General features: G+C 41.4%; 1 protein-coding gene across 5 annotated transcripts; it reads left to right on the top strand.

The window, feature by feature from the left end:
* Window positions 1–17,680: 17,680 nt before the first annotated feature.
* Window positions 17,681–50,397, top strand: CDC7 (cell division cycle 7). Of its 5 annotated transcripts, none has more exons than XM_059688800.1 (12): window positions 17,681–17,809; window positions 18,527–18,680; window positions 25,297–25,380; window positions 27,458–27,593; window positions 31,756–31,849; window positions 31,934–32,076; window positions 33,535–33,787; window positions 34,411–34,506; window positions 35,246–35,424; window positions 36,118–36,200; window positions 38,806–38,955; window positions 48,040–50,397. In XM_059688800.1, the coding sequence occupies exons 2-12, from the start codon at window positions 18,590–18,592 to the stop codon at window positions 48,432–48,434; spliced, it is 1,704 nt and encodes a 567-aa protein (XP_059544783.1). In that variant the 5' UTR covers window positions 17,681–17,809; window positions 18,527–18,589; the 3' UTR covers window positions 48,435–50,397. The 5 variants fall into 5 exon arrangements, with proteins under 5 accessions (XP_059544783.1, XP_059544782.1, XP_059544785.1 ...); XM_059688799.1 differs by having other exon boundaries at window positions 18,527–18,704; XM_059688802.1 differs by lacking the exon at window positions 34,411–34,506 and having other exon boundaries at window positions 18,527–18,704.
* Window positions 50,398–72,089: the final 21,692 nt, after the last annotated feature.

Below are 72,089 nucleotides of genomic sequence, written 5' to 3'. Positions count from 1 at the left end.
CGGCAGCGCAAATGGGGAATGGCTTTCTAAAGGAGTGTCTCGCCAGCTCCAAAGGCTCCAGCCACCGTAAGTCCAAAGAAAGCCCAGATGACCTCTTTCCTACGTTTCTTGTCTCTCCCAAAATTTATAAGCAGGACAGTTCTAAATGGATAAAAATATAAAACAGCACCCCTCCAAATTTGCCATAAAAATGTAAACATTTGGGAGGTGCCACTGAATGAAAAAGTGATAAGCTGCATTAGGAAATGGGAAAGCAAGTGAGAAAACATAGAGATTTCCTTTCTATTATACACAGAAATTTCTGCCTTTAGTTTCCGAGGTTTGGTAATATTATAAAGTTATGTTTTTGTTTTTTTAATTGGAGAACCAGGGAGCACAGTCTAAGCAGCGGCTCCTTTTGCTGATCAGACTTGTGTGGGTGAGTCTGCAAATCGCTTGGGCCGATCCTATTAAATGAGGGCCCTGGAGGCAGCGTTTCTCAAACCTCGATGTGCACAGGGATCATCTTTTTTAAAATGTGGATTCTGATTCAGTAGGTCAGGGATGGGGCCCGAGAACCCGCCTCTCTAACCAGTTCCCGTGCGATGCTGATGCAGCTGGCTCCCGGAGCACATATTGAACAGCAAGGCTATACGACCAGACTGCAAACTCAGAGTCCAAGCTGGTACCAGATGTGTGACGTAGGAAGTAGGAGGAGGAGGACCAGGAGCACTGGTGTCCACGCGCAGAAGATGGACGTCCCAGCTCAAGCAGAGAATGCAAGTTCACCTTCTTCCACCTTTTCGTTCTACTCATTTCTTGTTCAGTGGATTGCATCGTGCCCACCAAATTCGGTGAGGGTGATCTTTACTCGGTCTACTGATTCAAATGCTAGTCTTTTCTGGAAACACCTTCACAGACATAGCAGAAATAATGTGTTACCAGCTATCTGGCCATCCCTTAGCTCAGTCAAGTTGACACATAAAATTAACCATCACACTATGTTTGAAAAAAGAAAAACCTACATTACTACCTGCCTAGCAGGATTATTGGACAATTACAGTAAAACATTTCTGGGAAAAAGAACACAATGCCTGCCTGGTTCATGCTAGGCATAGTTTTATTTCTTCTTTTTCATACTATTTGCTTCCCTGCTCAATGCCCCGGTTTTTAAAAAAAAAAAAAACCCTCTTTTTATCACTCATAGGAAGTTGTTTTTAATCATTTTCTCTTTTCTTTCCTGCTTTTGTAACTTGTTCCAAGCAGACCTCAACTAATTTTTTTGCCAAAGCAATTTTTTTAATCCTCACCTGAGGATATGTTTATTGATTTTAAAGAGAGAGGGAAACATTGATGTGAGAAACACCAATGGGTTGCTTTCCCCCAACCCCCATGACTCATGTGCCCTGACCAGGAATCAAACCCACAACCCTTTGGTGTACGAGAGGATGCTTCAACCCATTGAGCCACCCAGCCAGAGCATGTGCTGAAGTAATTGGATATTACCTTTGCTTCAACCTATGAAGTGTCACTAAGCATCTGCTCTAGTGACTCTGACACTTACCTGTGGAACACCCATAAGACCGCATCAGCACTGATAGGTGCCACCTGGAATGGTACTGGGAGTTGACCAATGGGGAGCAGTATTTAGCAATGGATAAATACTTGCTGCTGCTTTTAAACCCAGGTGGAAAGTTCTATAACATTTCAAAAGCATCCTCAGAAGATATTTTGAACCAACCACCCATAGCATCACCAAGCACTTAACACATCCTTGTCATGGCTTCTCCTCCTTCCTGCCTTGTATGCCTGCTCCCTGGAGTCACACTATTTAATAAATGTTACTGGCCTAAGGAGAACCCAGACAAAGACACCATTTTATACGTCTTGGCTTTAAGAAATGTTATTTTCCCATAAGTTAATGTACAGTATATTTACTGTACATTAAGAGTTATTACTGCATCAGTGTTGGGACTAAGGTGTATGGCAGAGTCTGGGATCCTGGGTTCCAACAGAAAACCTCTGTTTTTCAGCGGCCTTAAGTAGAAGGGTTAGTCTCTGTTAGTGTGTTTCATCAGACCTCCTAACCTCCTAGTGAAAAAGAGCAAGTGTAAAATGATAACTACAAAATGGCATGGAAGAGGGAAGTGGGCATATCTCATGAACACATTCATTTCTATAACTGCCTACTCAAGATTTACCAAAAATAAATAAATAGGAAAAGAAAATTGGAATGCTGGTTGTTAGACCAATTTTTACAATGAAGTGCTCCCTGTGTTCAAGCAAAATGTAAAGTTTAAGGGAAATTATTCTTCATTTTCAATATTTATGGTGACTATCCATGGGTAAACTGCAGTGGAATATGGTGGAAAGAATGCATGGGCCAGGGGTCTTGCTACAAGGAACTATCTTGTAAAGTTAATTTACTTTGACAAGTTCCAGATGTGCTTCATCTGCCAGAAATATTGAGATAGTGGAGCCTAGCATAGATCACAGAGTATGATTTCTTGCTATATAGAAAAGGAGTGTTTATAGAATCAATTATTTTCTACATATATGATCTAAAAATTAGAATATATTAGTTTTTTATCTTAATTTTTTGTGTAACATTGCTGTTTATTTGGGATGTTATGCTTTATTATAGCACATGTCAGAAGGTGTCAGTCATCCTTATTTCTGGGCCTCTGTTTTCCCTTCTCCTTTGCTTTTGGTTGTCACTTTCTGCCATTTTCTTAGCCATGTAATGGCCAAAAGAGATGTTGGCTCTACATTTTCAAAGCATATAGCTCCCCATCTTCAGGGGTGGCTAGTAGGTAATAGATGCTCTTTAGCTCCCTATAACATATTCTGAAGTCATAGTTACCTCATTTTGAAGGAAGACTGCAGTGGGTATTTTAGACAGTGAGGATATAACCGTGGTATCAGCACACCCAGAGGAGCTTCCAGCTTCCTAAAGAGCTGTCATAAAATTCTCCAAAAAAGTTTATGATGTATCTTTTTAAAATTTGCTCCAATTATAAAATTATTCTATCCATTTCATGTGGTTAGTGAGAAAGTTTTAGAATGTATGAGTAACACATAAGTAGGACTTAAACCATTAAGAAAGATTAGAATCATTGTTATTGAAGAATGTCCAGGTATTTTACTGGCTTTACCACAACCCATTCCCCCTATACAAGCATAGGAAGGAAAGACTCACTGAATCTTTGCTTTCATTTTAAAGAGGCGCTGAGTATTTGCTGACTTCTCCCACCTTATGTCAAAATTAAACACCAAAGGCAGTTCATCTATTGTCACAAAGATGTCGGCATATGATTCCTGCCACAGTTCCTCCATCTCTGCCTTCCGTAGTTTTTCACCTGGAGAGGGCGAAGCTCTCCTGCCAAGGGGAAAAAAAAACCACCATTGCAAAGTACTAGTCAAAATTGTTTACTGTTATAATTAACTAGAGGCCCGGAGCATGAAATTCATGCATGGGTAGGGTCCCTATGCGTGGCCAAATATCAGGGCTGATCAGGTTCCCCCACCTCCTTGCCTCCCTGCCTCCCACCTCCTCCTTCCCTTGCTCCCTCAGTGCCCTGCCACCACCACTGGTTGCCCGCCATGTTCTGTGCCACTCCCTGGTGATCAGTGCATGTCATAGTGAGCGATTGAACTCCTGGTCTCTCAGTAGAGCTCCCGAGGGGACACTTTGCATATTAGCCTTTTATATATATAGATTTTATATCTATAGACTAGAGGCCCGGTGCACAAAAATTTATGCACTCGGGCGGGGGGGTCCTTCAGCCCAGCTTGTGCCCTCTCGCAGTCTGGGACCCCTCGGGAGATAACGACCTGCTGGCTTAGGCCTGCTTCCGGGTGGCAGAGGGCAGGCCCAATCCCTAGGTGCAGCCCCTGGTCGGGCTCAGAGCAGGGCCGATTGGGGAGTTGGGGCGCCGCCCCCTGTCATGCACAGAGCAGGGCGGATTGGGAGGTTGCGATGCCACCCTCAGTCACGCTCAGGGTAGGGCCGATTGGGGGGTTGGGTACCGCCCCCTGTCACACTCAAGGCAGGGTCGATGGGGAGGTTGCGGCACCACCCCCTGTGATGCACAGAGCAGGGCCAATCAGGGGGTTGGGGCGCTGCCCCCTGTCACGCACAGAGCAGGGCCCATCAGGGGAGTTGGGGCTCCTTACCCTGTCACACACAGAGCAGGGTCAATCAGGGGGTTGGGGAGCTCCCCCCTGTAATGCAAAGAGCAGGGCCCATCAGGAGGTTGGGGAGCTCCCCCCTGTCATGCACAGAGCAGGGCCCATCAGGGGGTTGAGGAGCTCCCCCCTGTCACTCACAGAGTAGGGCCGATAGGGGAGTTGGGGCACCGCCCCCTGTCACACACAGAGCAGGGTGGATCAGGGGGTTGGGGCACTGCCCTCTATCACCCACAGAGCAGGGCCGATCAGGGGGTTGGGGCGCCGCCACTCTCACACTCAGGGCAGGGCTGATGGGGAGGTTATGGCTCTACCCTGTCACACACAGAGCAGGGCCCGTGGGGGGGGGGGGGTTGGGGCGCCGCACCCTGTCACACAGAGCCGCAGGGCGACCTGGGGGTTTGGGCGCTGCCCCCTGTCATGCTGATCCCGGTGCTGGGAGTATTACCCTTTTACTATATAGGATAGAGGCCTGGTGCATGGGTGGGGCTGGCTGGTTTGCCCTGAAGGGTGTCCTGGATCAGGGTGGGGGTCCCCACTGGGGTGCCTGGCCAGCCTGGGTGAGGGGATGATGGCTGTTTGCAGCTGGTCACACACCCTTCAGAGTGGGGGTCCCCACTTGGGTGCCTGGCCAGTCTGGGTGAGGGGCTGAGGGCTGAAGCTCCCAACTGCTCCTTTTTTTTCTTTTTATTCTGGACCAGCTTTAGCTCTGGCTCCAGCTCTGAGGCCTCTGCTGCTGAAAGCAGGTATCTGGTTTGTTTGGGTTCTATAATTGAAACAATGTATAACTCCAGCTCTGAGATCCTGGCTTGCTGAAAGCAGGTTTCTGGGGTTTTGTTTAGCTTCTATATTTGTAACTATGTTTCAAACTGCAGGCTCAGAGGCCGGCAAGGCAAGCGGGGAACGTTGGAGTCCTCCGTCACTGGAGCAAGCAAGCCTCATGTTAGTTTCAAGCTGCCTGGCTGCTGGCCGCCATCTTGGCTGGCAGTTAATTTGCATATCGCCCTGATTAGCCAATGGGAAGGGTAGCAGACGTACGCTAATTACCATGTTTCTCTTTTATTAGATAGGATAAAGCTACAGTAAGTATTTGTGTCCTTTCTTTCTCCTCTTAAATAGCTGATTTGTGCATGGTAGAGATTTCTTCTGCACCCCTTAATGACATTTAATTTGTATGGTCATACCACAATGCAAGTTGCTTTGTTGATCCTCCAGAGGTTGGCAAACTTTTTCCATAAAGGGCCCAATAGTAAATATTGTAGACTTTCGGGCTACACATCCCTACGGCAACTACTCAACCCTGTCATTGTACAGCAAAAGCATTCATAGACAATACATAGACAAATGAGCATAGTTGTGTTCCAATAAATCTTTCTTTGTGGACACTGAAATTTGGTTTTCATGTGTCACAAAATATTATTAATTTTTTTTCAATAATTTAAAAATGTAAAATTTATTCTTAGCTTGCCATGTATACAAAAACAGGCAGCAAGGTAGATTTGGCTCACAGACTATTTCACAGTGCCCTGATGCTTCAATATCAAATTTTTGAGAGTTAAGTTTATCATTGTGTTTAAAACTTCAGAATAAATTGTGCCTGTGCCTCCATTTTAAATTCTATTTTAGTATTTGGTGGGTGGAGGGGCAGGGATTTACAACCTAATTGTACAATTCTTCTTTAAGACAAGATTTGGCATTTAAAACATAAAACATAGAAGATAACTGTTCTAAATATGAAAAACCACTAGCACTAAACATAAGTTATATTGCTGTATTAAAATGTATCTTGATAAACTGTCTTTAAAATAACAGGCATTTACATTTTTAAAGTTTTTAAAATAAAGTTTGACTATTTAGCCCTGGCTGGTTTGGCTCAGTGGATAGAGCGTTGGCCTGCAGACTGAAGGGTCCCGGGTTGGATTCCGGTCAAGGGCACATGCCTGGGTTGCAGGCTCGATCTCCAGTAGTGGGCGTGTAGGAGGCAACTGATCAATGATTCTCTCTCATCATTGATGTTTCTATCTCTCTCTCCTTCTCCCTTCCTCTCTGAAATCAATAAAAAATATATTTTAAAATATTTGACTATTTATAATCTTACCTTGTAATTTTAAAACATACAGGAATATTGAAAGTTTCAAACAATATTGATATGTCACTTTAAAAATGCACTCTCCAGCATTTTTCTTTTCCAGAAAAAGGGCACTAACACAAAGGTCCTGAACCTAAAATTTCTAGGGATTTTTCAAAACCTTAAATCATCTTCTTTAACGATAATAAGCAATTGAAAGTCAAATCATTATAACGTCATTGTAATGGATATTTTCCCATTAATGGCTGAACTGGACTTGTCAGCCCATTTCAGAGTGGTACCAGATGCGAGCAAGTTTCAGTTTCTGGAGTTGAAACTTGACGCATCACAGTGCTTGCTCCTTGACCTCCCAGTCTTAACAGTATTTTACTTTATATTGGAGCCCAGTTCATGTAAAGAATGCCTCAGCTTTCATAAGTTTGTTTTTAAATTTTTTAAATATGAATTTGGTTCTATGAGTGACTCTAAATTTTAGTAATAATAACAGGGTTTATTTCAGAGTGCTTGAAATCTGTATGTATTTGTTTGTTGTTATCTAATCCTGTGAGATTTTTATCTCTTTAAACTATGCTACAAAGCAATAACACAAAAATCGGTATCTTCTTTCCAATAAAAGAGTATACAATTACTTATACTTTCAAAACGAATTTTAAATTTAATGTAATCTAAGCCATTTATTTGCTAGTTATGTTGAATAAAACCATATATATATATATATCTTGCTGAGGTCTATTGGAAAAGCTGGATTTCCACATGCAAAAAAGTAAAGTTGGATGCTTACCTAACATCATTTATAAAAATTAACTCAAAATGGATAAAAAACCTAAACATATGAGCTAAAATGATATACATCTCTCTCTCTCTCTCTCTCTCTCTCTCTCTCTCTCTCTCTCTCTCTCTCTCCTTTCAACAAACTACTACACGGCACAGGCTGCTAGATTCCCTTTTGCATAGGAAACATTGCAAATAATACGTATCTCTTAAAGGAAAACAAAGGGCAACGTTTCACGACATTAGATTTGCCAATAATTTCTTGAATTTGACACCAAAGGTACAGACAACAAAAGAAAAAATAGACAAACTGGATTTCATGAAAAGGAAAAACTTTGGGGCATCAAAAGACACTCTCAATAGAGTAAAAAGACAGCTATAGAATAGAAGAAAATATTTGCAAATCATATATCTGATAAGGGATCAATATCCATAATATATGGCAGTGATGGCGAACCTATGACACGCGTGTCAGAGGTGACACGCGAACTCATTTTTTTGGTTGATTTTTCTTTGTTAAATGGCATTTAAATATATAAAATAAATATCAAAAATATAAATCTTTGTTTTACTATGGTTGCAAATATCAAAAAATTTCTATATGTGACACGGCATCAGAGTTAAGCTAGGGTTTTTCAAAATGCTGACCTGCCGAGCTCAAAGGGTTCACCATCACAGACCTAGGCATTCCTTGTTTCACTATCTCAAGCTTTAATAAATGTCCTCTAAAATAAAATTTACAAATGTGGTATATGTATACAATGAAATACAGTAGTACCCCGTTATGTGCAGTTTCAATTCCCCTGCTTTCAGTTACCCTTGGTCAATAGCAGCCTGAAAATATTGAATGGAAATTTTCAGAAATAAACAAGTATATATTTTAAAGTGCATGCCTTTCTAGCCCTGGCCAGGTAGCTCAGCTGGTTAGAGCATCCTCCCCGTTTGCCAAGGTTTCGGGTTCAATCCCCAGTCTGGGCACATACAAGAATCAACCAGTGAGTGCATAAATAAGTGGAACAACAAATCAGTGTTTCTCTCACTTTCTCTCTCCCTTCCTCCCTCTTTCTCTAAAACCAATAAATAAAAAGTAATTAAAAATAAATAAATAAATAAAGTGTGTGCCTTTCTGAGTAGCAGGATGAAGTCTCATACCATCCTGCTCCGTCCCACTCAGGATGTGAATCATGCCTTTGTCCAGCATCTCCACAGTGTACATGCTACCTGACCATTAGTCTCCTAGCAGCCACCTAGGTTATCAGATCAACTGCTGTGGTATCACAGTGCTTGTATTTAAATTACCCTTATTTTACCTAATAATGGCCCCAAAGCACAAGAGTAGTGACACCGGCAATTCAGGTATGCCAGAGAGAAGCCATAAAGTATATATATGTACAAAAACACCACATACTATTAATGTATATAGGGGTTGGTGCTATGCAGTTTTAGGGACCCACTGGGGAACTTGGAACATATCTCCCATGAATAAGGGCGACTACTGTATCATTCAGCCTCAAAAAGGAAGGAAATTCTGACTGTCCGATATGAATGAACCTTGAGGTCATTATGTAAATGAAATAAGCCAAATTCCCTAGAGTCAAATTCATAGAAACAGAAAAAAAATGATGGTTGCACGGAGTAGGGAGAAGCAGGGAAGGGAGTTATTGTTTAGTAAGGGTAGAGTTTCAGTCTTGCAAAATGAAAAGAGTTCTGGAGATGGATGGTGGTGACTGCTACACGACAATATGAATATACTTAATACCACTAAAATGAACACTTAAAAATGATTAAGTTATTTAAGGCTATATGTACTTTACCACAATAAAAAAATTTTTTTTTAATGTAGCTCAGGTCTAATATAAATCTAGACTTTTGCAACCAAAGAGTCCTGGGCTCAAACATTGTCAGCAATTTATCCTTTTCTAAAGCTAATTTTCCTGGCCCATAAACTAGATCCAATAAAGAAAAGAATTAATGAGATAACACATTAAGATTTTACTATGAGCCAATGTCTATGACAGTGCCCATTAAATATATCCCCTTCTCTTCCTCTCATTACACCATTAATTCATATATAGATAAAACGGGATTGAGAGGGAATTCTTGGAGGCTTTCCCTTATAGCTCTGCTATTGAACTTGCCTAATTTCTGTTCAGCATGCTAGGAAGGGAAGGAAGTCCCCTAGTTTAGTTGCTGGAATGTATGCCCCTCAATGCCAGTACTATGCTCTTTTGCCTATAAATGCCCATTTGCCCCACTATTCTAATGCAAGACCAGGCTTAAACATCATCTACCTACTTCACCTGCAGCAGATCCCTGAGGAAAGGGCTGGAAGTTGGAACCCCTTATTCCAATTCTGTCTCAATTGTCTACCACATTCTTAAAAGCAAACAGGCCCATTTTTTCGAGGAGCAAAAGTCCAAAAAGCAAGTAGTGCCACCAGCTGTCAGACTCTAGATGTGAGTCCACGCCTTGTATACAGAGAGTCCCTGTTCTGTTTGTTCGTATTCTCCCCACATTGACCCAGAGCAGCATACTGTCTTGTGTTGGGGTGTGTCTGGAGCAAAGTGCCATGTTTGTGACCCTTCTTGGACCACGACTTTGACTACTACTGATTCTCGTCCTCGGGAGGAAAGCCAAAAAAGACAGAATCAAGTCTCAATCCATCACCCAGACAAGCAAGATACACATAGGAAGTTCCTGTGTCCAAGGTTCAGGCTGCCCTCTCCCGGACCCCCACCCCTCACAGGGACCCCACTGCTCACTAACGCACCTCTCCCCATAGTGGCTACATCAGAAGCAGGGATGCAGTTTCTACATCCACTCTTTAGAATCACTGACCTAGTTATCATTGCTTCAACTGTTTTCTTTTGCAAAGGAGACCACATTTGGCAACACTAGAAACAACATTCTTGTGGTCACATCAGCCATATGAACAGGGTTGCTACTTTTGCTTTCTTGTAAATCTTTTAGTTCATAAACAAACTAGAAGCTTGCTCTCCTTTCAACATCTCTCAAAGAGAAACACAAACAAAGTAGAAATGCCTTGCAGGCAGTGTCAAGCCTCATGTAGGCGTAAACTCAACAATGGAAGCTTTTCCAAAGAGACATTTCAGGTCACCTATTTCAAGTTCTCGCTCTTGCCCTCTTTCTAAACATTTATTGAATAGCTCGCCCAGCTTAGAGCCTCTTCCTCCTACAGTTTATTTTCTACACTCTCCTCAAAGTGATCTTAACAAAACTCAAGTTTATTTCTCTCTCTTCCCCACTTAATGCCCTTTATTAGCTCTCTATCATGCTCATTTTAGAATGGCACACAATAAGATTCATGATGAGGTCCCTGTCTACTCTCTAGCTCAGCGGTTCTCAACCTCTGGGTCGCGACCCTTTTGGGAGTCGAATGACCCTTTCACAGGGGTCGCTTAAGACCATCGGAAAACACCTATATAATTACATATTGTTTTTGTGATTCATCACTATGCTTTAATTATGTTCAATCTGTAACAATGAAAATACATCCTGCATATCAGATATTTACATTATGATTCATAACAGTAGCAAAATTACAGTTATGAAGTAGCAACGAAAATAATTTTATGGTTGGGGGTCACCGCAACATGAGGAACTGTATTAAAGGGTCGCGGCATTAGGAAGGTTGAGAACCACTGCTCTAGCTCAATTCCTACCAAACTTTCTCTCTTTGTGCTGAAATAATACCAAATAACTTACAGCTGCCTGAACACATGTGTCTGTTTCGGTCCTCATTGACTGCCTATGCCTAAGAGGATGCCCCTGCCTTCCCCTCTTCACCTGGTGAAGTCCTACTAATTTTTCAAAACCCTGCTTGGACTTCAATTTCCCCAGAAAATGTGCCCTAACTCAGAGTGAACTCCCTCTTTTGTGCACTTAATTCCCATTTTACTCATTCATGTATTTGACAAATTCAATAACATTCAACAAATATTTACTGACCAACTTAATATATAGCAAGTGCTATGCTAGGGAATCTCATCATCACTGTTGTCATCCTGGCTAGTACTCTTCCTAGGTTCCAGAAACTGTTCTAAATAATATACATTTATTAATTCATTAACATGAGCAACAACTCTATAAAGTCGAAACTCTTACTATCGCCCTTATATAAATGAAGCAATTGAATCCAGAAAGATTAAATTGCCCATGGTCACCCTGGCAGTCCAGCTTTAAAAAGCATGCTCAATACAGACCTCATTCATATCACAGTAGAAATAACAAGTCTAATGAGGAAGATTGACATTAACAAGCAATTATAACAAAACCAGGGGAACTGTGAAAGCACTTGTAGGCCACGTGGCTGCGGTGGGCACAGGGGCGGGTCTCGGCCCATCCTCCGTGCCCCTGCCCAGCACCTCTCGCAGTGGCCCCCAGTCCCTTGTCTGCCAGCAGCCCCACTCCCACTGCCATGCTGACAGCGGGTGCCACCCCGCTCTCACTGGCTGACAGGGTGGAATGATTGGGGCCAGTGCCAGCAGCAGGTGCAAGTGGGGCTGGCACCAGAAGCAGGTGTGAGCGCCAGGTGGGACCGTGGCACATGGGAGCAAAGAATTTTCAGTAACCACCAGAGGCTCGCCCTGTTGACAGTGACCGGTGCCCCGCCTTGGTCTGGTGCCCCCGCTCACTTGCTCCGCCATCCCACCGTGGCCAACGCCCACCATGTTCCACACTCTGCCACCAGCTGCTGATGCCTGCCATGTTCCACGCATGCCCCCTGGTGGTCAGCACATGTCATAGCGACCAGTTTTTAGGTTGTTCCCCTGTTCGGTCTATTTGTATGTTAGGGTTTTATATGTGTAGATGTGATAAAAGAAGGAATAAAGGATGCTATGAAAGCATGCACCTGGAGACCTAACCTATTCAACTGGTGAGGCTTCCCTGAGAAAGATGCACTTAAACCTGGGTTGTGAAGGATGAGCATAGAAACTGTCCATTTCAACACTTAAACTTCCAAGCTACTTGAGAGAGGAGTCTTTTTCTTAGTTATGTCCATAGACAGAACCTATCCTATTGCTAGGCACGCCAAGTGTGAGAAGGTATTTATTGCATAAATACATTAATTAAAATGTTAGGAGTCTTCTCTGAGCTCTACCCAACTCAAATTTCCACAGCACCAAGGTCTCCATTTGCTAGACACCTGGTTTTCCCCAAATGAGTTGTCTATAATCACTTGGCATCTAAATGCCCCAGAGTAGTCTGGAGCCCACTCATAAGATTATTCCCTATAAGAAAGGAGAACAATGGGAGGGCAGGAAAACCTTGGCTACAGCACAGACCCACAATCTCACTGGCAACAACAGGTCTGTGGCTTCTCTTGCTAACCCTTAGTTAATAACTTTCCCCAGTGAAGTTTATTCTTTTACCCAGACTATGTGACTCTACCACTATAGAATTCACTCGTGGCCACCTTGGAGGACTGCACTAAATAATTCTTGGTTGAATGAAAATTTCTGCTTTACTGAGCAATCGGGTGTAGAAAGTTTTTTGAGGATGCTGTGTTAACGGGTAGAGGGGGTGAAAAGTACTGCTGATAATTGCTTCAGGACAAGTTAGGGATTTTTAACACAACTGGATACACACAGACCCCAGCACAGGTAGAGAATGGCTAATTGTCCCTCTCACTCACTACCTCCTTCATTGGAAAATATGCAAGCATTGGGACCTAAAGACTAGAATTGCTAGTCCTGACTCATATACTGTTGTGTGAATCTTTCAAGAAATTTCAACTTCCAATTCAGCTGTTCAAAAAAAAATTGCTGCCATTTATTTATCTGTATCAATTTAATTTGCCTCTGAGCCATCATTTTTCTGTGCACTTGATATAAAAGATACAGCCCAGCCAGTGTGGCTCAGTGGCTGAACATTGACCCATGAACCAGGAGGTCACGGTTCAATTCCCAGTCAGGGCACATACTTGGGTTGTAAGCTCGATCCCCAGTTAGGGGGCATGCAGGAGGCAGCTGATCAATGATTCTCTCTCATCATTGATGTTTCTATGTCTCTCCCTCTCCCTTCCTCTCTGAAATCAATAAAAATATATTTTAAAAAAAGATACAAAGAAGTTAAAAAATCTACAAGTAAATATATGATTAAATGAGGGAAATAACTTTGGCAAAGATAATAGGCTTTATAAATTAACTACAGGCCCCGGTGCACGAATTCGTGCACAGGTAGGGTCCCTTGGCCTGGTGGATGATCAGGGAGATCTGGGCCTGCTGGCCAGGGGGAGGGACCAAAGGAGGTTGGCCAGCTGAGGGAGGTTGGTTGTGGGAGTACACTCACCACCAGGGGGCAGCTCCTGTGTTGAGTGTCTGCCCCTGGTGGTCAGTGCATGTCATAGCAACTGATCGACTAGTTCAGTTGACCGGTCATAATGGTCGCTTAGGCTTTTATATATATAGATGTGACCAATTTCTGTTTTTTGCCCTTGTTTCACATTAGAGTTAAATGGGGGCACTTTAAATGGATCTGATGATTGGATCCCATCCCCAGAAATGTAATTGTTTCAGATTTTTAACAGCTTGTCAGATGATTCTAATATTCAGGCGAAGTTGGGAACCAAGGTTTTAGGATAGTGCTCCTGAGGCTTTAAAGTTCATACAGATCATCCGGGGACCCTATTGTACTGTAGATTCTGATTCAGTAGAACTGGGGTGGGGTCAAGATTCTGCATGTCTTCCCTATGCCTGTGTGCTGAAATGGAGGCATGCATACTAACAGAGGCCAAAGGAGGGGTACTATTTACTGCTTAGGGAGAAGTTGATGAAGCAAATTTTTTTTCCCTGGCCTGGGAATAGGTTTTAGAGTCAAAATAATCTCTTTTCACACTAAAATAGATATTTCCCTCCAGCAAATTTAAGTACCCTCTGGAATGTTCTTCTCTCTGAAATCCCAATTTTTACTACTCTATGTACCAGCTACTATCGCTATCCTTCCAAATCAAAATACCTCCACCATTCCAATTCTTGGATTACAGAAAGAATTCCAATCCATTGTTCCCAGCATTCTTTAATCTATCGATTGATCTATCTATATAAATATTTATCATCTTCCTAAAGCCTTTCCTTCTTGCCTCCCAAAGATTCCATTGTGCATCATTACAATCACTTCCTTGTAAACAGCCTCATTTGCCCCTCTCTCTGTGTGATATTCATCTTTCCAACTATTGTATCCAACTACTTTTTTTCCATGTGTGCATTCTCTTGATTGAAGTTTACTTGAGAAAAATCATACTACTATGCCATTTGGACACACTTAATTTATTATTATTATTATTATTATTATTATTATTATTATTTTGTTAATCCTCACCTGAGGACATTTTCCCATTGATTTTTAGAGAGAGTGGAAGGGAGGGGAAGAGACAAAGAGAAAGAAACATCAATGTGAGAGAGACACATCAATTGGTTGCATTCCACACAAGCCCAGACCAGGACTGAGGATTGGATCAAGCTTGCAACTGAGGTACACACTCTTGGCTGGAATCAAACCCAGGACCTTTTGGTCTGCAGGCCGACACTCTACCCACTGAGCAAACCTGGCTAGAGCTCATTTGGACACACTTTAAATTCATGACACAAATTGGAAATGAACACTTAATCCTGTTGGCAATACCACAGTCTTTCCTCAGTTCACTTTCTCATTCTCAGAAGATATCTCTGAACTTCTTCCCATTTCTTTGTCCACTAATACCCACTTTTTGCCTCTCTCTCAGCTAAAGAACTCATCTCACATTTTATTAAGAAAATTGATGTGATCATGTAGGAACTACCTTATCCTGTCACCCACACACAAACCATCTGCATCTGAATTAACCTTTTGTCTTTCCCTCCTGTTAAAAGAATGGGAAGCCGGGGTCTTTTCAAAGGCCCATTCCCCTCCCCATGCTTTGGATCCATTCCTTCATCCTCCTCTATAATTTTATTCTTATAGATATTCCCTTTTTCTTCAACATCAACAATTTCTCTTTCTGTACTAGATCATTCCATTTTTTTATCTACCAACACAACAATGTCAACAAGAAAAACTTCCCTTCTTTACTTGACCCACTCTAGCCATCTTCCCTACCCTCTACTCCAACCCTTCCCCCCAAGAAATTAACAAAAAGAAGAAACAAAACCTCAAGACTTGTCCCTACATATACATACATCTTTTTGCTCTTCAATACACTTGGTCTTTCTGCCATACTACACTGCTGAAACTACACTTGCCAGAGGCTTTAATAATTGCAGTGCTGCCAAATCCATTGGCCATTTCTGTGTCTCACTACTTGACTTCCATGCAGCATTTGCCATTGTTTTGACCACTTCCTTTCCATTGTAAAACTTTCTTCTCTTGACTTCTATGACATCACTGTCTTGTAAAATAACAGCCAGTCTCTTGCTGGCTCTTCCTCCTCTGCCCAACTTTGAAATGTTGGAAATTCTCATAGCCAAGTTCTCTCTATATATCTTTGCTTAGATAATCTCTTCTAGTCCCAAGGTTTTAAGTTTCATGTATAAATTCATAACTTCTAAATTTATGTCTTCAGCCTAAACTCCATTTCAGACCAATATATCCATCTGTTTACTTGACATTAGCACTTGGGTATGTAATAAGCATCTCAGACTTAATTATTGTCAATGCTCTCCAGCTAGAGACCACTAGGAAAACAACTATAGTTGAACAAGTTGTGTTTATGACTTGTTTCAGTAAGAATGCACACTATGGAGAACCGTGGGGCACCTCAGTAAGAGGTGTTAAAAGTTTGGGGTTGTGTTAGATGATTTAGGGGAAGGTTCAAGGAAGAGGGATTTTTCTCTGGGTTGGAAGCTGTAAGGAGGCAGGGGTAATCCTATAATATTTTTAAAATATTTTTTATTCATTTTTTTGAGAGATAGATGAAGAAAGAGGAAAAGGGAGTGAGAAAGACAGAGAAACATCAATCAATTACCTCTCCTATGCACCCCTATGGTGGGGATGGAACCTCAACCTGGGCATGTGCTCTAACCAGTAATTGAACCCAAGACCTTTTGGTGCATGGGATGATGCTCAACCAACTGAGCCACTCAGGCCAGGGCTATAATTTGGTATTTTAATACGTATTATCTAGAAGGACTGAGGCTAAAACTGTAATTGATGAAGACACAGCCGTCACTCATATTAGCCAGGATAGGGAAATGTATGCTCATTTTGGGGAGGCTTGGACAATGTTTGTCTATCTATGTTCATACATGATTACAGAGTGATTTTATTTCTGTCTTGATCCATCATGGTCACAGAGTGGCCTTGTCTGATGTTGATGTTCTATGAAAATTTGCCCCCCTCAAACATACTAGGATCATTCCTCACTCTGCACTTTCTCATTCTTTACCTGGTAATCTCTTTACCTGGCTTTGATCATGATGCCTCCTTCCTACTTGCTATCACAACCTTTCTTTGGAGCACTAATCAATATCTGCTGTCCATTCACTCATTTGTTTATTGTCACCGACTCACTGGGATTTAGTTTCATAAAGTATTTTTTCTGTCATGGTCATTGCTGTAACCTCAGCCTCTAGAAACTCACCTCATAGTCAAGTGCTTGTCAACGTAAGAAACATTCAAACCTGTGACAAATTGTTGTGAGTTTATTTGAGCCAAAACTGTTGACAATTGCCGGGAGGCAAAACCTCAACGGATTGAGACAATGCTCTGGAGAATGGCGGTTTTGCACCTTATTTTATACATTACAATCAATAGAGATAACGCAAGTGGGTTATGTGAAATCCACCGGCGATAAATTAGGGAGGTGGGAGAAAGCAAAGCCGGAAGCCTCTTGAGACTGGATAAAAAGTAAAATGATTGACAGATACTTCTTTTACTTAGATGGGTGCAGGATAGTTAACAGTCAACAATTAACTCAGTGACAATGAGGGGATTTGTGGTATCTGCAGAGCAATGCCTGTGCTTTAAGGGGTCTGGAAAAAGAAAATTTACTTTGACATTCCGTATGTTGTCACTGATGCAAAAAAGATGACAGACAGGCTCAGTTAAGGTAAAAATTGACCTTTGCCAGGGAAGATCCTGGCCTAAGACATGACTACCTGCCATAAACTGATTTTAATTTTAAAAGTTTTCATTTCAGACCATCTTTTGTGGTTACTTTAGGTCTCTGAGTCTGCAAGGCTGCTACGAAGGCCTCCTATGGGCTGGTATGTGGCCCTTATTCGTCCACAGGCTCAATAAAAGCACTGTCCTGAACGCCACTGGGCTGTTTTCTGCGAATACAGCCATAACCAACCAGCAGTTGCACTTTTTGTGTTTTTTTACGGAGTAGTAGGGCAGTCGCAAAAAGAAGTAAATTCAGAGAGTCAAAATGAGTTTTGTCTATAGTGACCGATGTCTTGTGTGACCACAATAAATTGGGATATACTCCAGAACTTGAGACCTTTCTTCCCCTGAATTATCTTCTTTCCTGAAAATTGTGTAGGATACTTATCTTTATGGTTCACTCTATTTTTTTATGAAAGGATTATTCTCGGGTTTTATTTCTGTAACCGCCTTGGGCCAGCCGCCGCCTGGGGCAGTAACCCAACCCCTTCGCGCAAGCGCCCAGGAGCCGAAGCCGCGGCGCCCAGGGCTTTGCATTGCGCATGCGCGACTAGGAGCGCCTGGAAGCGCCGAGGCGGGAAGTGTTGCGCAGGCGCGTTTGGCAGAGTCGCTAGGACGTGAGCTCTCGGAGACGGCGACCCAGGCAGCTGGGGAGCCACAGAAGTCGTATTCCCTTAAACTGTGAGTTTCGAACGGTTTGTTCCACGGCGCGGGGTTGTGAAGGATTAGAAACGAATTTCGGGTCGTGACTTCGGTCCGGCCGCAGCAGCAGCACCCCCGACCCGCCCTGGGGTCCTGCGGGCCCGCGGCGGGAAGTCGTGCGCCTGCGCACCAAGCGTCCCGTGCGGTCTCGGGGCCGAGGGAGGAAAGTCCTTCCCCGCTGAGCTCGGGGTCCGCGCCCCCAGGGGGATCCATTCATTCCCTTTCCCCTGCTCCTGCCGGCGCTCGTGCCCGGGGTGGTATCAGTTCTCCGCCAACTTGCTTGGGACCGTGGCCGAGCTTCCTGGCGCTCCCTTTCAGTAGTGGAGCGACTTCCTCTGTCCTCCTCCTCCTCCTCCTGTGCTCTTGGGTCAAACCGCTGCCCCCGCTGATGCCTCCCCCACCCCTATGCGCCGGGGTCCTGGAGCCGAGCCGAGCCGGGGCGGTCCTGGCCAGCACCCTCAGGGTGCTCCCGCCCCCCCCCCCCCCCCGCCCCAAGGCTCTCCCGACTGGAAACTTCCCTCGGGCCCCCTGCCGGTATTTCGGGAAAGGGAAGCAAACGGGATCCTTAGAAATGGCCCACGGTTTTCTTCCTTCGGGGATGTTAACACATGATTCGTTTTTTGCACGTTTGTCCCGTTGCCAGTTTTTAGTGCGTAATTTAAACTTGTGTCTTCTCCGGGATTCTAATTTTCACAGCTGCCGGGCTCCCCCTGTGGACATGACCCCTTAGCTGGCGTTTTGCACCCCAGTTGTTTTGTGATGGAGGCGTCTTTGGGGATTCAGGTGGACGAGCCTATGGCTTTCTCTCCCCTGCGGGGCCGGTTACAGGTGGACGGCTCTTTAAAAAAATGTGAGCAGAATTTTAAACTACCAGGTATGTGTGTAATTTTAAAGATGTACAGGCAACCGTTCTGTAATTTCAGTTATTTATAAACACACACACACAACCTCTTGAATCTTAAAGTGAGTTATATGTATAAATGAAAACATTTTTATCAGTGAAGTTTCCCAAGATCTAGATTTAGGACTGAATTGCATTTTAGAAGGAGGACTGTAGTCCAACAGTGTCATTTTACAAATGAAGTTGCTTCTAAGTATTAGTGATTGTCTACGAACATGAAGTTTGTTGATACCCAAACTAGAAGTTCTGTTCTCCTAGGCCTGTGTTCTTATGTCTACTCACCATTGTACATTAAACTTGGATTTCAAAATTGACAGGGGAGGGATTTTCAGTTAAGTATTAAAAGTTAGTATTCAGTGATGAAAATCAGTGAAATGTTTGTAGCAGAAATAAAGCACTATATCTCAGTGTACATCATGAAACGTTATTTGATCCTAAGCCAGACCTTGAAGTGAGGAGAGGGGTCTAACGATTCCTGATCTTGTACAAATGCACACCTTCATTCCTGCTCTAGCACAGTGCTTGGGTCATAGTAGACATTTAGTAAATATTTGCTAAATAGAGGAGTACCAGTGGACTGTATTTTTTTCCCCTAAAAGGTAACTAAATCTTCTTTTCCTTCTTTGTCTTAAGCAATTTAGTATTTGTCCAAAAGATATTAGTTTTGACTATTCATCCATGATATATACTTATATACCACAAAGTAGACTTTAACCCCATCCTAGAAAAATGTCATCACATGCTTTTTAAAAATATATATATTTTTATTGATTTCAGAGAGGAAAGGAGAGGGAGTGAGAAATAGAAACATCAATGAGAGGAAAAAAGAAATATTAAAAAAGAGAAACATCAGTGGTGAGAGAGAATCATTGATCGGCTGCCACCTGCACACCCCCTACTAAGGATTGAGCCTGAAACCCGGGCATGTGCCCTTGACTGGAATTGAACCTGGTACCCTTCAGTTCACAGGCCAACACTCTATCCACTGACCCAAACCAGATAGGGCCATCACATGCTTTAAAAAACAAAACAAAATAAAAAATTTGAAATAGGGCAATTAAAAATATTTTATTTATTTATTAATTTTGAGAGAGAAACATCGATTTGTTCTTTCACTTATGCATTCATTGGTTGCTTCTTTCATGTGCCCTGACTGGAGATAGAACCTGCAACCTTGGCATATTGGGAGGACACTCTAATCAACTGAGCCACCTGCCAGGGCTAACATCACATGCTGTTAATTTCTGACCCAAACTAAACTTCCCTGTCAAAATGAGTACCCTTCCTGATGTCCCTATTTTGGTGATAAAAGCCACTATTATCTCATATATTTATGCTTAAAACTTTAGAGTTGTCTTCAAATTAGGCTTTATATTTGCTTCCCATATTCAGTCACCCAACTTCATTTTACTTTTTTTGTTGTTAATCCTCACCCAAGGATATTTTTCCATTGATTTTTAGGGAGAGTGGAAGAGAGAGGGAAAGACAGAGAGAAACATCTATGTGAGAGAGACACATCGATGGGTTGCCTCCTGCATGTGCCCCGACCAGGGCCTGGCCAGGGAGGAGCCTGCAACCGAGGTATGTGCCCTTGACCGGAATCGAACCTGGGACCCTTCAGTCTGCAGTCCAAAGCTCTAGCTGCTGAGCCAAACTGGCTAGGGCATATTTTACTTTTTTTTTAAAGATTTTTTTATTTTATTTATTTCAGAGAGGAAGGGAGAGGGATAGAGAGATAGAAACATCAATGATGAAGGAGAATCATTGATCAGCTGCCTCCTGCATGCCCCACACTGGGGATTGAGCCCATAGTCTGGGCATGTGCCCTGACCAGGAATTGAACTGTGACCACTTGGTTCATAGGTTGATGCTCAACCACCGAGCCACGCTGGCTGGGCTTATCTTTTTTAAGAATGTGTGACATAATATATGGTATACATAAGGCAGAATGGATGTAAAAAATGTGAGCAGAATTTTAAACTACCAGGTTCTAGCATTATGTTCAGGTGAAAGCTAATCTTTTAATCTTCTGGAAATCTGGGAAATAAAGAGTAGGGCGAATTTTATTCTAAATATTTAAAGTTTTGTGGCTTTTATGTAACAGAACATTGAACATTATAAACAGTGCCTTTGGTAATTTATAGGGCATGTTGAAATGTTTTTCATGTGGTTCTTTTTTTATGACCCTGAATAAAAGCTAAGGTTATATCAAAAATATAACTTCAGTAAGGAAAGGAAAGCTGATGGGTTCCACACATATAACTGTCTCATGACTCAATGTACACCCTATATTCGGAGCTATACGAGGTACTGCCTTTGAGGAGCTCATAGTATAATTGAAGAGGCAAAATACAGAGTGCTAAACTACAAGAAAAATAATACAGTAATTGCATTACTGTATTATGTGTCCAATGACACAAGGGAAAGCTGGACCATGAAAAACAGGTAATTGCAACAGAATGAAAAAGACGAGGGACAGCATCCATGAAACTGGATGAAAGTGGCATTGTTAGACTATTTTAGTAGCAGTGTATTAGATGCAGTGGAGGATAGAAAAAAAGTAAAAGGCAATTTAGGTAAGAAACTTTGTCATCATCCAAGAGCATTCCTGGCAGAGGAAACAGCAAACTGGAAGACTCTCTGATGGGAGTGTGCCTAGCTTTTAGGAATAGCAAGGAGGTTATTTTGACGAAGTGGGTGGGTGATGCAAGTGAAGTATGAGAGGAGGTAGTTCTCTGGGTTTTATGTAGAGCAAGTATAGGCCAACAAGGGTGAAAGCAGGGAGCACAGTTAAGGAGGCTGTTGTATTAAAACCAACTTGGATATATTATGAGGCAGAAAAAACAAGCTGAGATCTTCATTATAAAATATGGACATTTAAATAACTTAGCTTGTGGACTTTTCAGGGTCTTCCTCCAATCCTCAAAGTAAATATGTAATTATATATAACAAGGTCTCTGCCTTTACTAGTATTTTCTTGCATGAGATGAATGTTCTCTTCTGCTGCCTGCTCTCATCCCCTTCAGAATTTGAGGATTATGCATTCACTGTGGTTGTCAGGAAGTTTTACTATTGTTTGAAAACGTCAAATTTGTTCTGTTGTGACAGGAAACCTTAATATAAACATATTTAGAGTTTTGTAATGGTAGGTAAGTCCATAGTGAGTAGTGGTGCGGAAGTACATTAAGCTTACATAGTTATTCACATGGCTTGTGCATTATAGTGTTTTCTTATTACATCTGTTTTCTTCCTGGTGATTTCTATCAGTTGACCAGCATCTCTACTACTTATTGCCAGCTCATGCTTATGCAAAGGGAAATTCCAAAATGTGGAACTAATGGGAAGCCATGAGTTGCATACTAATTTCAAAGTTGTTAAAGTATGTCTTAGAATCAAAGAAATGTACTATCAAATTGAAAGGCACCCATATGGTGCCGTTCCTGTGACACGAATTTGAAGCTGGTTGGAATTGATACTCATCAGGAAAGATTCTAATGGACTGTGGCAAACAAGACTTACAAAGCCTGTTCTTCCCACCTGGGCCTTAGTTTTGGTTTCTAGAGTGAATTGGCAGCTGATGGTGAGGTAGCTGCTTCTGTCTTTGGTTTCATTCTTTTATAACTTCTAAACCGTTTTGTTTTGTTTTGTTTTGTTTTGTTTTGTTTTGTTTTGTTTACAGCTACCTCTGAATGGCCCTAATGATGGTAATAATTCATTCATTGAACAACCATGCCAGGAACTGTACTAAGAGCTGAGTGTGCTGTGGTGAATTGTACAGACAGGGAACTTGTATTGGTGGAACTCATATTCTAGTGGGAGGAGGCAGACAGCAAGCAAATAATAAACAGGATAATTTTACAGTAGACAGTAAACAGGATAGTGTGAATAATGGAGGGGTGCTAATTTAAATAGATATCTGAGGAGACTGACAATTGAGCCAGCCAGATGAAGTTATAAGGGAAGAGGATTTCAAGCAGAAGGAATAAAATATGAACAAAAGCCCTAAAGCAGTAATGTTAATAACAACTAAACGTAAGAATTACCACTATCATTTATTTACTATGTGCCAGGCATTGTGTTAAAAGCTTCTCTTACATTATGTATACTATTTTATTTAACCCTCACAGTATCCCAATGGCATGGGTACTGTTATTCTCCCCTTTTTTATAGATGGGGAAACTAAGGCTCAGAGATAAGCTGTGTGCTCAAGGAAGGTCATACTAGCTGGTAAATAGTGGGGCCAGGATTTTAACTTAGACCTCCCATCTCCAAAACTGGTACTCTTTTTTTTTTTTTTTAAATATATTTTATTGATTTTTTACAGAGAGGAAGGGAGAGAGATAGTCAGAAACATCGATGAGAGAGAAACATCGATCAGCTGCCTCCTGCACATCTCCTACTGGGGATGTGCCCGCAACCCAGGTACATGCCCTTGACCGGAATCGAACCTGGGACCTTGCAGTCCACAGGCCGATGCTCTATCCACTGAGCCAAACCGGTTTTGGCCAAAACTGGTACTCTTAACTACTGCTTCTTGTATTGAACTATGAAGCTTCTCCATTGCACCTATGAAGTAGATGGGAAGGTGAGGGTAATTTAAGTAAGTTTCCTATTTCCTTAAATGGGCTGATATAGTGGAAAGAATACTGAACTAACCCTCTTATTTATTCTCCAGCTCTTATTGTTCTTCCTCCCCTTCAAATTACCCACTTGTCAGCTTCCTCCTTAAAAACTGTATGTCTTTCATTTGCACTCTCTGCCTTCCCCTCCCTGGGCCACATTTAGTTTAATTCTCTCCCCACCCTACTCCTCCGCCTTTAATAATTTATGTCTTTTTCCTTTTCCACATCTTTGCATACGTAGTTCCTTCTTCCTAAACACCTTCTTCCACTTTTGCTACTTGGTAAGTAATTCAAAATACAGCTTAAGCTTCCTGAAGTATTTATTCCCCCCCGTTTCTACTTAGTAATATATGCATTCCTCTGTTATTACAGTTATCATCTTGTATTGAGACTGAGTTTTTAACATCTGTCTCTTACACTAGATTAAGCTCTTAGAGAACGGACTGCACCAAATTTGTTCATTTTTAGAAATATAGCCATTGCTGAGCATTTGTTAAAACACAGTGTTTGTTAAATGAATGAGTCTAGTCTAGAGACTTATTAGCAATACCTCTGTGAAATTGGGCATATGATTTAACTTCCCTGAATAGGATTTCTTTATCTGAAAAGTCAGGGTTATAAATAATTCCTGTTCTGCCAATATCACAAGGCTATTGTGAAAATCTGAAAAGATAATACATGTGAAAGTGCTTTGGAATGTCTTAAACTGTTAGACTTTGTGGATTAATATGATAACTTAAAAGTAGCTGATGGTTAGCCTAGAATTCAGTGATGGCGAACCTATGACACGTGTGTCAGGTGACACGCGAACTCATTTTTTTGGTTGATTTTTCTTTGTTAAATGGCATTTAAATATATAAATATCAAAAATATAAGTCTTTGTTTTACTATGGTTGCAAATACCAAAAAATTTCTATATGTGACACGGCACCAGAGTTAAGTTAGGGTTTTTCAAAATGCTGACACGCCGAGCTCAAAAGGTTCGCCATCACTGGTAGATACTGGAATAAAATCTGATGACTCAAGTACGTAGTTCTCTTTTGTATCCAGTAGTTTATCTCATTTTGTATTATAGCTTCTCTTATTTTAATCATGTATATTTTTGTAAAGAACTTGTATTTATTTAAAAGTAACAATTTATCTGCTGTTAAGGATAGAGGATACCGTTGTTAATGGGATAATTTTTAAAAAATATTTTTTAACATTCCCCAGAGCCTTAGTAGACTTTCTCTCTAAGGCAATACTGTGAATATACAATACACAAAACTTTACCAAGTCTGTAAGATTTTATATCTTTGGGGGAAGGAAGTAGTTTCCAAGGAGATTGCATTATATCCTTGTCATGCCATCTAGTGATCGTAGAAAAAATTGTTATTTTTTAAATTTAGCTTCTTCATTGTATTGTACTGTAGGCAGAGACAATGTATCTGTTAGTATGTAGTAATTCCAGAATAGTGGAAATTCTGTGTGTGTGATTTTGGGGCTTATCAATTTTGTCTGTTAGTTCAAGAGATGTATGTGAGCTACCATAGCTTGATGGAATTGTATGTGATTTACAACAACTGGATGGGATTATAATTATTCTTATGATTTTTAAGGCTTATTATACCTATATACTTGTAACTTAATTCATGTTTTAGAATTTTGAGTTTTTTAACTTAAGAAAGTGTATGCCCAGTTGGTGTGACTCAGTGATAGTGTTGACCCGTGAACTAGGAGGTCACAGCTCGATTCCTGGTCAGGGCACATGCCCAGTTTGTGGGCTCAATCCCCAGTAGGGGATGTGCAGGAGGCAGCTGATGGATGATTCTCATCATTGATGTTTCTCTCTCTCTCTCCCTCTCCCGTCCTTTCTCTGAATATAATAAAGACATTTTAAAAAACAAAAAAGTGTAAAATATACTCTCATTAATCTTAACTATAAATTGTTTTTTTCTTGATAGGTGTTAAAAAAGATATTGAGAAGCTTTATGAAGCTGTACCACAGCTCCGTAATGTGTTTAAGATAAAGGACAAAATTGGAGAAGGTAATTTGGGGTTATACTTATTTTTTTAAGTTTTTTAACCTCTTCTGTTTTCCTTGTTTAATCTTGATGTTCATTATTATTTCTTATTGGAAAACACTCCTTTAAAAAATATTAAAACCATGTTTATATTACTATGTTATTAGTAGTAATATAAAGGTAACAGCTTTTTTTTCCCTTGAAAGAATGACAGAATAAATATTTACAGTAAAATGAACAGCCCTATTTTAATCTTTATAAAACTTTTATGCTATTAAAAATATTGCTATATTAGTAATATATTATTAGTGATAATTACTAAAAATGAAAAATTTAATATTCAAATGGAGATATTTGATACAAAAAGCCAAATCTTTATCCTCTTTCTCAATTGCAGTTAGGTAGAATTGTACATTGAAACATACATGAAACATAAGATGGCAAATAAGATGAAAATAATAAGATGAAAATAATGTGATACAATATTTATAGGATGGCCAGTATTAACATAAATATTGAAAGACTGACAGTTGCCCTGCCAATGTGGCTCAGTTGGTTGGAGCATCATCCCATGCACTGAAGGGTTCAGTTTCTGGTCAGGGCATATACCCAGGTTGCGGGTTTGATCCCTATTCGGGACATGTACAGGAGGCAACGGATCGATGTTTCTCTTGCTCTCTCCCTCTCCCTTCCTCTCTCTAGAATCAATGAAAACCATATCCTCAGGTGAGGATTAAATAAAAAATTTAAAAAAAGGAAAAACTGACAATCATTTTGATTTAATGAAGGGTGAATTTGGCAGACAGATTGAGGAATGAGAGGATAAAAAGATAATGGAGTTTTTTGGTGATTATGTAGAGAAATCCCTAAACATTAAAAATCTTCCATGTATTTATTTTCTTGCTTGCTTTTCACAAGGGAAAATGTCAGAAGAGAAAAGTCTGGGTCATTGGGGCAGAGGAATTAGAAGATGAGATGAGATTATTTGGGATGTAAGATCTTTACATGTTTTTCCTTGTCTTTTTTGAAAACTGGCTTAGTGTGCAAAAACTTTGTTCTGGAAAACAACAGTGTCCTCACAGATTGATAGCTGTTTCTACTAAATAAGTTTGAGAGATATAGTGTCTATAGTTCCCTTTTGATTGTTCATGATGAATACATTAACAGCTCTGGAAAACATTTTAGTAAAAAAATCTATCAATTTGTTTTAACTCAGTATTTCTCAAGATTAATTGGCCACCAGTTTTTTTTCTCTCTTTAGTTTAATGCTAAATTTAAAAGCCCGGGTGTGTTTTTTTCCCTAAGATGATTATAATTTCTACTTCTAACAGACCAGTATCCAAGTCTTAAGAAAGTAGTTTAAAATGACAGTATTACAGAAAAATACTTATTAGAATGGATTATGGCATTATGCTAACCCAGTCAAACAGATTTACTATAGCAGGGGTCCTCAAACTTTTTAAACGGGGGGCCAGTTCACTGTCCCTCAGACCGTTGGAGGGCCGGACTATAGTTTAAAAAAAAAACTATGAACAAATTCCTATGCACACTGCACATACCTTATTTTGAAGTAAAAAAACAAAACGGGAACAAATACAATATTTGTATTTGCATGTGGCCCGTGGGCCGTAGTTTGAGGACCCCTGACTATAGTGTCCCCTAAAAGTTAATATAGTATTCCCTAAAAAACTGAGGACCGTTAAGAATTTATTAAAAATTGAAAATAAGTTGTGTTCACAGATGTGTCTGGTCTTTGTGTTCATTGTTATTAAAATATTAATGGGCCCTAACCGGTTTGGCTCAGCAGATAGAGCGTTGGCCTGCGGACTCAAGGGTCTCAGGTTCGATTCCAGTCAAGGGCATGTACCTTGGTTGCAGGCACATACCCAGTAGGGAGTGTGCAGGAGGCAGCTGATCGATGGTTCTCTTTCATCGATGTTTCTAACTCTCTATCCCTCTCCCTTCCTCTCTGTAAAAAATCAATAAAATATAAAAAAATATTAATGAGTATGATAATTCTAAGTTTTATGATGTATTTTAGCATTGCTTTATTAACATTTTTAAAAACCAAAATTGAAAAACCTAATAAATTGTTTTACAGGCACTTTCAGCACTGTTTATTTGGCCACAGCACAGTTACAAGTAGGACCTGAAGAGAAAATTGCTCTAAAACACCTAATTCCAACAAGTCATCCTATAAGAATTGCAGCTGAACTTCAGTGCCTAACGGTGGCTGGGTAGGCAGTTTAAAGACATTTTAATTGAACTGGCTGTATAAATTTTTAAGATTTCTAAGTAGCTGTGTAATGGGGATAGTGAGATTGTCCATTAATTACTAGTAAACATACTCTTCAGTCAGGTGTTTGCAATTTGCTAGTACCTTTCCTCTAACCTTGGAATGGTTAGTTACATTTATACTCATTTTTGCAGTGGATTTCCCTGAGGTAAGCTTCACTTCCAGTTCTTTTACCACATTTTTCCTCACCTTCTTGCCAAATCATAAAGCTTGGCATCCAGGATCTAGTTATTTTTTGAAATGTGGGGAACTTATATTTCACATCTCCCCTGCTATAGACAGCCTCATCTCATATTTTATTTTGAGCAACAGAATCACCTGGCATGTCTCTCTCATTGATCTCTCTCTCTATGCTAGGTTATTCATACCAACATATGGACATGATATAGTATCACTTATCCCCCTTGTACTGCCATTTCACTTCTAGCTGCTCCATTATTTCTTTGCTCCCCTTCATAGTCAGACTTCCCCCAAATTAATCTGCATGTGCTATTTTCACTTCCAACCTCCGTTCACTACACATAAAGTGTGGCTGCTCTTTTCTATGCTAAACTGAAACTCCTTTAGATGAGTTACCCATGACTTTATTTTGCCAATTCCTGTTTCTGTTCACATGAATTCTAGGCAGTGTTTAACATAATTGATTTGAACCTATATTCTGACTTCTATACTGCTACATATTTCTTTTTTTCTTCCTGCTTTATTTGGCCTTTCGGTTTCAATGTCCATTGCCAGCTCTTCCTCTTCTACCTGACCCCTATGTGGTGGAGTTCCTCAGTGCTTGATCCTGGGCTTTCTCTAGAATCTGCCTCCTCTCTAGGATCGTGTTATTTCCACATGACTTTAAATACATTGTAATGATTCCCTTAAGTATATATCTAGCCTCAGACCTCTTAACTGCAGGTTGGTATATATCCACCTGCCTGTTTGTAATTTTCTTTTCTTTTTTTATTACATTTTATTGGGGTGACATTGGTCAACATGAACATAGAGGTTTCATGTGTGGATTTCTAAGTTACAACCTCTGTATATAGCACCATGTGCCCACCACCCAAAGTCACATCTTCTCTTGTCACCTCATATAAGGACTCCCTTCTATTCCCCTCTTCCCTTTGGCAACCGCCACACTGCTGTTTGTGTTCTTAAGTTTCAGTTTTATACCCCACATATGAGTGAAATATGGTTCTTAGCTTTTTTCTGTCTGATTTATTTCACTTAGCATAGTGTTCTCAAGGTCCATCTGTGTTGCAAATGACGCTATTTCATCCTTCCTTATGGCTGAGTAGTATTCCATTGTGTATATGTACCACACCTTTTTTATCCGGTCCTCTATAGCAGGACACTTTGGTTGCAATGAACATAGGGGTGCATATATCTTTGTGAATAAATGATTTCGAGTTTTTTGGGTATATCCTCAGGAGTAGGGTTGCTGGGTCATATGGTAGCTCTATTCTTAACTTTTTGAGGAATCGTCAGACTCCTTTCCATAGTGGTTGTACCTGTCTACATTCCCACCAGCAGTGAATGAGGGTTCCCTTTTTTCCACAACCTCTCCAACACTTGTTATTGCTTGTCTTGTTGACAATGGCCACTCTAATAGGTGTAAGGTAGTGTCTCATTATAGTTTTAATTCTCATTTCCTTAATTGCTAGTGAGGTTGAACATCTTTTCATATATCTATTGGCTATTTGTATGTCTTCTTGGGAGAGGTGTATTTTCAGGTCCTTTGCCCACTAATTGATTGGATTATTTGTTTGTTTGGTGTTGAGTTTTATGAGTTCTTTACATAGTTTGGAAGTTAAATCTTTGTCGGAGCTACTGTTTGCAAATATCATCTCCCATCTGGTTGGCTGTCTGTTTTGTTGTCCGTTTCTTTTGCTGTACAGAAGCTCTTCAGTTTTATATAGTCCCGTTCATTTATTTTCCACTTGGGTACCTAATAAACATCTCAAACGTAATGTGCCAAAAACTAAATTTTAATCCATCTTTGCCTACCAAAAAACAAAAATCATATTGCAACAACTGGTTTTCCTCTACCAATCGCAGTGAATGGTACCACCATCTCTATCCAGTTGCTTAAGCCAGAAACTTAGTACTCATCCGCAGTTTCTCCATTTTTCTTCTGAACCACAGTCATCACCAAGTCTTGGCTATTTTGCCTCCAAAATATATCTAAAAACTCATCCAACATCTTTCTGTTTTTTCAACCACTACTTGGGTCCTCCTTCCCTTTTAATCCCATGGTTACAAAACAGCCAGAGTAATCTTTAAAATATAAAAATATGTATGTATGTGTTATAAATTGGGTACTGTTACTTTACCACTTAAAATCCTTCAGTGGTTTCCCAGGGTACTTTGAAAAAAAACCTAGCGTTGTTTCATGCCAATCTTCCCACCTCCCTCACTGTGCTCCGGTTTTTTTAGTTCCTCAAATTTGTCTCAAGAGCTTTCTTACCTCACCAGGGCCACTACCCATACTGTTTGCTCCTTCAGTAAGACTCCTCACAGTGCTGACTCCTCATCTCAGCAAGAGGGGCACCACTTCAAATTCTTCCCTGAATTAAATTAGATTCTCCTATTTCTTATTGTCACAGTTCCTTTAATCTCTTTAAAAACTCATAATCTGTCACTATTTGTTACCTTGTTTATTATCTGATAATAAACTCCATGAGGGCAGAAGTAGTGTTAACTTTAATTCACCATTGCATCCCTAACGTCTAACATAGTGTCTAGCAAATAACAGTGCCTACTAAATATTTATAGAATGAATGAACAAGCTTATTTCATTGTTTCATCCTTCTGTTTATTATAGAAGACAAGAGGATGAAATGGCCTCTCGAAGGCATGATGATATACATTCTTTTTGTTTTTTTGGTTTTTTTTATTGTATGCATTCTTATTCCTTGAATAAGATAATTTCTTTTCTTTCCCTGTACTTCAAAAGTGCATGCTAAAAAAGTACCTGATCTTGGTTCCCTTCTAGCTTCCCACACTGGTTTTTCTTTTCTTTGCCAGATATTTCAGGCAAATTGTCTTTGTGTTCTAATTCCATCTATTTTCCTTCCCTAAAACCTGTTTTACCTCTTCCTCTCCATTTAAATTGCTCTCTGAAAAATTACCAGTTAATTCCTCTTTGCCAAACTAAAAGCCTTCCCTCTGTTCTTATTCTCTTTGACCTCCATGCTGACCACCCCTTCTTTCAAAGCTCCTCCCTTGGGTGATATTTCTGTCTGGGCTTTCTGCCCCTTCCTCCTTATTTTGACCTCCAACTTGAGAATTTTCCAAAGTTTACTTTTCTCTCTAATAATTTTCACTGCTGCCTGTATCACTTCTCTGCAAGAACTCTTACTGACCTTTCACTTAAGATTTAGTCCTATATCTCAATATCTTTATCAACATAATGAGGTCTTGGTTTTGAAGCTTCTTTTCCTGATTTCGGTTTGTATTTTATTGGCATCTATGCTGTTTTACTCACTTAGATTCAAAGCCATGGAAATCATCTTTACCCTTTTATGAGATGCAGGGTAGCATAGTGGTTAAGAGCATAGATCAGGACAGACTGCCTGGAATCAAATCCTGGCCCCATGACATCCTAGTTTAATGGGGAAGTTCCTTAACCTCTCTGTGCCTCAGTTTCCTTACCTGTAGAAAGGGGGAGGAAATAAAATCACCGTCCTCATAGGGTTGTGGACATTAAGTGAATTTGTTAATAGTTGTGAAGTGCTTAGATCAGAGCTTGGCATATAGTGAATAAATGTTAGCTATTTTGAATTTATTTATTTTTAATTTATTTATTACCATTATCTGCTACTATTCTTGTTAATTCATTCTTATTCATCTTTTTCTTTTCATTCTGCCATCCAATTAAAACTATAATTATCATGTTTGAATTATAGTAATTTTATAACTGGTGCTATTTTTGTTTTTTAAAAAAACTATCTTGTACAAGTAAGTTAAATGTGTATATTATCCTATATGATGATAGTTTTAAGTTAGTTTTCTAGCATTATTTATGCATTGCTAAAATTGCATTAAAAAAATAGGCATAAAGTTTCAGTTTATTTGACCTTTCCTCTAAAGTTCAATGTGCATTTTTCCACTAGGGGGCAAGACAATGTCATGGGAGTTAAATGCTGCTTTAGGAAAAATGATCATGTGGTTATTGCTATGCCATATCTGGAGCATGAATCCTTTTTGGTAGGTTTTAATATTTCTTGAATTTTTATTAACTAAATGTTTAATTTAAAAAATGTTATGACCTTATTTATAACTTTATTTTAGGATATCTTGAATTCCCTTTCCTTTCAAGAAGTACGGGAATATATGTTCAATCTGTTCAAAGCTTTGAAACGCATTCATCAGTTTGGTATTGTTCACCGTGATGTTAAGCCCAGCAATTTTTTATATAATAGGCGCCTGAAAAAGTAAGTATGGAAAGTTACCAGAAAAGATTTACACTTGAATGAATTTGTGCTATGGGATCTATCTCCTAGAACTTAGAACATACTACAACAGCCATGCACAGATTTTGCCTGTTTCAGATTTTCATTATGATCAGAGAAGGGAAATATAGTGAAGAAGGTAAATTTGTATTAGTAAAGCAATGTGCATCATTAGCTGTTCCATTGCTCAGTGGAAATGGCACTCAGCTAAAAAACTTAGAAAGGGTCTCGTCCTTTTTGACCTTACACATTTCTTTTTATCTCTGAGCTTCATTTTTCTTTTCTAGTAAATGAGGGGATTGGACCACATGATAGCCATTTCCTGTTCCAACACTAATTATTGTGTTTATAATTTTATGCTCATTATACGTATACATAGAGGCATTGAAACTTAAATATTACTCTTCATTCAATGGATCATATTAAGTGTGGCAAGGAGAATAGAACTGTAACTTTTATCTTTTAAATTTGTTCAATTAACACATTTCGTACCGCTCAGGAGTTTTCTCGTGTTTCGCCCGCCATCTGTTAAGGACCGCTCACGAGTGTTCTCGTTTTTCACGCCCATGGAAAAAGGAGCGAATCTAGATACTTATGTAAATTTTGTTTGGTCCCTCTTCATAGAAAATGTTTTACGCAGTACCATATGTTAAAAAAGTACTAGGAACTTTGTTTAATTGTTTTTGTAAATAAAAATTATAATTATTGAAAAACAACACCTAAAGTGCATTATGATGATTTAAATAACGTGCAGTTTGCCCAAAAACGTGCGGTCCCTGGCGTATGTCTTAGAGATTTCTATGCGGTACGCAGTGTGTTAAAAATTATTTGCTGCCCTGGCCAGGGTTTCCCAGTGGTTAGAGTGTCAGCCCAAGCACAGAAGGGTCGTGGGTTCAATTCCTAATCAAGGGCATGTAGCTGGGTTGTAGGTTAGATCCCCGGCCCTGGTCGGGGCACATGCAGGAGGCAACCAATTGATGTCTCTCTCACATGAGTATTTCTCTCTCTCCTCCTCTCTCCTCTTTCTTCTTCTTTTCCTCCCTCCCTCCCTCTCTTCCACTCTCTCAAAGAATCAATGGAAAAAATATCCTTGGGTGAGGATTAACAGCAGCAACAAAATTATTTGCTATGATGACATTTCTGGTACAATTAGAGAAGAAAGAATTGTTTTTATACACTTTATTCCTAGTCTTTCTTGCCAGTATAAGCCATTGGAAAAAGAGGATAAAAGATTTGTGTGTGATACATCTTTCCTTAGTTTTCAATCCTAGTTAGCTATTAAATCCTTACCTTGTCTGTAAAACTTGTGTTTCTTTTTTCAAGAATGTTATAAATTCTTAATTTGTCACCAAAAGAATTGCAGTTTCTGTATGACTATAGTTATGATGTTAATAAGCTTTAATTGTTACAGGGAACTAAAAACCTGCTTTTGTTTCTTAGGTATGCCTTGGTAGACTTTGGTTTGGCCCAAGGAACCCATGATACGAAAATAGAACTTCTCAAATTTGTCCAGTCTGAAGCTCAGCAGGAAAGTCGTTCAGAAAATAAAGTCCATGTAATCACCGGAAACAAGATTCCATTAGGTGGCTCCGCAGCACCTAGGGAGCTGGATCAGCAGCCCACCACAAGAACTTCTGTTAAAAGGCCCTACACACACGCGCAGGTTCAGCTTAAACAAGGAAAAGATGGAAAGGTTCTACCTCTTTTATTTCTTAAGTACTAACACAGTTTTAGAAATGTATTTCTTCATCCAACAGAGGGAGATATAGTACTAGAATAATAACTTGTAATTTAAAATAATTTTTACGGTTGTTACATATCCAGTTGATTAGATTTTTACTAAGATTTGTAATGACTTGTTTTCCCATTTTGAAACTGAAGTTTATGTGGTAGATTTATGGTGTCTGTCATTACAATTACGTTACATAACAAAAATGGAAAATAATAAATTTTTCCTGCATGTTTTAAAGTTCAGATTAATTAGCCTTTTTACAAGAAAGCATTAGTTACAGGAGGAAAATTCTGAAGTGTCTATCTCCATTTTAGCTGCAATGCCAAATGTAACAACCATGCAGGTGGTTTTTGAATTTTTTTAGTTACGTATATTTGTGAACTATGATAACATTGTATGGGTGTTAAGAGTTCTGTCTAGACTATTTTCTCCTTTCACAGAAGTGTTTTGGTGCCTGAGAATGACTTGGATGCAGCTGGTTTTGTTTCATGTCACTTAACTCTTTCAAAACTATGGCAGAGTACAGCTGGCAGAAAGTGTTACAGATATAATCCTTATTTTCCTTGTTTTTGTTGGTATTGTAGGATGGCTCTGTAGGCCTTTCTGTCCAGCGCTCTGTTTTTGGAGAAAGAAATTTCAATATACACAGCTCCATTTCACATGAGAGCCCTACAGTGAAAGTAAGTAATGTAGCTTATTAGTGTAATCAGTCGTACATTGAAGAGAATTTAGGGAATGGTTAGATTACCATTTATTGTCAGGAACTTTTTAAAAGCAGAATTTTGCTTTGGCAGAAGGTATTACTTGCTTTGAGTATTTAGTCAGCACTTTTATTTTTTCCATTTTTTTCTGAACTTTTCTGGTGGAATTTTTCATTAGCTGACTGTTCTTTCTCTAAAGGAACATTTGGATCGTTAAGACCTTTTCTCTCACTGGCTAGAATGTGAGCTTGCAGCAGCTAACACATTTCTGACACAGTTGATAACGTAAAGATGTTTGTAAAGTTTATAAACTGTCACCAATGTTAAAAGGTTTTAAAGTGACTTAAGCTATCCTGCCACAGCTAGCTAGAGTGAGCAACAAATTAAAACTTTGATTTTAGCCAGTGTAATGGTGCAGTTTACAGTTCTGAAATGGAGTTAGACACTAGAACATACCTTTTATATTTTTGTAACATATCAGAAAACGTTCAAATAAAGTAGAAGTTAACTATTTACCAAACTAGGACTAATTAGTAAATTTTAATAAGTTTATTCAACAGAAAAATCTAAAAGACCTTACATGTCTTAATAGACAACTATTTGCTTGTAATCCAATAGTACATTCAGCAGTTTTAAAAGTTATGCATTTTGCCATACTAGCATTTGAAGCATCATGTTAAATGTCATGAAAATAGAAAATTTGATTTTTCTTTTACAGCCTGTGAAGCAGTCAAAGGCTGTGGATGTATTCTACAGAAAGTTAGCAACAAAAAAGAAGGCTGTTTCTGCCAAAGTTATGAATAGTGGTGTGATGAAGAAAACTACCAGTTCTTGCCCAATTAGCCTGACCTGTGACTGTTATGCAACAGATAAAGTTTGCAGTATTTGCCTTTCAAGGTAATGTGTTTTGACAGTGTTATAAAATCACCAGCATGCTGCTAGGCAAGATTAGAAATTGCATCGATTCTGTGAGTCAATTGATTTAGTGAGCGAAAGAGAGCAACACAGTTCTGTGAACTATATCGGCACTGATGCAGAGTGACACCTTGAAGAGCAAATGATAACTATTGTCATATATTATTCATTTGACATCATGTGCACTTTGGAAAACACACTTGCTCTTATTTGCAAATAATTTTGGTGGGGGAATAGTCTTTCCAGAATCTTAGAATTGCACCTTTTGCTGGCTGATGTAATCTTTTGTGTTCTTTCTTTATTCCTGCCAATGTAGAATAACCAGAATCAAATAATTAATAAATATATTAGTGAATAAGGAAATTTGGAATAAGGAATTCATATTGAATTCTATTTTTCTGTTATGTGTCTTATCATCTACTACCTCTTTTTATATCTGAAAGTTACCCTAAAACCTTTCTGGAATAAGGCCTGGGAACTAGTAGAGATGGTGGAGAAGGATCCATTGAAGTAAATTTAGAATTTTCATCACATTGGATTATCATTTGCTTTATAATGACTTTTATTTATATAGATATCAAGGTGGAATTTATTGTGAACTAAATTGATAAGTGTTATTTTTTGGTCTTCAATAATTAAACTCTAACTAGAAAAATCTTATTTTGTCATCATAAGGCGGCAACAGGTTGCCCCTAGGGCAGGTACACCAGGATTCAGAGCGCCAGAGGTCTTGACAAAGTGCCCCAATCAAACTACAGGTATGTTGCACTAGAAATATAGAACCCAATTAAAAATTTCATCCCGGGTATCTTTTATTTTGTGATCTTATCTATTTCTGACTTTTTTTGAGCTCTTGCTTTTAATTAAATTATGTAAATAGTTCTAGCAGTGTGGTATTCCCATTTTTTAAAAAAAATGATTTGAGAGAGGGGGAGAGAGAGAGAAACATTAATGATGAGAATCATTGATCGGCTACCTCCCGCACTGGGGATTGAGCCCACAACCTGGGCATGTGCCCTGACTGGGAATCAAACTATGACCTCCTGGTTCATAGGTTGATGCTCAACGCTCAACCACTGAGCCACACCAGCTGATACACTATTTTTTTAATAGATCACATTTTGCTTATTTTTTCACCTATGATTGTAGGTGGTCTGCCAGGAATTTTGTTAACATCATCTTTGTGGGGAATAAATTGTGCTTAGTAGTCTTTGATAACTTAAGACTTGCAGAATTTTATCTGTTTGCCGAATACCTCAAAAGTTTTCTGTGATGCACATGTGATTGTGTTTCATTAAAATTATATTTTGTTATTGCAAGAACAATGTAATAGCATTAAAAAGATGTTTTGAGAAATAAGAAACTTGTTATGGACAATAATAGATACAGAGGCAGAGCTGCCTCAAACAGATTGTCAAACTGCAGCGGGAAGGCCGGGGAGGGTTGGGGGGCAGGAGGTGGGGGGGTAAGAGATCAACTAAAGGACTTGTATGCATGCATATAAGCATAACCAATGGACATAAGACACTGGGTGATAGGGGAGGCTAGGGGACTGTCTAGGGCGGGGGGATAAAATGGATACATATGTAATACCCTTTGTAATACTTTAAGCAATTAAAAAAAAAAAAGAAAAAAAAGAAACTTGTTATGGAGCTGGAACCTGGAAACATCTTTTTGAATAGATGAATCCTGCCATACACTTTGATTATGCATGTTAAATGCATTCATTTATTGTGTGTATACTAATGCTTACTAATGATACAGAAAAAAAACAAAACTATTTGCTTATACTCCAGTTAGGACACACTCTCAAATAATTACAAAATAACCCAGTAAGTATGGTTATAAAACTTTATACAAGGTATTTTAGGGATACCAAACTATCCTACATGAAGGGATTTTGGAAGAAATTTTATGAAGAGAAAACCTCTAAGAGGGTTTATCGTAAATTGGAGTGAGGGTTGACATTGAGGCATGAGCAAAGGTACTCATCAAACAGCATCATCTTGTCATACAGGAAACAAAAATTTAGTGTAGCTAGAATATAAGATGGAAGTTGAGGAGTGATGAGAAATCAACATGTGAAGGAGGGACAAGGTCAGATCACACTTGTTAAATGACTTGGACTGTATCCTTCAGGTGTTAGAAAGTTATGAAGAGAGAGATGGTATTAATTTTTTTCTAGATAAATTTTCTGACATGTGTGCAGAAAAGATAGATTTTGGAGAGTGGTGGCCTACAAGTGAGAGAGGATGAAAACCTGAATGAGAGCATTAGTAATAGGCATGAAAGGAAAAGTGAAGGATTGGAAAGGCAAAGCTTGGTGGATAAGTGGGGAAGGCCTCTGAGATGTTTATCAGATTCCTAGCTTGGGGGATTGGGATGGGCACCAGTAACCAAGGTGGAGAATGAAGAAGCTGATTTACAGGGAAGGATAAGGTTAGGGGCGTTAATTGGTTTGAGATATTTTTAGGACATTCAGGTAGAAATGGCTAACAGAATAAAAGTACATCCTTAAGCTCGGGGAAGTCTGGTTTGGAAATTCAGTTGAGTGTCATTGTTATATAAATGGTAGTTGAAATCATGAAATGGATGGGCCAATAAGGGAAAGTGTAACGGGGAAGTGGTTGGAGCTCTGGGGAACCTCAGCACTTAGTGCTTGGAGAAAACTGACGGAGTAGGCAGAGGTACAAAAGGAACCAAGAAAGGCAGATGATCCAGTGGCCAAGGGAATAGAGAACTAATTTGGTGATACTAAGAGGTCCACAATTCGGAGATGTCCCTAAAAGAAAAAAAAGTTTCTGGACATGAGGCTGAGCTTGTTTTAATTTTAACTGCCAGAATTCTGGAGAATAAAGTTTCTATAATGAAAGTTAGGGTTAGCACCTGGCTGAACAAGAGCTACTACTGTTCGATACTTTTCACTAAAGTGGACCACTTTTACTACTGTGGTATAATTTTTGAGGAACATCTAGATTTTTCCCCCACACAGCTATTTTTGGATTTATTTTGACCTTCTAAAATGTGCATTTACTTAGTATTTTCTAATGGTGAAATTCCTTTTAAATTTACCAAGAATGCTGCTAAAGAAAAAAATAACATTGCATTGTGTATTAAAGATATTAGACAAAAGATTCTCAATCTGAAATTACATTAAAAGCATCTGGGGAACATTTAAAAACATTGATGCGTGAGCCCTACTCCAGAACAATTAAATCAGGATATCTGAGGGATTGGGCCTGGGCAGCAGAATGTTTAAAGCTCTCAAGATGATTTAAATGTAAGTAAAGGTTGAGAATTACTGGTGTAGATGATAAAATTATTGATTTGGGAATTTTTTTTAAAGTTTGTTTTCTGTTACAGCTATTGACATGTGGTCTGCAGGTGTCATATTTATTTCTTTGCTCAGTGGACGATATCCATTTTATAAAGCAAGTGATGATTTAACTGCTTTGGCTCAAATTATGACAATTCGTGGATCCAGAGAAACTATCCAGGCTGCTAAAACTTTTGGTAAGCAATTTTATATTATAGAACAAAACAAATGCCTTTGATTTTCTTCCACAAATTATTTTATAAATTATTATGAAATTCTCTTTGCATATAAACATTCTGTATTCATAAAGTTCTCTCATGTTAGAAATATTCTCAGATGCTTAAAAATTAATTGCATTGTATAAGAAAAAGTTTCATCACTTCTATACATATTATTTAATCTTGTCAAGCACAAAATGCTACACTTCTCCAATATTTAAAGTTTAACTCTATAATGTTAAACAAAAGAATAAGGAACAAAATTGAATTCCCTATAGTTGTGGTTTGACTTTATTTCATAAATATTTTTAATAATATTTAAAAATTTTGTTTATTGTGCATTTGGGTCTTCTTTAAATGATTTTAGTCTATACTAACAGGTAATCATTTAATTATAATACGGGATAATGAGGACAACAGAAGGGACGAGAATAGAATGTGTATTAGTTGTCAAGTTTCTTAGGGTTGTTGTAGCAGAGAAGAAAATGAACAGAACACCTTTACTGATGTAGTATTATTGTAAGCATATATTGGACATGGGAAATCATCTCTTTAGCTACACAAAGTTCTTAGTTCTTGTAGTTCTAGACTAGGAGATACACTGTACATCATAGGCCACCTGAGAATTATCTCAGCTTTGCTCTGGCCAAACACAAACTCAATGCCGACCTTGTGTTTGCTCTTCATGCACAAATCACTTAGCTGCTCTAGCTGGTTTGGCTCCGTGGATAGAGGGTCAGCCTGTGGACTGAAGGGTCCCGGGTTTGATTCTAGTCAAGGGCACATGCCCAGGTTGTGGGCTCGATCCCCAGTAGGGGGCATGCAGGAGGCAGCCTATCAATGATTCTCTCTCATCATTGATGTTTCTATCTCTCATTCTCCCTTCCTCTCTGAAATCAATAAAAATATATTTAAAAAAAAAAAAGAATCACTTAGCTGCCTTGTGCCCAGCCCAAGGATCAATGGGCCTTTTGTTTTTTGGGGGTTTTTGTTTTGTTTTGGACATTCAAATTCATTCAGCTTTATTAATGAAAATAATAAGTTCAAACATAGCCTAAATAAAGCATGACAAGCCCACTGTGTGACCGTTTGGCAAAATACACATGACAGACATTCAAGAAGTATTCCTGTTCTTCTGATATAATTATCTGAGAGTGCACTGTTTTGGTTTTCAGAATGGAAGCTAATTATTTAGTAAACATGGATGTACAATAATTTTATTCAATCAGTGATGAGTTGTCTATACTATCTCAGCTATGTCTCTGAAGACTTATTTCAACCACATCTACTAATATTCGTCACATCTATCAATGGCTACTATGAAAATACACCAGAATTTTAATAAACTGCCATTTTATTTTCATTAAAGAGAAATTTATAAATTGGGTCTTAATCAGGGGTGCAATCAGAATTATCTGAGGAACTTCAAAAAATACATATGCTTGTCTCACCCCATCCCTTCCTGGAAAGTATGATTCAGATAAATATTCATAGGAAGGGTCCAGGCTTGTTAGTTAAAAACAACAAGTGGTTTGGACCAAGACCTACTTCTGTTTAAGAAAATAATTGTCCCTTGCTTAGGCACTAGTGCCATGGTCTGATTCACCAGAAAAACTTAGTGGTGGTTATAAAGAAAGCCTCATGATAGAGGCTTATCAACATTGTTTTTGTAGCAAAGTCCATCCAATCCACAATGTGTACCTTTCTTGCATCTATCAAAATAAAAAAATATTTTCCTCTTTCCTCTTCTATCTTCCCCTACCCCCTTTTCCCTCTAGTATCACCATACTGTTGTCTGTGAGTTTTGTTTTGTTTTTAGCCCCTTCACCTTTTTTACCCAGCCCCTCAACTCCCTCCCCTCTGACAGTTGTCAGTCTCTTCTCTGTATCTATAAGTTGGTTTCTATTTTGCTTTTTAGTTTATTTTGGTCATTACATTCCACATATGAGTGAAATCGTATGGTACTTGTCTTTCTCTGACTGGCTTATTTCACTTAGCATACTACTATCCAGGTTCATCCATGCTGTTGCAAAGGATAGATTTCCTTTATTTATTTATTTATTTATTTATTTATTTATTTATTTATTTATTTATTTATTTATTAAATCTTTATTGTTCAGATTATTACATTTGTTCCTCTTCCCCCCCCCCCATAACTCCCCTCCTCCCAGCTCCCGCCCCACCCTCCGCCCTCACTCCCCACCCACTGTCCTCATCCATAGGTGCACGATTTTTGTCCAGTCTCTTCCCGCATCTCCCACACCCCTTTCCCCCTCCCAAGAATAGTCAGTCCATTCCCTTTCTATGTCCCTGATTCTATTATGATCACCAGATTATTTATTCACTTGATTCTTAGATTCACTTGTTGATAGATGCATATTTGTTGTTCATAATTTGTATCTTTACCTTTTTCTTCTTCTTCCTCTTCTTAAAGGATACCTTTCAGCATTTCATATAATACTGGTTTGGTGGTGATGAACTCCTTTAGCTTTTCCTTATCTGTGAAGCTCTTTATCTGACCTTCAATTCTGAATGATAGCTTTGCTGGATAAAGTAATCTTGGTTGTAGGTTCTTGGCATTCATCACTTTGAATATTTCTTGCCATTTCCTTCTGGCCTGCAAAGTTTCTGTTGAGAAATCAGCTGACAGTCGTATGGGTATTCCCTTGTAGGTAACTGGGTTTCTTTCTCTTGCTGCTTTTAAGATTCTCTCTTTGTCTTTTGCTCTTGGCATTTTAATTATGATGTGTCTTGGTGTGGTCCTCTTTGGATTCCTTTTGTTTGGGGTTCTCTGCGCTTCCTGGACCTGTAGGTCTATTTCTTTCACCAGGTGGGGGAAGTTTTCTGTCATTATTTCTTCAAATAGGTTTTCAATATCTTGCTCTCTCTCATCTTCTGGAACCCCTATAATTCTGATGTTGGTGCGCTTGAAGCTGTCCCAGAGGCTCCTTACGCTATCTTCGTATTTTCGGATTCTTTTTTCATTTTGCTTTTCCAGTTGGGTGTTTTTTGCTTCTTCGCATTTCGAATCTTTGACTTGATTCTTGCACTCCTCTGGTCTGCTGTTGGGTGTCTGTATAATATTCTTTATTTCAGTCAGTGTATGCTTAATTTCTAGTTGGTTCTTTATCACAACATCGAGAGTCTCATTAGTTTTCTTGAGGATCTCACTACATTTATCGGTGGTCTCACCAGTCTTTTCGAGGGCCTTACTAAGTTTATCGGCAGCTTCTAGACAGTTCTTAAGAGACCTTAAAAGTGTGCTTCTGAACTCAATATCCTCCATTGACAGTTTTGTCCTGTTTCTTTGTCTCCGCATTTTTTATGCTTTCTTGGTGCACCCCCTAGTGGTCTTTGTGCGCAGTCTTGTTGTAGTTAAGACTTGATTGTTGTCGGCAATACCGGGGGTGATTTGACCTCCAGGCTAACTGGCTATGAGAGTCTGCTGTGTCTTCAGTGGGAGGGCTTCTGTGCTGGATCTCTAGGGCGGTGCTAATCTAGCCTTTGCCTGAGGCTAACCGGCAAATGGTTCTGTGCAGGGCTTGGGCAGGGCGGGTCCCCGGGGATCTACAGGGCAGGCGGAGCAAGCAGTTATGGCTGCTCTCAGTTCCTTCCCCAGGGGCTCTGCCTCTCAGAGTCCCAGCAATGGCTGCAAACCTCGGAGAGAAAGCTGCCTTCGAGTTCCGACCGAAGCCAGACAGTCCCGCTTCTCCCGTTTGAGTCTTGGTCCCCAGAGACTCACCGGGATCTGGAGCTCAGAGTCTGAAACTCCCTCCCGATTGAAAACAACAACCACGCCCTCCGCCGCCAGCCAGCTCCGCGGCGCGCACTCCGCACCTATTTCACTTAAGCACTGCGCCGCCTCTGAGTCTGGGTATGATATTCTCTTTCCTCCTAGTTGTAGAATTTCCACTCAGCCAGCCTTCCTGTGGTTCTGGATGATGTCCGTTCTGTCCTTTAGTTATATCTCTGAAGTGGTTGTTCGAGGGCAGCAATCTCCGGCGTTAACCTATGCCGCCATCTTGGTTTTTCTCAGATTTCCTTTTTTAATAGTATTCCATTGTGTGAATGTACCACAGCTTTTTTATGTACTCATCTACTGATGGACGCTTGGGCTGCTTCCAAATCTTGGCTCTTGTGTAAATAATGCTGCAGTGAAATAGAAATGCGTATATTCTTTTGGATTACATTTCAGTTTTCTTTGGATATATACCAGAAGTAGAATTGCTGTTCGATTTTTACTTTTTGAGGTGACTCCATACTGCTTTTCACAGTGGTTGCACCAATATACAGCCACCAACAGTGCATGAGGGTTTCCTTTTCTCCATGTTCTCACCAACACTTATTGTATGGCTATTGATGATAGCCATTCTGACAAGTGTGAGGTGATATCTCATTGTATCTTTAATTTACATTTCTCTGATGATTGTGATGTTGAGCATCTTTTCATATGTCTGTTGGCCTTCTGTATATCTTATTTTTGCTGGTTAATCCTCACTCAAAGATATTTTTTCTCATTGATTTTTAGAGTAGGAGGGAAGGAGAGAGAAGAGAAACATCGATGTGTGAGAGAAACATCGATTGGTTGCCTCCCGCACGTGCCCCCACTGAAGATGGAAACTGTAACCAAGGTATATGCCCTTGACCAGGAATTAAACCCAAGAACCTTTGGTGTTTGGGCTGATCCTCCAACCACTTAGCCACACCAGCCAGGGTTCTCTGTATATCCTCTTTGGAGAAGTGTCTGTTCAGATCCTTTGTCCATTTTTTAATTGGATTGTAAAAGAAAATTTTATCTAAGGAAAATAGGATGACGTAATACATACGAGGGAAGAGTGACCATGAATGGAAAGCAAGGTTGATATCTTGAAAATTGTATTCTTACATAAGTATGTTTATTCTCAACTGATTAATAAAACTTTCATCTACTATTGAACAACTTCATGAGAAGTTTTTGAACATGGTGTTTATTAGAGAAAACCAAAACATTTTGTTGAAGAGTTAAATCTCCCCCATCTGTAATCGCAGTTATAATGAGGCCCAACAATGGAAATACATCTGACACAAAAACATTCCAGGGCAAGTGTCATATAGCAGGCAAGAGCTTTTAGAGATTTATTATTGTAATGCTTATTTTACTACTAAAATAGTGTTACATAGATAGTCTCAGTTTGGTTAATATGAGTTCTATAGATATGTCAGTCAAATCTTACTGTAACTTGAATGCAGTACTCAAAACTTAAGCAACCATGGCTGTGTTATTCTTTATGATTTGAAGAAATGACTTTCCTAAGATTATCAGTGAGAATACTTCTAATTCTCTTGCCTTGTGTGTAACCTGCCCCACTGTCCTCAACCATTAGATCAGGCCCCATGATAAGTTTTCATTTAAGTACCTGTTGAGTTGTGTCAAATAAATTCAAAAGACAAAAAAAAAAATTCTGTTGTTGTTAATCTTCACCCGAGGATACTTTTCCATTGATTTTTTAGAAAGAGTGGGAGGGAGGGGGAGACACAGAGAGAGAAACATCTATGTGAAAGAGTTGGTTGCCTCTTGCACACGCCCGACCATGGCCAGGGATTGAGCTTACAATTTAGGTACATGCCCTTGACTGGAATCGAACCTGGGACACTTAAGTCCGTGGGCCAATGCTCTATCCACTGAGACAAAACAGCTAGAGCAACAAAGTATTTTCTTACTGAATGTATCAGTTTAAATTATTTTATCTGAATAATGAGTCCTCTCTTTGGATATGTATCCTATACTAATAAAAGAGAAAAATGGTAATTGGTGTACAACTGATACCTTTTTCATTGGCTAATCAGCGAGATATGCAAATTAACTGTCAGCCAAGATGGCGGCTGGCAGCCAGGCAGCTGAGAATAGGAGGCTTGGTTGCCCCAGCGATGGAGAAAGTCAAGGATCCCCGCAGCTGCAGGGCTCTGAGCTCCTGAAGCAACAACTCCAAAAGATACAATGTTTCAATTATAGAAGCTAAAAGATGGCGGTTAATTTGCATACTCAGGCTCCAAGCAGAGCGAAGCCAAACAGCCCTGAAGCAGCAGGGCAGAGAGGCCTCAGGGCCTGGGATCAGCGGAGCCGAGAGGCCCCCCGGCCCCAGTGATCAGCGGAGCCGAGAGGCCTCCCAGCCCCGGTGATCAGCGGAGTTGAGAGGCCTCCCAGCCCCGGTGATCAGTGGAGTCGAGAGGCCTCCCGGCCCCGGTGATCAGCGGATCCGAGAGGCCTCCCGGCCCCGGTGATCAACGGATCCGAGAGGCCTCCCAGCCCCGGTGATCAGCGGATCCGAGAGGACTCCCGGCCCCAGTGATCAGCGGATCCGAGAGGCCTCCCAGCCCAGGTGATCAGCGGAGCCGAGTGATCAGCGGAGTCGAGAGGCCTCCCGGCCCCGGTGATCAGCGGATCCGAGAGGCCTCCCAGCCCCGGTGATCAGCGGAGTCGGAGGCCCCGCGATCAGCGGAGCCGAGAGGCCTCCCGGCCCCTGTGATCAGCGGAGTCCAGAGGCCTCCCGGCCCGGTGATCATCCGAGAGGCCTCCCAGCCCCGGTGATCAGCGGAGTCCAGAGGCCTCCCGGCCCGGTGATCAGCGGAGTCCAGAGGCCTCCCAGCCCCGGTGATCAGCGGAGTCCAGAGGCCTCCCGGCCCGGTGATCAGCGGAGTCCATAGGCCTCCCAGCCCCGGTGATCAGTGGAGTCCAGAGGCCTCCCGACCCGGTGATCAGCGGAGTCCAGAGGCCTCCCGGCCCCGTGATCAGCGGATCCGAGAGGCCTCCCAGCCCCGGTGATCAGCGGAGTCGGAGGCCCCGCGATCAGCGGAGCCGAGAGGCCTCCCGGCCCCTGTGATCAGCGGAGTCCAGAGGCCTCCCGGCCCGGTGATCATCCGAGAGGCCTCCCAGCCCCGGTGATCAGCGGAGTCCAGAGGCCTCCCGGCCCGGTGATCAGCGGAGTCCAGAGGCCTCCCAGCCCCGGTGATCAGCGGAGTCCAGAGGCCTCCCGGCCCGGTGATCAGCGGAGTCCATAGGCCTCCCAGCCCCGGTGATCAGTGGAGTCCAGAGGCCTCCCGACCCGGTGATCAGCGGAGTCCAGAGGCCTCCCGGCCCCGTGATCAGCGGAGTCGGAGGCCCCGCGATCAGCGGAGCAGAGAGGCCTCCGGGCCAGGGATCAGGGGAGCCGAGAGGCGTCCTGGCCCTGGGATCAGCGGAGCAGCGAGGCTTCCCAGCACCGGGATCAGTGTGACAGGGTGCAGAGCCCCAATCCTCTGATCGGCCCTGCTCTGTGCATGACAGGAGTGGCGCTGCAACCTCCCTATGGACCCTGCCTTGAGTGTGACAGGGGGTGGTGCCCCAACCCCCCAATCGGCCCTACCCTGAGCATGACTGAGGGTGGCATGGCAACCTCCCAATCCGCCCTGCTCTGTGCATGACAGGAGGCGGGGCCCCAATTCCCCAATGGGCCCTGCTCTGAGCCCGACCAGAGGTTACACCTAGGATTAGGCCTGCCCTCTGCCACCCGGGAGCCGGCCTAAACCAGCAGGTCCTTATCTCCTGATGGGTCCCAGACTGTGAGAAGGCACAGGCCAGGCTGAGGGACCTCCTCTCCCAACCCCGAGTGCACAAATTTTTGTGCACCGGGCCTCTAGTATATAAATAATTTAGGCTTTAATAATCCACATTGTTAACAAATACCCCAGAAAGCAATCTATATACTGTGCTACTCATTGTTTAATCACATTTCTATCTAATAAGGAACTAGAAAGCAAAAAGAATAAATTATTGCCCATTTGTATGCTTAATTTATTTTTGCCTATTCTATATAATAAAAGCATAATATGCAAATCGACTGAACAGCAGAATGACTGGTCACTCTGATGCACACTGACCACCAGGGGGCAGACGCTCAATGCAGGAGCTGCCCCCTCATGGTCAATGTGCTCCTAGAAGCTGGGCTCATGGCTGGCAAATGCTGCAGCAGTGGCAGGAACCTCTCCCGCCTCCACTGTAGGCAGCAAGGAGCAAGGGGTCCCGGAGTGCGAGAGCCCTGGATTGCAAGAGGGATGTCTGACTGCCGGATTGGGCCTAAGTTGGCAGGCGGACATCCCCCAAGGGGTCCCAGACTGCGAGAGGGTGCAGGCCTCACTGATAATAATCCTGTTGGGAATTTGTTTTAAAGACATTTATATTTTTAAAAACTGAGATCACCAAGAAGATCATTCGTTCATTCAGAAACATTTATTGGTACTTTATGTGTGCCAGCTAACTATTGTTGAGTCTCTGTTCTCATAGAGTTTAAATTCTAGAGGGGAAGACAAAATAAATATATTCTGCCATACAGGTCAGTAGTACTGAAAAAGGTAAAAGGGGAAGGCGAGTAAAGAGGGCTCTGCTGTTTTAGATAGGTTGGTCAAGGACAGCCTCTGTAAGGAACAGTGACATGAGAGGCTGAATAATGCCTTTTGTCCAGTCCAGCAGGTATTAATTGAGAATCTGGTATGTACCAAACATTGTCTAGAATTTGGGGAATTCAGATAAATAAGGTGAGACAGACATATTTTATCAGTTACAGCACAAGATAGCAAAGTAATAGTAGAAATCTTCACAGGATTCTGTAAGAGTTTAGAATGATCAGCTCTCTGAGAGTGTCAGGCTTCGCAGAGGTAATTCTTGAGCTGAATGGACTATCTGGGCATGTGGGGGAGTGCAGGGCATCCTGGCCAAGACAGGACCACGTAGTCAAGTTCATATAGATGCTGCAGCTGATTAACGATTACAGAAGGATACGATGAAGCTGGAGATGTTGGCAGAGTCAAGTGAGTCCTTAGCCTACCTAGTAAGTCACTGCTTTCTACTTACGATCCCCACTTTATGATTTGACCTTCAGCTCTGTAGTGCAAAACACAACTTAAAATATGCCAATGACAAGTAATTACACTCTTTGTCATGCTCAGTGTAAATATATCCACGTAGCAATCGTTGGACCCGCATGTTCCTTGTAGGAGGCTTCTGGTTTACTCAGATAATATAAAATATGTGTCATTTTTCTCTTCCAGGCAAATCAATATTGTGTAGCAAAGAAGTCCCAGCACAAGACTTGAGAAAACTCTGTGAGAAGCTCAGAGGCTCAGAGGCTAACATTCCCAAATTAACCAGTGATATACAAGGGCCTGCTTCTCATGACCCAGCTTTTTCAGAGAAGACTGACCAGAAAGCTGCTCGCCTCATACAAACACCTCAAGCACAGCACTCGGGGAACTTGTTGTGTAAAGGGAACAGGAGTGGCTGTTGGGGGTGTTTGGATGCGCACACTGCCGATCTAGAAGGCTGGGACGCGGTACCTGATGAAGCTTATGACCTGCTTGATAGACTTCTGGATCTAAACCCAGCTTCAAGGATAACAGCAGAAGAAGCTTTGTTGCATCCTTTTTTTAAAGATCTGAGTTTATGATTACTTAGTTCTTCACTTACTGTTTGCTGTTGTGGATTGTGAGGGCAGGGTGGGGCGGGGGGCGGGGTAAAGAGGTCTTTGTAGAGCCGTAAGTTCTTGATTAGAGACCAGGGCAGGATGAATAATTTATTTAAAAATTTTAGTATTTCCTCTATTGGAAGATTCTAAAATAAGGATTAAGATTCTTTAAGGTGCCTGGGGTACTTTTTTGGACAAACAGCATGATCTTTGAGTTGGATCTACCCCCAGGAGAATCAGTTTTTTAATTTCTGTAATTGTCATTGACTTATGCTGAAGGAGCATAGTACTTGGCAGTTCAAGGTGCAAGTCTGAAAATGGGTGGGTGTGATAGGGATTAAATGGGCTTCTTCATACTATGAGCTATGTGTCCTTTTGGAAAACTCAACCTGGTACTGGTGCTCTCTCCATTCTGTAGATTAAGACAATTTCCTCCTCGAGGCATATATTATGCCTTTTATGAACACTAAAAGAAATAATGAGAAAATGTTTAAGGGAGATATCACTTAAAATTGAATTTATCTGTTAAAAAAGTATTCTGTGGAAGCATTTATTGTATGAATTGCCTTTTAAAAAAAAAAGTTTTCTCCCTTGATTTTTATGCCTTTTCTATGCCCACCTTACACATTCTTCTTGAAAATTATATGGTGATTTCCACAAAGTTTCTGGGTGCATTGTTAAATATTGTATATGTTTACAGTTAGAAACTTAAAATAATGCATATACTGGTTGATAAATGGAAGCTACAGGTCCAAGCTACAGGACCAAGATAATCCAACATGCTTTTCTTTTTTTAAAAATTAAATACTGTAGAAAATATTAGATATGTCCTCCTTTTTTTCCCAACTACCCCTTCTAGCCCGCACCCACCACCCGCCTCAGGCAAAAGTATTTCTCTCAATGTGTATGCCCTTTTTTACCATCTTAGGCAGGGGTCCTCAAACTACGGCCCGAGGGCCACATTCAGCCCGCCGAAAGGCCTGCTGGGTGTTTTTGCCACCGCTGCCTGTTGCTTAGCAGCCGACTCATCCAGGGCCCGCAGTGCGCATGTGTGGAATGTGTGCCGCACTCTCCCAATCCCCTCCTTCTCTCTGTCTCTGGACTCCTCTCAGTCTCGGGTGTGATCGGAGGAGTCATGAGCTTACCTGTGCAGAGCCTGCTGCTGCCTGAGGACCGAGTTAAGAACAAGTTAGGATTTTTTTTTTTTTTGAAGTTAGGAGGGCTATTTTTTTTTTTATTTTGCAGTTAGTAGGGCCTTTTTTTTTTGAAGTTAGGAGAGCCTTTAAGTTTTGTTTTTTTACTTCAAAATAAGATGTGCAGTGTGCATAGGAATTTGTTCATAGTTTTTTTTTAAACTATAGTCCGGCCCTCCAACGGTCTGAGGGACAGTGAACTGGCCCCCTGTTTAAAAAATTTGAGGACCCCTGATCTTAGGTATAATTAGATAGGTGCTAAAAGGAAGAGTGAACACAGAGACTATTATGGAGATTTTTTATCTGCCTAGATCCGTCCCAATCTCTATATCCTGTTTTAACTAAATTGGTCCTGCTCAGAGAAGGTTGATTACTGATTCTTGACGGATGGGAAGAGAGATAATGAAGTAGGCAAAGCAAAAAAGGACCAAAGAGAGGTTTATGTATTACTACATTCTAAACTGATATCTATCAATGACAGTATATCAAACTTTCTATGGGAAATAAGTCAGGATGCAGATGTGTTAAGAAGTTTCCCATCATTAGAAGTCATAGAGTATAGAACCAGCTTAGGGACATACGACATTCATTTTATTTTGAACATTGAAGTTAGTAGTACATCTACCTACTCTATTTGGCAAGTATAGTGTGTATATAAACCATTATCATTGATCCGCTCTGTCTTATGCTGTAATCTTTAAAAAAAAACTTGGTTTTTTTTGGTATGTTTAATAAAGTTATCCTTTCATAAATCGTATGTCAATCTTCTCATTTGAAAAATGCCTAAAAAAAACCAGTATTGACCACTGAGTATTTTCTGTCTGAGATCTATGAATGCTCTCCAGCCAATAGTAGATAGTAGATTTTAAAAAAAAGTCCCTGGCTCAAGTAATACTATATGAAAGATAGAAGGAGGGTTTATTTCTTTAATAGAAAAGTGCTCATTGACTTCATTTTTAGGATACTAGAGGCCCAGTGCATGAATTCGTGAACGGGTGGGCCTCTAAGCCTAGCTGTCGATTAGGGCCAATTGGGGCCGGGCCAATCAGGCCTGCCAGCGGAGGGGAGGGATGGGGCATGGGAGATTGGCTGCCAGCTCCAAGGAGGGAGCGGGTCCTTGGCCCCCCTGGGAAAGGGGCTGCATCCATCACCTACCCCCGGTTCCCCATCCCAGCCCGGGGCCCCAAAGGCCCCAGGGAGTTGGAAGAGGAGGCAATGGTTGCTGGGCCGGGAGCAGAAGGAACATGCCAACGCCAGCGCCCCGCCACTGCACAGTTTCCCGCCTCCCCCTCTCCTTTCCTTGCTGCCACTGTGGCAGGTGGGTGGCAGGCCGATCATCAGGGCCTGCCAGCTATGGGGAGAGATAGGGTGCAGGAGGTTGGCTGCCAACCCCAAGGAGGAAGCCAGCCCTCAGGCCCTCTGGGAAAGGGGCAACGTTTGCCATCACCCACCCCCGGTTCCCCATCCCAGCCCGGAGCCTGAAAGCCCCAGGCTGATTGGGAGAGGAGGCAATGGTCGCCAGGCCAGGCGTGGAAGGAATAGCCCCTGGCCGCCGCCGCTGGCCAGCCACGGGAGGTTGGCTGTGGGAGCTCACTGACCTGACCACCAGGGGGAAGCTCCTGCATTGAGCGTCTGCCCCCTGGTGTCAGTGCGCATCATAGCGTCTGGTTGACCGGTTGTTCCAGTCGTTTGGTCATAATGGTTGCTTAGGCTTTTATATATAGAGATTTGTCACAAGTTGTAAAGCATCTCAATAACTAAAATGAAGTCTTAGCTAAAAAAGTTTCTTAACGTGATTAAAGTTAACATGTCCTCAGAAAATTAACAAGAAGAAAAATTTAACTACCAGAAGGACAGGGATGGAGACATTCTTTAAGAAAGTTTAATATTCAGGGTTGTTTCAACTTTTTTTAATTTCACTTTTAGAATAGAACTTGGTTCATGTGCAAGGGGAGGTAAAGGGATCTAGTGCTTTAAAAGATATCCAGTGTTGTAAATTGGTTCTTGAGGAATTTCAGTCTCACTAGAGAATGTTGCTTCAATTTGAGGCGCTATATAGATAAAAATGAGGAGCTTCCATATGCATATTATTCAGGTTTTTTCAGCCTCTTGAACACCATTTTATAATAATGACAGAGATTGCTCTAAAATATTTTGATTAGGTAAAATAGCCATTTTTAGGGAAAGATTGAGAATGTAAGTAGTTAATGCCATTACCTACTAATATGGAAGTTACCAGAATATCCAGCTATTTTTCATTTTCAGCTTTTTAAAATTCTTATTGCTCAAACTTAAGATAAAACCATTAAGGGTGTTTTCATTTAAAAAACCTTAGACATTTAGCCTGGCTGCTGTGGCTCAATGATTGAGCTTTGACCCATGAACTAGGAGGTCATGGTTCAATTCAAGGCACATACCCAAGGTTGCGGGCTCGATCCTCAGTGTGAGGCGTGCAGAAGGCTGCCGATCAATGATCCTCATCACTGATATTTCCATATCTCCCTCCTCCCTCTGAAATCAATAAAAATATATTTAAAAAATAAAAAACAGGTATTGGTTTTCAAAATGGGCTGCAGCTCTAGCTTCCCCCCCCCCACTTATTTATTAACTATTATTATTATTAATTGGTTTCGAGGGTACAGCTTAGTGGTTAGACAATCATATACTTTTTATAGTGTTCCCCTCGATATTTCCAGTTCCCCACTTTGCATTCTTAATGAAACCTTTCCTTTTAAGGAGATGATTATAGTTGTCTTAATGACCTGAATAAAAATGTGGCTCACGAATGGTTATTCCAAAGAAGTAAACTTAGTTTATTTCAAAATCAGAACAAAAGTCATCAAGTGACGTTAATCTTTTATGTTTCTGGCATCTTCATTTTGGTAATAAAATGGTGTTACAGATGTCAGCATACCGATTGCATAAAATCTTGAAACCCACAAAACTCATAGGCTCATATCTTCGTAATTTCTGCTGTTTATGTAATTTCAGCTCTACTTGTCACTGAAAAGTTATGTATTTTAAACTGTGGCCAAATTTGGCGGGTAATGCTGTCTGCAGTGTCTGCAGATATATTGTTTCCGCCTACATTTGTGTGTGCTGTCTGTGGTCTAAAGAACACCAATCCTAGGCAGAAACATCAACTCTGTTCACATTGTTTCCTATGTTTTTAGAACTGATGTAGCTGCATCGTAATTTTGTCAAATTGTGTTTGAACTGTCTGCCTTTCTTGAAAGGTGGTTATTATCACCCACGTACCAGATAAGTAATCGGAAGTAGTTAATGCTGTGTCAAATTACAACCAGATTTTCAACAGAGTAACCACAGAGGTCAATGCTAAGGCAAGTATTTAGTAAATAATTACATTTTAGATATCTAAAGTGAAAAGGCAAGATCTTAGGAAAGCAATTGGGTGAGAAAATTATAAAGATGAAGTTCAGAAAAGCGATTGCAAAATAGTTTGAACTCAGTTTGAAATGCTCATTTTTTTTCTTCAATAGAAGAAAGTGAACTAAAATAATATGCTGTCTTTGATGTCTAATTTGAATGCTTTGAAATTTTAACAAATAATATATGGAAAAGAATTCAAGAGGATAAGCAAAAACTTATTTGGCAAATGTGTACATAGCTTTTATAAGGCAAGAAAGATGACTAGAAAACATGTCAGTGGTTTAGAATTGTAATTTAAGCATGCACCATGGGTAAAATGTCCTTTTAAATTAACACATTATTACGTCCAGGCCAGTGTGTCTCAGTGGTTGAGTGTCGATCCATGAACCAGGAGGTCACGGTTTAATTCCCAGTCAGGGCACATGCCTGGATTGCAGGCTTCATCCCCAGTAGGGGGCATGCAGGAGGCAGCTGAACAATGATTCTCATCATTGGTGTTCCTATCTCTCTCCCTCTCCCTCACCCTCTCCCTCTCTAAAATCAATAAAAACTTTTTTTAAAAGCGTTTAAAACAATAAATTTAACCAATTATGCTGTCCGAGCCCTTAAGCAGATTCCATCTTGGACCCTACTGAAGCAGTTCTTTGAGGAGAATAACAGGTTTATAGCACAAGAAAATTTAATGCTATCTTATGAAGGCAAATTGAGAATAAATAGCTTCTAGATCAGTGGTTCTCAACCTTGGCTGCACATTAGAATCACCTGGGAATCTTTTTAAAATCCTGATTTCTGGGCCCCGTCCTCCGGAAATTCTGTTTGTTATGGGGTGGGGCCACAACAGTAGTAACAAAGAAACAGAATTTCCGAAGGGTGAGGCCCAGAAATCAGGATTTTAAAAAGATTCCCAGGTGATTCTAATGTGCAGCCAAGGTTGAGAGCCACTGTTTTAGATTTACCTCTAGATGCAAATTTAGAGGAGGCCAATATCATTCACCCTATTTGGGAACCAGCGATGATAGGCTTTGTCAGCTGGGGAGAGAGGGTAAGTAGTACAAATCAGAAAATAAAAGAGCCATTTAGTAATTTCTTGGTAATCAGAATTTTTGCATATGTTTCTTATCTACATTCGATGGGTTTTTATGCGTGTTTATTTAATTATGTATTTGCCTGTTGTGTAAATTCCCTCTGTAACTTCTCTGAAGGATGTAGCATATGATCTAGAAATTACTCCAACTAGGACAAGACCAAGACAGTAATTAGAAACAGATATAGGGCTCTGTAGCCTCACATTGTTATTTTAACTCTATCCATAAGCAAAGAGAGCAGGAGGCTGGGAAATCCAGCCACCTCTGAATTTTTCTAGACACTCATCTTAATGTTTTTACCCAGTAGAAGTTTATTTCTCCTGGCATGTTGCTGGTCTTCCTACACGCAGATGTTCTGATTGAAAACAAAACCAGTCCCTCCATATTTGTGTGTATGTGAGTAAATCGTTAGACCAGTATTAGAATGCTCCTTCACACTTTTCCCCAAGGTTTGTGATATGAATGCCTAGTATTCTGAGTGTCCTTGTAATTTCTTATTTTAAAACTCCATATATAAATGATGTCCATAAAAATGTATACTCCTCATGAAAAAGAAAACTCATCATTTTTTAAAAAAAGAATAGTTTATTGATTTTTAGAAATAGAGGAAGGGAGAGGGAGAGAGTGAAACATGAATCTGCTGCCTCCTGCATGCCCCCTACCAGGGATCATGTCCAAAACCTTATATAATCTCTTTCCAGTAGACCATCTCCTTCTTACCCCTCCTCCCAATAAATATGTAACTTAAATGAAGGGAAAATTTTAATGCCAAGCTTTAGATTCAGAATAGCCCCAATGGGGTCTTTCTATGGACTTTTAGTTTGGACTTTAGCCATTGCCTACAATGCCTTTCCCTCCAATCTGTGTGTCCCTGATCATTCCAACCAAAGTGATTATGTCCTTGATTTTCTATACCCAGATTATAAACTTCTGAAAGGTAGACACTTTCATGCCCACCCCCAACACACACACACACACACACACACACACACACACACTTCTTATCACGACATTAGAGACTCAAGTATTTGGTCAAAACTTTAGTTTGACCAGGAACCTGAAGCCAGGGGGAGTTTCCAAACCTCACCAGAATAATCCTTGCCCAAGGACAGCCCCTTTTACTCTTAAACATCTACAGGATTATACTCTTTCCCCTTGGTAGTCTGTTTTAAGATTTCCCAGCTCCCCACCCCCATCCCAGCCATATCAGTTCTAATTTCCCTCTGCTTCAATTTGCTCATACTCTTTTTCCAATGCTTTGCCTCAGGAGACGGAACAGCTGGTGAAAATTTTGTCTGTAATAACCCTTCACATCCTTGCATAAGAGGCAAGTGAGCAAAAATTTCATAATTATTATAATCACGTTTGTAGTTCCTACTGTGTGCTAAGCACCGTAAAAATCAAATCAACTTGTTTTAAGGATTTATAAGTGTTTATGAATTACTATGGGAAAGCATTTCATACACACTTGATTATGCTTTGCTACTGGGATTCAGTTTTAGACATGCAGGACCCAATTCATCTTGACTTTTTCTGAGACAGTTTTAATTCCCAAAATGTCAGTCCTCATTGATGTGATCTGAGAATTTCAACATTTCTGCACCCAAGTTGCATGTCTAAGCATGTCTCTCTCAGCCAGAAGCCGTGTGAAATTGTTAGGAATCGGTTCCAGTTTTTCAGCTTTGAGAATGTGTCCATTGTAATGTGGCACTGGAGGCTGTCTCTGCTTGGGAACCAGCTAATGTGTATATTACTGAGTAAAGTGGAGACTCTTCCAATGTCTTTTGAGCTGCATGGGGCCATGGGCTTTTCGTTGAGGTTCTCACACTTAAAAGTATAGATGTAACAACAGGAGAACTAATGCCCCTTACTTGCCCTTTGTTGATTAAAAATGAACCCCGACTACAGGCAGCCCCGATAACATAAACCCCTTAAGTCGGGCTCTTCCCTGTACTGTGAGCCTTGTAAGGCTCAGCTGTATGATGGGGTTTGTATGCCTGCCTCATAGTCTGGAGAAATAAGTGAGAACATGCTCCCTAAGTATAACGTTGACGCGTTTTTCTTCTTTCTTCTCCTACTTTCCCTTCATTTACCCCCTACAAGGAAGTATTGCCTGAGAATGTTCTTATTCTTTAACCTCTTTCTTTTCCTTTTTTTTTTTTTTAAAGCACATTAGGGCTTTTAAACTACTGAATGGAAAATTGCCATAATCTGGGATGCTGTGGTCCTGATACTAGTAATGCTAATTTTCTATGCATTGTGAAGCTCTGTCTGTCCACCAGATGGCAGGAGTTCCTTTGGCATGTCCTGTCAGCTGTCTACATGTTTCGACCGGTGCATTGGAAAGAAGGCTACTAACACAGAAAAGAAGGCACACAAAAATCCTGGCCCTGACACAATTAAAACAATTTTACCAGGCAAAGGGGAAGCTAGTGCTCATCTACCACACCCTCATCTTTTCCAGCCACAAACGTATACGTCCTATTCCTTCTCCCCTGAGATTTTGCGTATCCTGCTTCCATTGCCTAGGACACTTCTTCATCAGGCCCAGCCTCTGTCACCTGGATGACTCCTGTCCATCCTTCAGGGCTCAGTTCAGACATCACTGCTTTTAGGAAGACGTCTTTGACTGCTCATTTTGAGTTCAGTGCACCACACCCTTCCTCCCAGATCCCCCAATCCTGCTTATCATTCGGTACCTTGCTCACATGTTGCTTCCTCAAACAGGCCTCCCGGTTTATTTGTAATCCATCATCTCTTCCTCTGGAACAGCGGTTCTCAACCTGTGGGTGAAGACCCCTTTGGGGGTCGAAGGACCCTTTCACAGGGGTCGCCTAAGACCATCGGAAAACACATATATAATTACATATTGTTCTTGTGATTAATCACAATGCTTTAATTATGTTCAATTTGTAACAATGAAAATACATCCTGCATTATCAGATATTTACATTATGATTCATAACAGTAACAAAATTACAGTTATGAAGTAGCAACAAAAATAATTTTATGGTTGGGGGTCACCACAACATGAGGAACTGTATTAAAGGGTTGCGGCATTAGGAAGGTTGAGAACCATTGGACTAGAATCTAGAGCAGTGCTAGACACTCAAACCCCTACGGTAAGGAATGACTACTCTCAAAGCACTCTGCAGTCTCCTATGCATATACCTCATCTGTGTCACCTACTAGATTGTAAACTTAGTGATAAGAAGAATCATGTCTACTTTACCCACCATTGTATCTTCAGGGTCTGACACATAATCAGGCCTCAAATATTGGTTAAAAATGAGCACACATAGTGATATACAACAAGACTACAGTGAAGCAAATAATCTTGTTTCCTTTGTTGTTTTTGAGGAGCTCAGTGAAGCCAAGGAGAAATGGTAGCAGGGACTTACACTCGACTTTTTTGTTGTTGTTGTTGTTGCTATAATATCATCTAGACCAGTGATGGCGAACCTATGACACGCGTGTCAGAGGAGACACGCGAACTCATTTTTTTTGGCTGATTCTTCTTTGTTAAATGGCATTTAAATATATAAAATAAATATCAAAAATATGTCTTTGTTTTACTATGGTTGCAAATATCAAAAAATTTCTATATGTGACACAGCACCAGAGTTAAGTTAGGGTTTTTCAAAATGCTGACACGGCCCTAACCGGTTTGGCTCAATGGATAGAGCATCGGCCTGCGGACTGAAGGGTCCCAGGTTCGACTCCGGTCAAGGGCATGTACCTTGGTTGCGGGCACATCCCCAGTTAGGGAGTGTGCAGGAGGCAGCTGATCGATGTTTCTCTCTCATCTATGTTTCTAACTCTCTATCCCTCTCCCTTCCTCTCTGAAAAAAATAAATAAAATATATTAAAAAAAAATGCTGACACGTTGAGCTCAAAAAGTTCTCCATCACTGATCTATACATTCAGAGTTAGCCAGGTGGACTTTTAATAGCAGCTGCACTAAATAAACAGGTTTTATGTTGGCCTGAATTTTTGAATGAATTTAGAATTAACGTTGAACTTTGTAGGCAATTAAACATAGTTTGCAGAGCAAGAATTTGGGAGGCCACAGATTTAAAGAGACAAAGAAAATATTTGTGAGCAATCATCTGGTGACCAAACAGATATGGTGACATAAATATATGCGACAGGAGAAGAACCACCTGGGTTTGGACGGTTAGCTGTGAGAGATGAGGCTGAGATGTAACATTCAGAAAAGGAAAAAGACACACTTGAACATGAGCAGCACTTCCAAGGACATGCTCTGGGTCTTGAGCAGCACATGGCGCTGATATACACGTGTCATCGGCCTCCCCGGTGAGGGCCCCAAGATAAAGGCAGAACCCGACTTTAGCCAGAGTCAAGAAGGGCCTAGGCCACTTCATTTTTCAAAGATCCCAATATATTATTTTAAAAAGAATGACAAGATGACAAAGGTTTAAAAATGATAATTTTTAAATATTCCATCTACGAATTAACATCTTAATACACATAATTTATAATGCATATTATAAATTAAGCCACATGGAATTGTCAGTATTCAATCATTTTTTTTTTTTTACCTAGAAAAACAATTATTTTATGTAATTCAGCCTAATACAACTTCAACTGGAAATAAATGTCAGAAGCCTGAATCTGAGGCCCTGCCCTTCCTTGTCATGACTATGAGGACTGACCTAAGGGACCCCAGCCCACCTTGACTCCCCTCATACTGACTAATGGCCTTAAGGTTGAGGGTGTCTCATCTGTGTGTGAGTGTGAACTCCCAGCCTCTGAACAAAAGCATTCTAAGCAGTCAGACCCAGGGTGGAGGCTGGATACCTGGCTTAGAGAAAGCTGCATTCTAGAGATAAAACCTACTAAGGCATTAAGGGTGAGGAGATGTCTGCTATCTCTTTGTAAGTCTTCAAGTACAAATACCGGAGGTTTCTCTGTTCCTAAGTTTGCAAGTCAAAGAAAATGCAGCAATGACTGACTCACAGGGGTCTGCGCAAGCATGTCAAACTCGTGGCCGGCGGGCCGCATGTGGCCCACAATGAACATTTTTGTGGCCCAGCCAATATAACAGTATGTAAAAACATTTTAATAAAAATATTGTAACTTAATTTTTACAATATCCTGTTATACATAATTATTAATAATGAACTACAATGTTTGCTAATGACTGATTACTAGAATCGTGTTGCATTCATTTCCCTTACAAGCCTTATGCTCAGGCGCACCATTTCTCTCCACTAATACTAGCAGCGAATATTTTAACAGCCGATTGCCAGGTCAGTCTTGTACTGACTTGTTTGGTGTGCGCAACAGGAAATAGTTTGCTTTCGGAGAACAAGAAAAATAGGTTTATTTGCGTTACACTTATTAATTTGTACAGTTATTCAGTGTCTGGTAAGTTTATGTTCAAGAAAAAACATTAATTTTTATTAAAATGTTCTGTTATTTTATGTTAACGATTACTCATTTATTTCAGCCCTTTGTATTCAGCATGTCTCTATCGAAATAAACCTATGTTTCTATGAAAATTGAAGCTTTTGTTTTTTTGTGGCCCACATAAACTTAAGCCTTGTTTATTTGGCCCGTGTTAGCCTTTGAGTTTGACATGCTTGCTCTATAGAAATAATGATTGACTGGCTCAGTTTTCACCTCAATCACTTCCTCCCTCTCTTCTGCTAAGGGTGAGACTGATTCTGCTTTGTTTCGCTTTCTCACTTCAATAGTGAAACCCGTGCTAAGCAACTCCAGTCTTTCCTTTTCTCCCTGTTCCCACACATGCGCCCTCCTCCCTCCTTATCCTCCCAGCTCCCTGCTTCCCTCCCTTCCTCTGGATCCCCTTTGCCGGCCTCCTCCCTAACCACCCACTGAAAACAAGCCAAAAGGACTGGCAGAACGTGAAGAAGCCCTTGCATTCCCACCCCCGTATCAGCTCCTCAGCTCCTCTTCCCTGACCTGGAGGGGTCACGAGATGCACCTGGAGCTCTCAATAAAGCAAGGCTGTTTTTGATAACCCCAATGGGACCAAGATGTTTAAACTCTCCTCACTCTCTCACCACCACAGTGCGAGATGGAGCCAGATCTGTGGCGGCACCGCGGCCTTGGGCCTGCAGCGCTTGAGTTAGGAAATGTTGCAGCGAACTCTCCTTGTACAGCCTGTTATCAGCCAAGGGCTCTGTCCCGAACCCGCTCCCTCAGAATTCTAGAGGGCTCTCTCCTTCCGGGCTCACAGCTTTTCTGAAGGCCTCCCCGAGGGACAAACATCTGAAATGCCGCCGGAGTCCTCGGCCGTTCCCTTTGTCCTCCCCAGATGCTGTGCTCTCACAGCCCATCTGAGTGGAGGCCTGGCAGGGGCCAGGAGCCCCCTGAATGCGACGCTTCCTGCGATGCACGTTTACAGGGTGCAGATGCTGGAACTGGCAGCCGGGCTGCAGCAGGTGGAAATAGGAACATTGTGTTCCTCTCCGCGTGGTGTCGCGTAGCTTCTCCAGCAAATGATGAAGTGATAATAAGGAGGAAAATCTGGGCTTTAGTTTCTTGGTCCCCCTCGGGATATAAATTGTAGGGAATCTCTCCATACTGTAGGACCTCACAGCTCTCTGTGCCTCTTTAGGAGCCCCGCCTCCCTTGCCCTCCTTGCGTCGTCATGATTTATACGCCTCTCCTATCCGGAGCCAGGTCTTGCTGATTTCCACATCCCAACCCAGGATCCAGCATAGCACTTTGCACAGACTAAGTGTTCAATGACTAATTGTTAAAATGTTAAAGTTGCTTTGGAGCTGTTTTCCCCCAACCCAGTTTTATTTGGCGAACTTAGTATTTAAAATATTAGAAAGATGGTTGCAGGAGACTCAAGTAGGGGTGTATGCCCAGATCTCAACAGTTTCTTTTTTCTTTGGGAAACTCTCTAATACACAGGCGTGGACCTCAGCGATCACATCAGTGTTCTGTTATCCTGCCCCCTCCCAAACACACCCCGCCATGGCTGATCGGTCCAGGGCTTACACCTGACCGGGTGGGGTGCTCAAATTTTCACTTCCAGGTATTTACAACTTTAAGGGGATGAGCTAGCGCTGAGTCCTTGAGCTGAAGGAAGATCAAAGACAGATCGCTGAAGTTACCCTTGTTCCCACTTCACCTGGAGGCCTGGTCCTTCAGTTCCTTCGATTAGCTGAGCTGCCCCACATTCCTTCCAAAAAATCCTTTCTGTGCTTAAGCTGGTGAGGGTCCGTTTCTGTCGTACATGCGCAAAGGACCCGAGCCAGTACAAGGAATCAAAGGGCACAAGGACAGCCTCCTGGGCTTTGAGGCCTGACATGGCCTTGCACCTGCTGTGTGATACAGTACAAGTCACAAACCACCCTGAACCTCGCACTCTCATCTTGAAATCACCAGTGATTCAAGTCAGTGCTGGTAAGAGTGCATTGCGGGGCTATAGATGGATGTGCAATGTCTCTCTTTCCATCAGAGTGTGTGCTCCATGCAGACAGGGACTTACCGCGTCTGTCTGTTCACTCCTCTATTCTGGTTCCTCACAGAGCGCCTGGAAAATGGTGGCTGCAGGGTAAATATTAAATGAACGAACGCATATATACATTTAATCCTAATAGTTCTGCAAAGTAAGATCATCTGTGAAAACTGCCTGAGCAAGGGTGCCATCGCCGTGTTGTTCTCTGCCTGTTGTTTGAAACAGACATGGACTACAGCTAATTTAATCAAAACAGAATTTACTGGCATGATATCGGGGCTTACAAAATGGAGGGGTTGAGAAAGTGTGGCAGAAGAGATGGTATGTGGGGCAGAGATGAGATTCAAGTAGCAGGTGTAAATTGTGGAGGAAAAGGGGCCACAGCCTAACCCCTGACACGCTCAGGGGAGGCCTTTACAAACTCAGATACCTAAAGCAACCACAGAGGATGGGCTGAGGTTAAAACCTTCTGGCTGAAAGCAGGCCATGGCAGGTAGTCACGCCCAATATCTTCCCTGACAAAGGTCAATTCTTTATCTTAACTGAGCCTATTGTCCTTTTGCATCTAAGATAACAAAAACAAAAAGCCAGGGTATTTTCTTTCCCCCCACCCCTGAACCCTTCAGGGCACAACCAGAGCAGAAACCACCAATCCCCTCATTGTTATTGTTAGGGGCTCATTGTTGACTGTTAACTATCCTAAACCTACCTGTGAACAAGAAGTATGTGTCTATTCATTTTACTTTTTATCCAATCCCAGAGACTTCCCTGCTTTGCTTTCTCTTACCTTCCTAATCTATCGCCAATGGATTTTATGTAATGCCCTTATGCCTCCTCCTTTGATTCTAATGTATAAAATAAGGCGCAAAACTGCCATTCTCTGGAGCATTTTCTCAATCCGTTAAGATTTTGCTTCCCAGCAATTGTCATCAGTTTGGCTCAAATAAACTCCTAAAAATTCTTACAGGTTCGGACGTTTCTTATGTTGACATTATAGGAATGCTCTATTAGTTTGGACATTTCTTATATCCACAGATGGAAGTGTTCTAAAACTGGATTATTTAGGTAATTGCAGTGATTGTACAACTGTATAAAGTTATTTAAATGATCAAACTGTACACATATGATGGGTGAATTTGGTAGTATGTCAATTATACGTCAACAAAGCTGCTAAAACAAAGGACAGGGAGACTCCTAGAAAGGTCTTTGGGGAGAGAGGGAGAGAGAGAGAGAGAGAGAGAGAGAGAGAGAGAGAGAGAGAGAGAGAGAGAGAAGAAGAAGAAGAAGAAGAAGGAGGAGGAGGAGGAGGAGGAGGAGGAGGAGGAGGAGGAGGAGGAGGAGGAGGAGGAGGAGGAGGAGGAGGAGGGTTATCACAGGAAGAGAGAAAACACCTGTGGGAGGCAGTTATGAATTTAAGTGCCGTGGGAAAACGAGGCTCTGGAATCAGGCTGCTGGGCCTGCCTCTTGGTTCTAGCACCTACTATCTGTATGAATTTGAGACAAATTACTTAACTGCTTGGAGCCACTGTGAAGTTGGGCTAATAGTAAATACCAAGGCAGTTGCGAACATTGTAGATAATATACATCAAGTGCTTAGCCCAGAGCCTGACAACATAGTGGGTACTTGCTAAAGGAAAATTCTGGGCCAATTACTTCTACAGAAGTAACTGGGGCTTTGTTGTAAATATAGAACTGCAGCCTCTCTGGGTGTATTGTAGCAGAACTGCAAGCCTTTCATTGACCTGATTTGGCATTTTTATTAATGAAGACATCTGGGACCATGGACTGAAAGCCTTGGGTTTTCAAAACTGGTTCTACCACAGTCACACCGTATGACTAACCCCGGGGTTCCTTAAACCTCTCTGGGTTCCTAATATATGCCCTGCCCCCGAAGTGGGGTTGTTGGGATGCTTCAGAAGTCAGAGAGCATGCCAACATCAAATGTGTCCTGTGTAGGTACTAATGGCACGAAGCACGGGCTGGAGATGGGGCCCAGCGTAGGAGGAGTATAATCTGGCCAAGGTCACTAAGGCTATGGGCTGGGATAAGTAAACAGCAGCCTAGCAGGAGGCCATGGAAAATTTCACAAACCAAAATTGGCATTTGGAGCTGAACTGGAAAGCTGTGAACACAGGATGTTGCTGAAAATGGTGCCGGGTAGCTGCTACCTGAGGTTTTGGCAGGCTTTACCCCCTGCCCGTTGATTGCAGAAGGATGTTGGATTGTCAGGAAATGGGGATTTGAAATGATCCCACAGGAAGGTGTGAATAACAACAGAAGCAACAAACAAAGCCAACCAGGCCAGGTCTAAGGGGGTCGGGGGAGTGGGGTTGGATTGGAAGACAAGTGAATTCTCACTTTCTGAAACACTGCAGTAACTCCCAAGGAGGAGACCAGCTGGCATTCAAAGATGGCTTTGTGAGAGATCCCTCCACCCTCTCCTCCCCTCCTCCATTAATACCTCCTGGAGGAGCCGAGGGAAAAGTAGCAGTTTAATGGGACAACTCATTTCTGCCTCAGGATGCTGGCAGTCCTCCACGGAACAATGTGCCGTGGACACTTGCTATATTTTTGGATGCCCAGCACATGTTCCTACTTTTTTCTGGTAAGATCACTTGGGTTCTTGGGCGGGGGTTGTGGGGGGGACCAGTTTCCTCTCTCAGTTATGTACAGTCTTGGTGGGGCTGTCAATATAGGTACACTGCCCTCCTCTGGCCTATTAAACTCACCCTCCTGGACTCTGAGTTGAGTTGAATGATGGATAAGAATGGGGAAAATAATATTGGAAATAATATGACTCCACGGCCCTCACTCAACCTTTATTTGGTCAACATAAGAAACGTCTAAACCTGTAAGAATTTTTAGGAGTTTACTTGAGCCAAACTGATGACAATTGCTGGGAAGCAAAATCCTAACAGATTGAGAAAATGCTCCAGAGAATGGCAGTTTTGCGCCTTATTTTATACATTAGAATCAAAGGAGGAGGCATAAGGGCATTACATAAAATCCATTGGTGATAGATTAGGAAGGTAAGAGAAAGCAAAGCAGGGAAGTCTCTGGGATTGGATAAAAAGTAAAATGAATAGACACGTACTTCTTGTTCACAGGTAGGTTTAGGATAGTTAACAGTCAACAATGAGCCCCTAGCAATAACAATGAGGGGATTGGTGGTTTCTGCTCTGGTTGTGCCCTGAGGGGTTCAGAAAAAAAAAAAAGGAAATACCAAAGGTATGTTATCTTAGATACAAAAAGACAATAGACAGGCCCAGATAAGATAAAGAATTGACCTTTGTCAGGGAAGATATTGGTCTGGTCTAGGACATGACTACCTGCCATGGCCTGCTTTCAGCTAGATTCAACCTGTGGGTCGAGACCCCTTTGGGGGTCCAACGACCCTTTCACAGGGGTCGCCTAAGGCCATAGGAAAACACATATATAATTACATATTGTTTTTGTGATTAATCACTATGCTTTAATTATGTTCAATTTGTAACAATGAAATTGGGGGTCACCACAACATGAGGAGCTGTATTAAAGGGTCGTGGCATTAGGAAGGTTGAGAACCACTGAGCTAGAAGGTTTTAATTTCAGCTCATCCTATGTGGTTGCATTAGGTGTCTGAATTTGTAAGGCCACTGTGCAGGCTTCCCCTGAGTTTGTCAGGTTTAGTATGTGGCCCCTTTTTCCTCCACAATCAGTTTTGAGCAAAACTGACAATTGCCAGGAAGCAAAATCTCCATGAATTGAGAAAATGCTCCAGAGAAGGAGATGTAAGGAGGGTTATGTGAAATCTATTGGTGATAGATTAAGGGGGCGGGAGAAAGCAAAGTGAGGAAATCTCTGGGATTGGATAAAAAGGCAAAATAGAGAAGCACATCCTTTTTTCACATTGGTTGGGATAGGATAGTTAATAATTAACACACAGAGAGGATATTTGGGGAAGAAGATAAGAATGAGGGATTCTATTGTGTGCAGTTGTACCCTGAGGGGTCTGGAAAAGATTACCCTGACATTTCAGAAGTATGTTACCTTAAATGCAAAACGACAATAGAAAGGTCCTGGCCAGGTAGCTTAGTTGGTTAGAGCAGTGGTCTGCAAACTGTGGCTCTCGAGCCACATGCGGCTCTTTGGCCCTTTGAGTGTGGCTCTTCCACATAATACCACGTGCAGGCGGGCACACGTACAGTGCGAAGTTGACGTAAAACTTTAAGTAAAGTTTATTAAGTTAATTTTAGGGAACGTTGTGGAGTGAAAGAAGATGTAGTGTTGAGGATTGAGAAAGGTATGTTGAGATGGTTTGGACATATAGAGAGGATGAACGAAAGGAGATAGACGAAACAAGTATACAAGACGAGTGTGGATGGGAGAGTTGGAAGGGGTCGACCTCAGCGAACGCACCTCAATCAAATTGAGGACGTTTCTAGCAAAGGCCAGCTTAGGAGTATCCTAATTAAGTTAATAACAATATACCGACCTATATAGTTTAAGTTTAAAAAATTTGGCTCTCAAAAGAAATTTCAATCATTGTACCGTTGATATTTGGCTCTGTTGACTAATGAGTTTGCCAACCACTGGGTTAGAGCATCATCCCAATGCACCAAGGTTGCGGGTGCCCGGACAGGGCACGTACAAGAATCAACCAATGAGTGCGTAAGCAAGCGGAACAACAAATCGACTTGTGTTTGTTTTTTCTCTCTCTCAAATCAATTTTTTTAAAAAGACAATAGACAGACGTGCTTAGGTAAAGATTGACTTTGTCAAGGAAGCTATAGGCCTAGAATGTGACTACCCACCATGACCTGCTTTTAGTTAGGAATTTTTATATTCAGACCATCCTATGTGGTTACTTTCAGTACGAGTTTGTATAAGGCCACCATGCAAGCCTCCCCTGGGCTTGTCAGGTTAGCATGTGGCCCCTTTTTCACCCACATTTGTCAATACTTGATACTGTGGGTTTGTTATAGCCATTCTAGTGGTGGGTAATAGTCGTTTATTGCAGTTTTAACTTGTATTTCCTTATGTCTAATGATGTTAGCATCTTTTCATATGCTTATTGATCATGTATATCTACTTTAGTGAAATGCTTATTAAAATCTTTTGCTCATTAAAAACAATTTAATAAAGAATAGATTTATCAATATATTCTTATGAGTTGTAAGAGTTCTTTACAATGTGTCACAACCCCTGAAAATACACCCTGCATATCAGATATTTACATTACGATTCATAACAGTAGCAAAATTACAGTTATGAAGTAGCAACGAAAATAATTTTGTGGTTGAGAATCACCACAATATGAGGAACTGTATTAAAGGGTCACAGCATTAGGAAGGTTGAGAACCACTGCTTCACATATTCTGGATACAAGTCCTTTAGCAGAAATATAATTTGCAAATTATTTCTCCCAGTCTATGGTTTGCCTTTTCATTTTTTCAATGGTATCTTCTGAAAAGCAAAAGTTTTTAATTTTGATGAAGTCCAATTTATCAATATTTTTCTTTTAATGGTCATGTTTTTATGTCATACCTAAGAAATCTTTGCCTAATCCATGTTCACAAAGCCTTTCTTCTATGTTTTCCTTTAGAAATTTTATAGTTTTAAATTTAGGTATCTAATTTATTTTTAGTTAATACCAGCAATGTGAGGGAAGGATATAAACTTTTTTTTTTTTTTGCATATGAATATCCAATTGTTCCAGCATCACTTACTGAAAAAACTATTGAATTGCCTTTGTATCTTTGTCAAAATCATTTGACCATAAATGTAAGGGTTTATTTCTGGAGTTTATTCTGTTCCATTAACCTATATGCATATCCTTAGGTCAATACCACACTGTCTTGATAATAAAAACTCCAATTTTGTTTTTCTTTTTCAAAATTACTTTGATTTTTCTAGGCTCTTTGTTTTTTTGGTTTTTTTTTTTTAGAGGAATAGTTCTTTTTTTTTAAAATATATTTTATTGATTTTTTTTACAGAGAAGAAGGGAGAGAGATAGAGAGTTAGAAACATCGATGAGAGAGAAACATTGATCAGCTGCCTCCTGCACATCCCCCACTGGGGAAGTGCCCGCAACCCAGGTACATGCCCTTGACTGGAATCAAACCCAGGACCTTTCAGTCCGCAGGCCGATGCTCTATCCACTGAGCCAAACCGGTTTCAGCGCCTTTGTATTTTTATGTAAATGTTAGAATTAGCTTGTCAAATCCTACAAAACAAAACAAAACAAAACATAAGCCTGTTGAGATTTTGATTTGGTTACATTAAAACAATAGATCAATTTGGGGACAATTTCAATTTTAACAACATTGAATCTTCAAATCCATGAACATGGAATATCTCCATTTGATTAGATCTTCTTTACTCTATCTCAGCAATGTTTTGAAGTTTTCATTGTATAGGTCTTATACTTCTGTTAAAATTATTCCTAAGTATTTTATTATTTTATGCTGTCATGAATGGAATTATTTCCTTAATTTCATTTTTTTTTGTTTGTTAATAGTGTGTATCCTGCAGTAATTCTACTAAACTTGCTTATTGGGTCTAGTAGACTTTTGTAAATTGTTGGGGAGCACACAAGACTTGGTTGGAAAGTTTGTAAGGAGGACATTCTGAGAAAAGGAAAATGTGTGGAAGGCCGCCTGCCCTGTTTATCAGAATTCCAACTTAGGGGAGACTTAGGGGAGAGTCGAAGGCAGCGCCCCTGGTTATTCCAAACAGGTCTGTGCAAGTGCAACCCCCCCCCCCCCCCCGGGTGTTTACTGGAATCCTTATGCTTAATCCCTGGATGCCCTTGCCTCGAGGACAATGTAAACACATGTGTCCTCCCAAGATTACTCACCCTACTGATTGTATCTAAAGATAGAAATTCCAATAAAGGCCTAATGAGGCAGGCAATCGAGGCTGCCTGGCTTCTTCAGCCGGGCCGTCCCTTAGCCCTCTCCCCCACAGTGAAACTCTGTCGGAGAAATCTCTTCATCCGTCGTACAGGGGCTGCTGGCCAGCCCCAGCAAGGTGGTGCCCTGTGTGAGGAGCCCCAGCAGTAAATCTTAGGCTTTGCTACATACAAGATCATGCTATCTACAAATAAGGACAGTCTTACTTCTTTCTCTCCAATCTGTATGTCTCTCATGTCTTTCTCTTGCCCAGTTGTACTGGCTTGGACCTCCTGTATAATGTTGAATACAAGTGGTGCGAGCAAACATTCTTGCCTTTTTCTGCCCTGTTCTTTTGACAGATCCTGGACGCTCTCTTTTCAGAGGGAGCCCTGATGCCTCTTCCTAAAAAGGAGAAGGTATTGCAGATACGCAGGATCCTACAGTGCAGAAACTTGCCAGCAGTGGTCTGAGACTCTCTTGTCATCTCTCTTCTCCCCAACCCATGGATGCCTGTCTTACAGCCCAATTTTCTGCCTCCATAGCCAGTCCCGTGCTCAAAGCCTGTCTGTTCTTTAGGGTATCCCTTCAGTATCTCCTCCTGCTTCCTTGACTCCATGCCTGAAAGACTCAAAGCTCGTAAGAAACCTATGTTTCTCTCTTAAAGTTCCCTCTGGACAGCCTGGTCCTCTCAGCACCAGAGTTTAAGAATCTCAGGGGAGTAGCACATGCCTCTTTGGCCCCTTCCATGGGGACTTGGGAGGGGAAACTGAAAATCAACTAAAATGCTTGGAACTCTGATGAAAGTTCTCCTAAACCCCAAAAGGAGCTGAGTGCGAGTCTTAAGAGAAGACCTTGACAGCTGAGACTCTGCTAGGCCCTGGGGGTCCTGCATGAACTCCTCTCTAGACTCCAGCTGCCTGTGCTCTCTCTCTCCCATGCTCTCTCCATGCTGCCTCCTCTTAGCTGGAATGTCTTCCCACTGTACTCTGCCTGTTCATAGCCTGCCCATCCATTAGCACCCAATTCCAGTTCTCTCTCTTCCACAAAACTTCCTGATCACTCTGGCCCCTAGAGACCTCTCCACAGCTGTATTCAACTGCCACCCAATCTAGCACGTGATCACAGCCAATTTATACTATGTCATTAGTATGGATTTTCCCAGTCTACTTGGATGTAAGAAACATTACATTACTCCCAGTCTAATATGGGCCACTAATAGGGATATCTCCATTTCTTTGAGGTTCATGTAGTGGCAAGTCTTCAGTACACCTCAATTCTGCAAAGTTATTCACTATCTATGCCCCAAAGCCCATTAGTTAGGTAGTGGGAGCCAAATTCAGCTGCCATGCTGAGCTCAGGGCAGTCACTCAGAGAAGCCTCATTGACCAAGTGACAGATAGGGTTCCCTCACACTACCTCCTGACTTGTTCTTTGCACCTTCCCTCCAAACAGAGCAGCCTTCCAGCCCTCCTAGACATTCCATAGGACCCTGCAGTGGCCACCCCGGATTGGCTAACTTAGCCTCACGTGATTATGGAAGTGGGAGGGCTGGCACAATCCTTTTTAGCCCACTGGGTCGTGCTGCCAAAGCTGGAGATCCTGAGGCCTGCAGGGGCAGCCAGGCCTCTCCCCCAGCAGCCCCTGTCTCCCTAAGGCTGTTCTGGGGCAGTGGGGAACTCCATCCTTGACCCTGGAGTCTGCAATTGTTTCACTGTTCATGCTCTTTCTGCCTGCAGAGTGCATGCCAGTCTCACTGCCTTGCCAGCATTTCCATAGCACGCAGAGGGCCATGAATTATAAAAGTTGCTTTTCTCCAGTTAATTCAAGCCGGCCTGGCATGAGTCCCTCATTCTCCTTTGTCAACGAGGCAAAGGCTCAGTTGTTCGCCCAGCTTTGTCTTGAAGGGCGGCAGCTCATTCCCTGCCCCTCCCCTCACCCCCAGAAGCCCCGATTGTGCCTTTCACTTGACCCTGCTCTGAAGGCTGTGGAAAATCGGCTACTGCGGGATAGTTGGGAATAGGACGGGGAGGGGTGAAGTAGGTTGGAACAGTTTGCAGTTGACAGCTCTCTGGTTGGGTGTTATTTTACTGTTGGGCAAGAATGATCACAGTAACACCCGTCGGAGGTCTCTGAAAGCCCAGGCAGGAAGTGTGGAGGGCCCATCCAGGTGCTAGGGGGCAGGATGTGGTCTGGTCGCTGTCCCAAGTCTCACTGTTGGAGCTGTTAGAGCAGAATGCCTGTGGGTCCTTGACAAATACCTCAATTTCTTTCCAATTTTGAAAATCTGATGGCTTTTAAGGGCAGTCCCTCCTAGAGCTTGTTCCTCCCCGCCCCCCCCCCCCCCCCCCCCGCCCCCTGGACCGCTACCTTTCAGTCCCTCAACTCAGCCACCTCTTCCACCACTTCCACTAATCCTCCTGGATTATCTCCTGCAAAGCCAGTGTGTGATTCACTTCTACCCAAAGTCTCCCTCTTTTAACCCCAGGCAGTTCAGTTCCCTGTTGTTTTCTTTTCAGCAACCCAGGGTTCTGTTTGATTTCTTTTACATGTGTTTAGTTGGGGCTTTGAAAGGATCTAAAATTCTATCCCTTAATTTTAAATTCCCTAAAGCCAAGGGTTGCTTCTTTCCACCTCTTTTCCCCACCTCCCAGGCTGCCCCCTTCAGTTCTTGGCCCATCGTATACAAGCAGACCTCGTTTTATTTGTGTTTCGCTTTATTGTGCTTCACAGATGTTGCATTTTTTTTGTTTTTGTTTTTTGTTTGTTTTTACAAATAGAAGGCAAGACTCTCCACCAGCAAAAATATTGTGACTTCCTTTATTGCGGTGTTCAGGAACTGCCCCGAGGTGTGCCTGTGTTGACCAGCTCCCACCGACCCTCACGGGTGCCTCACAACTCAACAAACCCTTGGATGTCTGAAGGAAAAACTCAAGAGTAGCTCCTTGGACCTGGGAGAGCTGCTACCCTTTCCAATGCCCCCCCCCCCCCCATCTCAAAACCCCAGGTCCCCTGATGCCTCCCTCCTCTGTGTAGACCAAGATGTGTGTTCAGTGAGGTTAACAGGTTGATTTTCTGTGCGCATCCTCTTAGCCCAAAGAAAAGGGTTGGTGGAAAAGGCAAGTGGAAGTTTCTGAATGGGAACTATTTCAGAGCAGGACTTCCTGAGCCCTTGAGCACACCAGGTAAGTGACTGAGCCTGTAATTTAAACAACCAACTGAGGTGGCGCTGATTTGCAGTTATGTTTGAGAACCAATGGGAGATCTTTGCTACTGAAAGTGTGGTCCTCCGACAAATAGCATCAATCTCACTGGAGAGTTTTTAAGAAATGCAGAACCTTGGGCCCCATCCAGACTTCCTGCATCATAATCTGCATTTTAACAAGATCTCCAGGTGATTGGTGCACGTACTAAGGCGTAAGAACTATTACTCTGTTGACTGCATTGGACCACAAGTTAAGCTTGGGCAACTTGGACTCGTGGGAGATGGTAGGTGGGGGCTGAAAGGGGTGGGAGGGAAGTTTGAGCAGCCCCAGCTCTGGTTTGGGAATATGATCTCAAGAGCCTATCTTTCTGCCCCCAGATCTTGCAAACGGTATCTAATAAGCAAACTATTTGTTCAGCTAGTTAGTTGT

This window comes from Myotis daubentonii, chromosome 3 (genome assembly GCF_963259705.1).
Source record: "Myotis daubentonii chromosome 3, mMyoDau2.1, whole genome shotgun sequence".
Taxonomy (NCBI): Eukaryota; Metazoa; Chordata; class Mammalia; order Chiroptera; family Vespertilionidae; genus Myotis; species Myotis daubentonii.
This window is presented reverse-complemented; position numbering and strand designations above follow the sequence as displayed.

What these genes read in the sequence shown, in the direction of transcription:
- CDC7 (XM_059688799.1), top strand. Translation starts at nt 18,590, where the DNA reads ATGGAGGCGTCTTTGGGGATTCAGGTGGACGAGCCTATGGCTTTCTCT. An exon ending in GCAGAATTTTAAACTACCAG is followed by an intron (nt 18,705 to 25,296) that starts GTATGTGTGTAA and finishes TTTTCTTGATAG; the next exon opens with GTGTTAAAAAAGATATTGAG. An exon ending in CAGTGCCTAACGGTGGCTGG is followed by an intron (nt 27,594 to 31,755) that starts GTAGGCAGTTTA and finishes TTTTTCCACTAG; the next exon opens with GGGGCAAGACAATGTCATGG.